Here is a 72089-nt window from a genome sequence, read left to right as displayed (position 1 = left end):
AATTACACATTTATATAATATATAATTATATACTTATATACTATATAAATATATAATTATATATGCTATATGAATATGTTTATAGTATTAAAATATACAAATATTATAAATTATGTATTATATATAAATATATATTTATAATATAAATTATTAAAAAATTATAATATATAGGTATATATTTATATGGTATATATAAATATATACCATATAAATATATTTATATATAATATATAAATATATTTATATGTATACATAAATATATATACATATAATATATAAATATATATGTATATGTATACATAAATATATATTTGTATATAATATATAAATATATATTTATGTATACATATAAATATATATTTGTATATAATATACAAATATATATTTATATGTATACATAAATATATATTTGTATATAATATACAATATATAAATATGTATATACAAATATATATTTATATATAATATACAAATATATATTTATATATAATATACAAATATATATTTATATGTATATATAAATATATATTTGTATATTATATATAAATATATATTTATATGGTATATATAAATATATATTTATATATTATATAAAAATATATTTATATGGTACATATAAATATATATTTGTATATAATATATCAATATATATTTCTATGATATGTATAAAATATGTAATATATTTTATATATATTAAATAGTTTATATATGTAATGTATTTTATATATGTAATGTAATTAATATATAAACATATTTTATATATGTAATGTAGTATATAAAATTTATATATGGTATATATAAATATATATTTGTATAGAATATATAAATATATATTTATATAGTATATATAAATATATATTTGTATATACTATATAAATATATATTTTTATAGTATACACAAATATATATTTTTATATATACCATATAAATATATATTTATATGGTATATATAAAAATATATATTTGTGTATACTATATAAATATATATTTATATGGTCTATATAAATATATATTTATATGGTATATATAAATATTTATATATAAATACATACAAATATATATTTGTATATAACATATAAATATATATTTATATGGTATATATTAATATATATTTGTATATAATATATAAATATATATTTATATGGTATATATAAATATTTATATATAAATACATACAAATATATATTTATATAATATATAAATACATACAAATATATATTTATATAATATATAAATATATATTTCTATGGTATATATAAATATACATTTGTATATGATATACAAATATATATTGTATATAATATATAAATATATATTTATATGGTATATATAAATATATATTTATATGTCATATACAATATATATTTGTATATAATATATAAATATATATTTATATGGTATATATAAATATATTTGTATATTATATACAATATATATTTATATGGTATATATAAATATATATTTCATATAATATACAAATATATATTTATATATGGTATATATAAATATATATTTGTATATTATATGAAATATATATTTATATATGGTACATATATATTTATATTTGTATATAATATACAAATATATATTTATATATGGTATATATAAATATATATTTGTATATTATATGAAATATATATTTATATATGGTACATATATATTTATATTTGTATATAATATACAAATATATATTTATATATGGTATATATAAATATATATTTGTAAATATATATATTTACATATATATGGTATATATAAATATATATTTGCATATTATATACAAATATATATTTATATGGTATATATAAATATATATGTGTATAAAATATAAATATATAATTATATTTATATATAAAATATGCACATTATGTATATATATATACTTTTTTTTTACCAGATATACTATCCTAGGGTAGAATTTTTTTCCTTGAACACTTAAAATATGTCATGCAACTGTCTACTGACATATAAGCATTTCAGTGAAAAGTCTGCTTCCAGATGTATTGAAACTGCATTGTATATTATATTATTATTATTTTTTGATATGGAGGCTTGCTATGTCACCCAGGCTGGAGTGCAGTGGTGTGATCTCGGCTCACTGCAACCTCTGCCTCCTCAGTTCAAGCTATTCTCCTGCCTCAGCCTCCCAAGTAGCTGGGACTGCAACCACCTGCCACCATGCCCAGCTAATTTTTTTGTATTTTTAGTAAAGGCGGGGTTTCACCATGTTACCCAGGATGGTCTCGATCTCCTGACCTTGTGATCTGCCCGCCTTAGCCTCCCAAAGTGCTGGGATTACAGTCATGAGCCACTGCACCTGGCCTGCATTATCTTTGCTTCTTTCCTCTTGCTGCTTTTGGGATTGTTTCTTTATCCTTAATCTCTGGGAAACTGACTATTAAATGTTTTGAGGTATTCTTCTTTTGGTTAAATCTGTTTGATACTCTATAACCTTCTTGTACTTGAATATTTATATTTATCTCTAGGTTTGGGAAGTTCTGTGTTATTATGCCTTTGAATAAGCTTTCTGCCCCTATCTCTTTCTCTACCTATTTTTTGGGCCAATAATTCTTAGATTTGCCCATTTGAGGCTATTTTCTGGATGATGTAGGCATGCTTTGTTCTTTTTTATTCTTTTATGTTTTGTCTTCTCTGACTGTATTTTCAAATACCCTGTCTTCAAGCTTGGTAACTTTTTATTCTACTTAATCAGTTCTGCTATTAAAACTTTCAAATGCATTCTTCAGTACATCAATTGCATTTATCAGCCACAGAGTTTCTACTTAATTCTATATAATTACTGCAATTTCTTTTTTAAATTTATCTCACAGAATTATTGATTCCTTCTCTCTATTATTCTATTTTTTACAATTTTCTCAAAGCAGCTATTTTGAATTATCTGTCTGAAAGGTCACATGTCTGTGTTTCTCCAGGATTGATCCCTGTTGCTTTATTTTGTACATTTGAGGAAGTAATGTTATTCTGGATTGTCTTGGTATTTATACCTGTTTGTCTGTGTCTGGGTATTAAAAAGTTAGGTATTTATTGTGCTCTTCACTATATGGATTTCTTTTTACCTGTTCTTCTTGGGAAGGCATTCCAGATATTTGAAAAGACTTAAGTGTGTGCTCTAAGGTGTATCCTATTTAAGGGACATTCCAAGCCTAGTATTGCTGTGATTGTTCTATACTCATAGAGATATTGCCTTTGTAGTCTTGGTTGAGATCCTGAATAATTCTCTGGATTACTAGGAAGAGACTCTTGTTCTCTTCCCTTATTTTACACCAAACTAACTGAGTCTCTCGATCTGTTCCAAGCCAGCTAAAGCTAGGAAAGGTGTAACACAAGCACCCTGTTGCCATCACTACTAGGACTTTCCTGGGTCAGACCTGATTCAATCACAGCACTTGGTCTTTCTCAAAGCCTGATGCAATACTTCCCTCACTACAGCCTATGTTTGCTCAAGATCCTGAGGTTGGCAATCATCAGGTGGCAAACCCAGCAAAGCTTTTGTCTTTCCATTCAGGGTGGCAAGTTTCCACAGGTCCTGGGCATGTCAAGAGGTGCTATCCAGGAGCCAGGGACTAGATTGGAAAACCTTAGAAGTCTGCCTGGTGTTCCAATACACTGTTGTTCAGCTGGCATTCAAGCCACAAAACACATTCATTCTCACTCTTTCCTCCCCTTTCTAAAGTTACAGGAGCCTTACCTCATGGCCTCTGTCACCAGGCCCACAGGGATTACTACCAGACTACCACCAATGTTTCCTTCAGTCCTGATGTCTCTTAAGTCAGCTTTCGTCGTGAATGCTGCGTGGCATGGGTCTCATCTTTCAGAGCAATGGGAATCACTCTGGTACAGGAAAGGCCCAGAAATGCTTTTCAGAAGCCAAATACTGGAATCAGGAACCCCAAGATCCTGCTTAGTGCTCTACCCTCCCCCTATGACTAAGCTAATACCTAAGGTGCAAATCCAAGTCCCTTTTACTTTTCTTTCTGTTTTTGTCAAGCAGAAGGTGTCTTGCCCCATAGTCATCACAGCTGGGAGTATGCTTATTCTCATCTTAACCCAGCAAGTCTCAGAGTCTTAGCCCAAGCTCTCAATGTAGCATTTGGGTATCACTCCTGGTTTTGCAGAGGCTAAAGCCTCTTCACTTAGCAGATAATTAATTCTTCCAGGACAGGGTTCTTTCCTTCAAGGCAGAGAGCTCACTTCTGGCCTAGGGTGTGTCTAGAAATGTCTCACAGCTATGTCCTGGAACGGGGACCTCATGACTCTGATCAATACCTTAGTCAGCTGTGGCTGAGTTGGTATCCAAGATGCAAGACAAAGTCCTACACACTCTTCTTTTCTCTCTCTTTATGCAGAGTAAAGGGGTCTATCTGGGAGCCTCGTGTTGTGCAGCCTGAGGTTAGAGAAGCGTTGATGCCAGCACTCCCTTAGCTGCCCTGTTGTCCCTGTAGATTACTTGTCCACTTAGTTCTCTGGCTCTGGGCCCAGTTCAGCACTAGTACTCAACTAGGATTTGCAGTCTTTTAGGCCTAGACTGCCTTTGAAGTTTATTTTGAGTCACACAGCACTTTAGCCCATTGTGGTAAGGCTTGCAGGATCTCAAGTTCTGACTACTGGGATTGGTGATTCTTCTCTGTCTGGAGCTGGTTTCAATGCTCCTCAGTGGGTGGGCATTATCTCAGTTTGGTTCAGTTTTACTTTCTGCTGTAACAGGGTAGCGCTGAGTTCAATGACTCACAATTGCTGACTCTCCGTCTCCCCAGAGCACAGGAACGCTTTTAACAGCACACCATCACAGCTGGAGGATGAGGGTAGAGTGGGCATTGGTGATTCAAGACTGTTTTTTCTACCCACTCACTGTCTTTTTCAGTGACATGAAAGTAGAATCATGTACTGTGAGTGCTCACCTGATTTTTGGTTATTATAAAGGTGCTCATTTTGTGTAGATAGTTGTTAAATTGCCATGGAGATGATTCATGGAGCATTCTATTCCTTCATCTTGCTTCACCTCTTTCCTTTATTTTCTTTCTTCTATAATAAACAAACAAACAAAAAATTTGAGACAAGATCTTGTTGTGTCACCCAATCTGGAGAGCAAAGGCTTAATCATAGCTCGCTGCAACCTTAAAGTCCTGGGTTCAAGAGATCCTCACACCTCAGCCTCTCAGGTAGCTAGGACTACAGGTAAGAAACAGTACACTAAGCTAATTTTTGAATTTTTTGTAGAGATGAGGGGTCTCACTATGTTTCCCAGGCTGGTCTTGAACTTCCAGCCTCAAGCAATCCTCCCACCTCAGCCTCCCAACGTGCTGAGATTACAGACGTGAGCAGCCACATTTGGCCTAATTTTTTTCTGACATTGATATTTACCTTTGCATATGAGGCTGAAATAATGTGAGCAGTCACTTACCTCGGTCATATGCATACACTTTTGGTGAATTTTTTCTCTTTATTGTCTTTAGGTTTAAATGTGTAAGCTGTTTCAAATTTGGTGATATGTTTACTAATGGGTACTATTCCAACAAAGCTTTCTAAATAAAAGAAAAAAAAACATTTAAATATCCTCTGGTAGTTGTAATAATACGATTGATTTATATGTGGAATTAAATTAATTTATTAATCGTTTTGGTGTAAGCAAGGATAAACCTGAAGGTGAATGGCAAAAAAAAAAAAAACACTTTTATTGTTACCTTTTTCTGGTTATTGCTTTTCATTCCTTGTATAATCATTTCTTATCGATTATGAATCATAACATTCTAACAAAGAGATTGAGTGATTCTGAAGCAGTGTTGTTTTCTTGGGTAAATACCCAAGAATTGTCTCACTCCAAGGAAACTGAGGATGCAGACACAGAAGAAGTGAGATTCAGAGTGGAGGTTTAATAGGAGAGAGAAAAGAGAAAATCTCTCTCTCCTGCAGAGAGAGAGTGGATCCTGAGTGTGTCTCCCAGTTTCATGGTTAAATGCATGGGGTTTTATAGATGAGCTTGAGGAGGCACTGTCTGATTTACATAAGGCCCAAGAGATTGGTCAGGCCAGGTATGCCATTTACATAATATTTGAAGAAGCTGGCCATGCTTGACCCCTAGCTAGCCTTTTCAAGGCTGCTTTTAATTAAAAGGAAACCTTACTGAGGACTCTCTTACCCTCACTGTCTAAATAATTTATTTCTAGCTCCTGTATCATTTCAGTATGGTATTCTTTCCATGTTCTCCTTGCTCATATCTAAATTTCTTGCCCATACAATTGTGTCTCAGTGAATCATTTGGCCTAACTAGTTATAGAAACCAAAGATCAAAATTGAGATTTGCTCTAATTCAGACTAGTATGACTATAAATCCCATTTGTTTTTAAATATAGCAGGGGCATATTATACAAATCATGTTAATAATAGTCTAAGATTCAACTTCTTTTTTAATAATTACCATTTCATTTCAATTATTCATGGTAGCTCAAATTCATATTCAATCATGAAATTACATAAGACTGTTTTGAAGAGACAGAAAATGTTTCACACTGTGCTTTATTTCATTGGCAAAAAAGATGATTACGCTATGACACCCACAATTGTCCTTAAGAATATGATTTTATTTGTTGCTGGGCTTAGGTTTCTAAGATTATTTTGAATAATCCTATTTCATTCTTGAGTGCAAATAATGGAATTCTATGCTAGCTCAAATGTACATAAATACACATGAGTATTAACATGTATGCATATATGTATGTGTTATTCATAGAAAGGTTGAATTTCACAATTGTAGTAAAATTTGCATTTTACATATAAATTTTACATGGAGATAACTGTTGAATTTAATTTTTATTTGTGAAAGTAAGAGCATTTGAAAAGTATTGAAGGTTATGCATCTTCTATTATGGTATCTCTATTTTGGCCCCCAAATTAAGTAGGGTTTTATACATTAACTTTTCCTTCAAATTTAACTGCAGGCTTTATGGTAGTCCATTTATAATATACTACTATATTATCTTAATCAGTTTTGAATGTTTTTGATGTTCATTTGGGGATTACTAGGGAAATGTGGCATAGGTGTGAAACTATGGTATTTACTATGCTTAGTGTTTTATAGATTCACATTAGACAAATATTCTCATCAGTTCAAGGAGTATAGCATAATTGAGGATAGAAGAAATAAATGAGAATACTCTAATATCCTTGAAGGAAGAATTGAGTTCCTGGTTTTAATTAAGACAATTAATACACAATAGATTTTTTTAAGCTACGTAATTTGACTGGTTGGCTTAATTATTTAGGAAATTATATGTTTTATTTACATAAAGACTAACTTTGTTTAAACAATGAAATATTCTGTGTTTTCTGAAAGGCTTATTTTCTGCTCTTTGTTTTTGTCCTCTAGATTGAAAAGACATGAAGCTGAATAGTCTTCGCATAAGTGTATTTTTTTCTCTCCTATTTTATGTCTCATCTCCTTAAGAGGGCAGTGCTATACTCCATAGTGGAAGAAACTCGGACTTTTGTGTCCAACAATTATGAGTTTGAATTGTAACTCTTTTTCATTCATGCATTTATTCAATCAGTATTTATTGAGAAAGACTGTGGAGATGATGGAGAACAAAAGCTCTCTTTGATTTATAGTTTATTGAGGTAAACAGCCAAGAAAGAAATCAGTTAAAATATTGACTATTTTTGTTGTCTTCTTTAAGAAAAGTCTATGAGATGTAGATTTGCATGCCACATTTGTTATGTGGGCAGGTAAGATACTCTCAGAATCAACACCTACGAGGGGCAGAAGACAAAAAGATTGGACAGAGGGAGCTGAACCAGATAAAATGTTAACAAAGACCTCAGCAGGTCCCTCTGGATACTCTAGAATGGATATGATCTTCAAAGTTATGTCACCTTGAGGCAGTGATTCTGGACCTTTACATACCTGCATTTGCCAGTCATTGAATGTTGTGTACTTCAGGAAAGGAGGTATGGTCTTAAGGTAAAGGCTCAGCTACCAATGTTTGTAAGCAGCTGGAGGACTAAGTACCTAAGTTCTCAAAGAGAGCTGGGTGGTTTAACAAAGTATCCGTGACTCAACATTGTATGTGCTTTATTAGCACCCATATAAGTGTACGCTAAGACCAGATAGGAGACGTATTTAACCGAGATAGAAGAGAGTTAGGGAAGTTTGTTTAAACAAAGTAACCTCCAAAATTTAACCTGTAGAATGAAGAGTTTGGAGGACTAATATTAGGAGCTATGTAGGTAATTTCAAATACAAATAGACAAGGCAAAAGAGAACATTAATGAGTGCTGAGAAAACTGAAATAAACGTGTGATTAGATTTAGAATTAGGAGGAGAGCTTTGAGAGATGAGGGCAAAGAAGTCAGTGGACTAGATACATCTTCTCTACCAAGCTGAATTATTTCTAAGGGCTATGTGACTTTGAGCAAATTACTTCACCCCACTGTGCTTTACTTTCTTTATCTATATAATATGAAAAAAAAATACCCACTTCAAATGATTATACTAAGGATTGAGTGAGATTACATAAAGTGTAAGTATAGTACCTGGCAGGTGATAGGCACCCTTCCATGTAGAAGTGTACAAGGCAGCCTTTAGCCTTAAACAAATAAGTGATAGTTGAAATCGTTGGAAGTTTAGTGTACATCAGGGAGGCTTCATACTAAATATTTTGTTTTACTGTTTAATGATAGGAATTTTAGCATTCTTTAATATTGTACGTCAAAAGTTATCTTTCTAAAAAGAGTAAAAAATTGCAGTATGAGCTATCTTGCTTCATGTGGGTGAAAATAGGAAGAAGGAATACTAAATGTAGAGAGAAATGTGACAGAAAAAGAGATAGCAACATTATAGATTTTGCCTATTTTAAAATTGAACATTCTCTCAGCCCTGGAAATACATAACTTGTGTTACATATTTTTATAAGTAAAAAAGTCTTTTTGTTTTTGTTTATTTGTTAGTCAGGAATGAAAACCGTCATCTGTCTCTGGGTGGAATATAGTGAGGGGGGTCCAGGGCTTTTGAGCTGGTGGTAGTCTAAGTTGAGATGGCTTATTTAGAGAGCTATTTGGCAGTGTGTATAAGGATTCAAACATTGTTTATACCTTTTGACTTATAATTCACGTATAGTAATTGAAGCTTAGTAAATAATTAGTAATCGGCATCATGTTTATGCACAGGAATATTAATCACAATGTTATTTATAAGGAAATAATTGAAAATAAAAGAAAATAAAAGTAAAATAGTTATGTACATTTAGGTATGTTCACACAGAAGACTACTGGCCAACATTTAAATTTCAGCTTTATGAAAAACACATTCGAACGCTTTTATACTGTTGGTGGGAGTGTAAACTAGTTCAACCATTGTGGAAGACAGTGTGGCGATTCCCTAAGGATCTAGAACTAGAAATACCATGTGACCCAGCAATCTCATTACTGAGTATATACCCAAAGGATTATAAATCATGCTGCTATAAAGACATATGCACATGTATGTTTAGCAGCACTATTCACAATAGCAAAGACTTGGAACCAACCCAAATGTCCATCAATGATAGACTGGATTAAGAAAATGTGGCACATATGCACCATGGATTATTTTGCAGCCATAAAAAAGGATGAGTTCATGTCCTTTGCAGGGACATAGATGCAGCTGGAAACCATCATTCTGAGCAAACTATCACAAGGACAGAAAACCAAACACCACATGTTCTCACTCATAGGTGGGAATAGAACAGTGAGAACATTTGGTCACGGGGTGGGGAACATCACACCCTGGGGCCTGTCATGGGGTGGGGGGCAGGGAGAGGGATAGCATTAGGAGAAATACCTAATGTAAATGACGAGTTAATGGGTACAGCAAACCAACATGGCACGTGTGTACCTATGTAACAATCCTGCACGTTGTGCACATGTACCCTGGAACTTACAGTATAATTAAAAAAAAAAAAAAGAAAAGACAAAAAAACACATTCGTCCTTCAGTATCTGTGAGGGTTTGGTTCCAGGATTCCTCATGGATACCAAAATCCATAGATGCTTAAGTCTCTTATATAAAATGGCATAGTATTTACATATAACTTATGCATATCCTCTCATATACTTTAAATTATCTCTAGATTGTTTGAAACACCTAATAAAATGTAAATTTTAGGTAAATAGTGGTTATATTTGTTTTTTAAAGTGTTATTTTCTGTTCTTGTATTATTATTTATATATTTTTTCCAAACATTTTCAATGTATGGTTGGTTGAATCTATGAAACTCATGGATACAGAAGGCCAATTGTATTTATTACACAGTCAAATTTGTGTTTTGTAAAATAAAAAACAGTATATAAGACTTTGTGGAGAATGCTCACATTTTTTTAACACGCTCACACCCACACATACACAGAAATAGGTTGGAAAACATAAACCAAAATTTTAATAAAGATATTTCTGGGTGCGGAAATATGCATGTTAGTACTTTTTCTCTATTTTACTTAGCAGTATTTTTCAGTTTTTGGGAATGCACATGTGATATGGTTTGGCTCTGTGTCCCCACCAAATCTCATCTGGAATCGTACTCCCATAATTCCCACAGGTTGTCGGAGGAACCCGGTTCGAGATAATTTGAATCATGGGAGTGGTTCCCCCATACTGTTCTCATGGTAGTAAGTCTCACGAGATCTGATGATTTGATCAGGGGTTTCTGCTTTTGCATCTTTCTCATTTTCTCTTGCTGCTGCCATGTAAGAAGTGCCTCTCACCTCCCACCATAATTCTGAGGCCTTCCCAGCCATGTGGAATTGTAAGTCTAATTAAACCTATTTTTATTTCCAGTCTCAGGTATGCCTTTATCAGCCGCATGAAAACGGACTAATACAACCTGCAATACTTTATATTCACAAAATTTTTATCTTTTAAAAGTAACACTTTATTCAGTAAAGTATTGTCAGAGTCTGTTTTACTCAGACTTCCAAGTAGTTTTTAAATGGCTGTGGTCAAAGGAAAGAAGTCATCCTCTGAATGATGATATTTCCCACTTTCTTGTTTTTTAAGAGATTAAATATTGCTTAAGATGTACTTTGACCTCCCTGAGTGAAAGAGCTTTGAATCTTAAAATATTATTTTGGCAACATTCAATATTCTATCAATTTTAATGCATACAATATTCTCTAAATTGTGTTTTTGTGACTATGATACCTTTATATTTGGAAACAGAATCATTTTACATTTGTCATAATAAAAAAAGAAACTATAAGCAAATGGATGTACTGCCTTCCCTGTATAAATAGACTGCAAATTTTGCAATATTCAGCCTGGAATGATTGAAGTAAAGGCATGATATAATTAAAATATATAAAATCAGAATACCCCATTTTTGGATACTCATTGTAGCCTAAAACATACTATTATATGAAAAAAAATCAAAAGAAAAGTGATATATCAGAAGGTGATACATACTGAATATAACAAAAAACATAATGGTTTACAAAGGCATTTAGATAAATTCATGGATATTTGATTTGTATTACTATTATAGGAAGCTGGTTATATTTAAAGCATCTTTTCTTGTCAGAAATTATACTTGTCCTTGTTTTATATTAATAAGTCATTGCCTCATTTACCACTATTGTGGTTTAAGCTTTGTAGGCATGGGGATTGTGCCCTTTTCACTAATTTGTCTATCCACTGAAGTGTCTACTACATTGTATATATATTGGAAGTTCAATTAATATATTGGATTGTATTGAACAATCATTTATTCCAAGAAAACAGCCATTAATCATAATAATGAACTGGTTAAACTTTCGTAGTACATGAAGGATTAATTTAATAAAGACAGAAATTCTGATATTTGAAATCAAGAATTCCCACTAGCAATTAAAAGTTATGTACCACTTGTACACAAGAAAAAATAAGATTGAAAAGAATCAAGATAATATAGCTCTTTCTGCAATGATTAATATATGATGCACACCTATATAAAATACATAGTAATGCTTTTTGATGAACAGAATTAGGGGACTCTATCTCTTATATTTTAGATCCTTAAGGCCATTGGAATACATATATACAGAAAAGATATATGTATTTATAACATAATGTTGAGTTAAATTAAGTGTGTTAAAGACATATTTCTTTCACACTATGTGTTTGTAAAAATTGCACAGGAATGCCCACATCCTGAGTACACTAAGAGCAATTGAAGTAATTTCTTGAAATATAAGTGTTTTATAGTGATTTTCTTTTTAGATGTCAATGAATTGAGGGTAGTTTATTAATACTGTCTACATTTCTAACACACTTTATTAAAGAGTAGGATACTGGAAGCCCTCTAAAATTCAAAGTACAATAGGAATAGCAACATGCACACTAGCCTCAGGAGCTAGTATGTCCTCTGTGCACATGTGCTTATGATCTAGTCATAAAGCTAAGGAATAAAAAACTAGGAACTAACTGTTTATTAGAGAGGATGAAGAATAATACAGAGGATGGGTCACGTACCTCCAGAGATTGGAGAGAGAGAGAGAGATGGAGAGACAGAGACAGAGAGATGGAGAGACAGAGACAGAGAAAGAGAGAACACTTCAATAAAGTTATAGACCACTGCTTATAAAATCAAATTTTAAAGACATTTATTTGGGAAATGCTTCAACTGAAAAGAACCCATTTTGCTTTAACGCCAATAAATCTTATTCTCCGCAATTGCAGTAGGAGAAAATAGGTTGTCAGAAACCCTCTGAGACTTCTCTGCTAAAGATTTTCAGTAGTCTGAAAAAATGCAAGGATTCACAAAAAGGGAAATCATTATCCTTCTTGTCATGTAGTCCCAGAAGTTTGCACATTATAAACCTGGGGCTGTGAAGTCCACATAAGAAGGACTTGTCTGGATCTGGGGAAGAACAATGTAACATCTCCCTGGTAATGATGTTCATTATAATCATGATCATCGTCATGATCATGATGATTACGTTTCGGTAGTGCTTTATCATTTACAAAGCATTTTAATATGTATTGTCTTTTTCCTCACAATATACCTACAAGTTAATTAGGGCAAGAAAACTGGCCCTGCTTCAGAAATAATTAAACAGGGACCCAGAGTGAGTCCATCTTCCGCCTAAGGTCACAAAGGAATGGAAACCTTTGCCTTCCAAATTATAATTCAGTGTTCTTTCCATTGAGATGTGGGTGTAAGCAGGGAGGTGAATAGAACTCTTCAATATAAAGATTTTCCCTGGATTATAAAGGTTAAAAAGTTATTTCACATTTAATTCACGATGACTTGATCCTAGGTCTGGACTTAGGTAAATGAGGCTGGATTACTGCACCACTGATATAGTAGAATTACCTTGACAAGTAAGTGAGTTTACTTCTCTGAACTTCAGTTTCTCTGTTTTTTAAATGAAAAAATTCATTTCTTGCAGTGTGATTGTGGGATAAAATGAGACAAAATATGTGAAGGTGTCATGAACATCTGAAGTAGCCAATAAAGATTTGTTCTACTTTCTTTCATTCTCAGAGAGAGGTGAGGTTAGAAAACTCAGGCACTTACTGGCCACAGATTGAACTCAGAGAATCATTACAGTCGGGATGGGTTTAGCGAATCCAGACATGAAGTTCAGAGTTTAGGGCATCTGAGATACAATCACTAAGAAACAGAAAGCACTAATATAAACTCTGTCCTAGGGGATAGGGTTTTGAGCTCTGTTCTCTTTTATATGCCCTGCTATATGTAGGGGAATAAATATACTTAAAATAAGAGAGAAAGTTAAAACACTGCAGATTCATACTGGCCCTGATCCATGCAGGAAAAATTATGCAGGCTCTTCCTTCACTCTCTCGCAGTTTTGCCACAAATAGTCAATAAGTAGGTATCCAGTAGCAGCCAACTATATAGGGTATTGCAACTTCATAAATAATTCTGTAGGAGCCAAAATTATTTTTTATTGCCCATCTATGTTTGGTGCTCTATTGCATTTGGTAGTGAGAGTTAAATGTAATAAACTGCATTGTTGCATACAGGTCAAACATTTCTTTTAGAGGAAGTGCCTGAAAGGTAATGAGAATATATAGCCTGATTGCTTTATATGTAATAGGACAAATACGGCTGTTGATTAAAAGATTATTGTGCTTTTATTTTTTGGCATGGCCATAGTCCTGAAGACGTTTATCTTAGTGCTAGATTTTGCTATGAAGTTCTTACACAAATATTTATATTAGTTATTACTTATGTGTTGGGTACATTGAGGCTATTTTGGGGGTAAGTACTATTAATTTTTTGTTATGCTGAATGTTTAATCTTGGAATTCACTGTGAAAGTACAAAGGCCAATGTTATTAGCACAAACTGAAAGGCAGAGAGTATGGATGACTTTTTTTTTTACAAATTTATTTTTAAAAAGCAAGGTTTGATATCATGCAACATAATAATTTGGTTCTAAACAAGGGATCCATGATCTTACTTATCTTGAGCAAAACAGTATCATAAGTCATATTCAGATTTAACAAAACCATGAAAAATCATTTAGTGCATATTGTGTTAGAATGTGTGAAAATAATAATAATAAAGAGAATATCACAGAGAGTATCACCAAGTGAATTTTGTTTTGGTGTTCAAATTTTGACATCTTGTTGATTTCTAACTGCTTTTACTTTTTATACTTCTTTTTAAAAGTAGCTTATTACATAGACTTCAAATAGAATTATGAATGATATTTATTGTTTCTTAGGAAAGAAAATGGGGCTATATACCATGTATACTTGTGTTTAATAAAGTATTTTTTTGTTGGAAGTGGAACAGAAGGACAAAGCAAGTATGACTTAAATTTATTTAATGATTTAATGATGCAATTTATTCTCTAGTACAACTACTGCATTTTACTAAATTCAACAGTTCCATATCTGGAAGGACCAAGTCAATTGCCCAACTCACTCCTTGAAAACTTTAAGGGCTATACAAATTGGGGAATACTCAACTGCTCTGAATGTTCATAAATTTGCAAGATGTTGGAGCTTCTTATCGTATTTCCCTCAGAAAAACATAACAGATATTACCATATTAGAGGCTCTGAAAAGCCATGAGGTGCAAACATCAATTAAAACTTTTTATCAATCAAATTTTTTTAAACTTTTATTTTAAGTTCAGGGGTACATGTGTAAGTTTGTTATACAGGTAAACTTGTGTCATGGGGGTTTGATGTACAGATTATTTTGTTACCCAGGTATTAAGTCTAGAACCAAATAGTTATTTGTCCTTATTATCTCTCTCCTTCTACCCTCCACCTTCCGATAGACCACAGTGTGTGTCAGTCCCCTCTATGTGCTCATGTGATCTCATGTGAGCTCCCACTTATAAGTGAGAACATGCAGTATTTGGTTTGCTGTTCCTGGGTTAGTTTGCTAAGGATAGGTCTCCACTTCCAACCATGGTGCTGCAAAGGACACTACCTTATTCTTTTTATGGCTGCAAAGTATTCCATGGTGCATATGTACCACATTTTCTTTATCCAGCCTACCACTGATAAGCATTTAGGTTGATTCTATGTCTGTGCTATTGTAAATAGTGCTACAATGAACATATGTGTGCATGTGCCCTTATGATAGAATGATATATTTTCCTTTAAGTATATACCCAGTAATGGGATTGCTGGGTTGAATGGTATTTCTGTTTTTATGTCTTTGAGGAATTGCCACACTGTCTTCTGTAATGGTTGAACTAATTTAAACTCCTGCCAATAATGTATAAACATTCCTTTTCCTCTGCAACCTAACCAGCATCTGTTATTTTTTGACTTTTTAATAACAGCCATTGCCACTGTTGTGAGATGGTATCTCACTGTGGTTTTTATTTTATTTTATCTTATGATCAGTGTCATGAGTTATTTTTTATATAATTGTTGGCCATATGTATGTCTTCTATTGAAAAGCGTCTGCTTATGTCCTTTGCCCACTTTTTAATGGGGTGGTGTTTTTTTTGTAAATTTGTTTGAATTTGTTATAGATTGTAGATATTAGACCTTTGTCAGATGTACAGTTTGCAAATTTTTTTCCATTCTGTAGGTTGGCCTTTTCACTCTGTTGATAGTTTCCTTTGCTGTGCAGATTTTTAGTTTCATTAGATTCCATTTGTCAATTTTTGTTTTTGTTATTATTGCTTTTGGCATCTTTATCATGAAATCTTTGCCTATTCCTATGCCTAGGATAGTATTGCCTAGGTCATCTTCCAGGGTTTTTATAGTTTTGAGCTTTACATTTAAGTTTTCAATCAATCTTGAGTTAATTTCTGTATATGTTGTAAGAAAAGGGCTAAGTTTCCATTTTTGGGATATAACTAACCAGTTATCCCAGCACCATTTATTGAATAAGGAATCCTTTCTTCACTGCATATTTTTGTCAGATTTGTCAATGATCAGATAGTTGTAGGTATGAGGTCTTATTTCTCGGTTCTCTATTCTGTTCCATTGGTCTATGAGTCTGTTTTTGTGCCAGTAGCATGCTGTTTTGGTTACTGCAGCACTCTAGTGTAGTTTGAAGTAGGGCAGCGTGATGCCTCTAGCTTTGTTCTTTTTGCTTAGGATATCGTTAACAATGTGGGGTCGTTTTTGATCCGTATGAATTTTAAAATAATTTTTCTATCTGTGAAGAAGGTCAGTAACTTAATAGGAACAGCGTTTAATCTGTAAGTTGCTTTGTTTAATCAGACATTTTAATGATATTGATTCTTTCTATTAATGAACAAGGAATGTTTTTCTATCTGTTTGTGTCATCTCTGATTTCTTTGAGAAGTGTTTTGTAGTGCTCCTTGTAGAGATCTTTAACCTTCCTGATTAGCTGTATTTCTAAGTTTTTTATTCTTTATTTGTGGCAGTTTTGAATGGGATTGCATTCCTGATTTGTCTCTTTGCTTGACTGTTGTTAGTGTATAGGAATGTGTGATTTTTGCACATTGAGTTTGTTTCCAAAGACTGCTGAAGTTGTCTGCCAGCTTAAGAAGCTCTTGGGCAGATACTATGGGGTTTTTTAGATGTAGAATAAACTCTGCTGCAAACAATGATAGTTTGTCCTCCGCTCTTCCTATTTGGATGCAATTTATTTCTTTCCCTTGTCTTGTTGCCTGGCCAGGACTTCCAGTATTACGTTTAATAAGAGTGATGAGACAGGGCCTTTTTGTTTAGCACTGGCTTTCAAGGGGAATGCTCTCAGCTTTTGCTCATTCAGTATGAAGCACAGTGGCTGTGGGTTTGTCTTAGATGTCTCTTATTATTTTGAAGTATGTCTCTTCAATACCCAGTATATTGAGAAATTTTAACCTGAAGTTGTGTTGAATTTTCTTGAAAGGCTTTCTGTATCTGTTGAGATAATCTTTCATTTTTTTATTTAATTATATTTATTTGATGAGTCACATGTATGGATTTGTGTATGTTGAACCAACCTTGCATCTAAGGGGTAAAGCTTGCTTGATAATGGTGGATAAGCTTTTTGGTGTGCTGCTGGATTTAGTTTTGTCAGTACTCTGTTGAGGATTTTTGCCTTAATGTTTGTCAAGGATATTGTCCTGAAGTTTTCTTTACCTGTTCTGTCTCTGCCAGGTGTTGGTATCAGAATTATGCTAGCTTCATAGAATGAGTTAGGTAAGAGTCTTTATTTATCAACTTTTTGAAATAATGTCAACATGAACGCTAACAGCTCTTTTTTGTACATCTGTTAGAATTCAGCTGTGAATCTGTCAGGTCCTGGGCTTTTTTTGGTTTGTAGGCTATTTATTACAGACTCAATTGCAGAGCTCATTATTAGTCTGTTTAGGGATACAATTTCTTCCTGATTCAGTCTTGAGAGGGTGTATGTGTCAAGGAATTTATTCATTTCTTCTAGAATTTCTAGTTTGTGTCCATAGAGATATTTATATTATTCTCTGATGGTTCTTTTTATTTTCTGTAGGGTCAGTGGTAATATCCCCTTTGTCATTTCTGATTGTGTTTATTTGAATCATCTCTCTTTTCTTCATTATTAGTTTAGCTTGCAGTCTAATTTATTAACTAAAAATACAGCTCTTGGATTTGTCAATATTTTGAATGTTTTCTTATGTCTCAGTCTCCTTCTTTCTTGTCTTCCCCTAGCTTTGGGATTTGTTTTCTCTTGGTTCTCTGGTCCTTATAGTTGTTATGTTAGGTTGCTAACCTGAGGTCTTTCTAATTTTTTGATGTGGATATTTAGTGCTATGAATTTCCCTGTGAACACTGGCCAGAGGAACTTAACTGTGTCCCAGAGATTCTGGTATGTTCTATATTTGTTTTGATTAGTTTCAAAAAACTTCCTGATTCTTGCCCTAATTTCACTATTTACCCAAAAGCCACTCAGGAGCTGGCTATTCAATTTCTGTGGAATTGTATGGTTTTGAGTGAATTTCTTAGTCTTGATTTCTACTTTGATTGCATTGTGGTCTAAGATATTGTTATAATTTCAGTTACTATTTAACATTTGCTCAGGAGTGTTTTACTTCCAATAATGTGATCAATTTTAGAGTGTGTGCCATGTTGTAACAAGAAGAATATATGTTCTGTTGTTTTTGGGTAGAGAGTTTTGTAGATATCTATTAGTTACATTTAATACAGTCATGATTTCAGATCATAAATATCTTTGTTAATTGTCTTTCTCAATGATCTATTATTGTTAATGGAATCTTAAACTATCTCATTATTGCATGGGAGTCTAAGTCTCTTTGAAGGTCTCTAAAAAGTTGCTTTATGAATCTGGGTGCTCATGTATTGGGTGCAAATATACTTAGTATGGTTACATCTTGTTAAATTGAACCTTTTACCTTTATGTAATGCCTTTCTTTGTCTTTTTTGATCTTTTTTGGTTTAAAGTCTGCTTTGTCTGAAGCTAGGATTGCAACCTCTGCTTTCTTTCTGTTTTTCATTTGCTTGGTAGATTTTTCTCCATCTTTTTTTATTTTAAATCTATATGTTTCATTGCATGTGAGATAAATCCCTTGAAGACAGCATACCAATGGGTCTTGGTTTTTTATCCAGCTTGCCACTCTATGTCTTTTAATTAGGGTATTTAGCCCATTTGCATTCAAGGTTAGTATTGATATGTGTGAATTTGATTCTGCCAACATAATGTTAGCTGGTTTTTTTGCAGAAGGTTTTTATGTGATTACTTTATAGTATCCCTGATCTGTGTACTTAAGTATGTTTCTCTAGTAGCTGGTAATGCTCTTGCCTTCCCATATTTCATGCTTCCTTTACAAGTTCTTGTATGGTAGGTCTGGTGGTAACAAATTCCCTCATCAATTGCTTGTCTGAAAAAAAAATCATATTTCTCCTTTGTTTATGAAGCTTAGTTTGGCTGGATATAAAATTCTGGGGTGGAATTTATTTTCTTTAGGAATGTAGTATATTGGATCTCTTCTGGCTTGCAGGATTTCTGCAGAGAGGTTTGTTTTTAGTCTAATTGGCTTCTCTTTGTAGATTATCTGACCTTTCTCTCCAGCAGCCTTTAACCTCATTTCTTTCATTTTGACCTTGGAGAAGCTGATGATTAAGTGTCTTGGGGATTATCTTCTTGTGAAGTGGAGTTCTCTACATTTCCTGAAATATAATGTTGACCTCTCTAGTTAGGTTGGGGGAGTTCTTATAGATGGTATCATAAGATATGTTTTGCAAGTAGGTTCCATTCTTTCCAACTCTTTCAGGAACACCAACAGGTCATAGATTCAGTCTCTTTACATAATCCTATATTTCTCTGAGATTCTGTTCATTCATTTTAATTCTTTTTTCTCTATTATTGTCAGACTATGTTATTTCAGGAAGCTAGTCTTCAAGCTTCGAAATTTTTGCCTTTGCTTTCTCTATTCTGCTATTAATACTTGTGATAGCATTATGAAATACTAATATTGTGTTTTTCAGCTCAATCAGGTTGGTCATGTTCTCTTCTATAATGGCTATTTTGTCTGTCAGCTCCTGCATTGTTTTATTATAATTTTTAGCTTCCTTGAAATGGATTTCAACATACACTTGTAGCTCAATTATCTTCATTCTTACTTATATTATGAATTATATTTCTGTCATTTTAACCATCTCGGCCTGGTTCAGAACCCTTGCTGCAGAGGTGATGTGATCATTTGGAGGAAAGAAAGCATTCCGGCTTTTTTGAGTTTTGAATGTTCTTATGCTGATTCCTTCTCATTTTTGTGGGCTTACTTACCTTCAATCTTCAAGGTTACTAACCTTTGGATATTCTATTTTACTCTTTTATTCCTATTTGATGACCTTGAGAGTTTGATTCTGGTATAAGGTGGATTCAGCCTACTGTCTTGGTTTCTAGAAGATTTTAGGGCACCAAAACTCATCTCTCAACTCCTGGACTCTTCCTTAACTTTAGGACAATTTTATTGGACTCTGACTTTGGTCTCTGGCTTCCTGAGGTTTGGAATCCACTGAACTGGGGGTGCTGAAGTGTGGATCCTGTGGCAGAGTGCTAGCAGATCCCAGGGTGCCTGCCTTCCTGTGAACATTCACCACAGTGGCAGAGGCAACACAGCTGGGGGGATGCAGAGGATTCCTGCTCGTAACTGTGCATGGTCATGCTAGAAATGGTGTTGGCTTGGGGGTGGGGTGTTGACAGGCACAGGTCTAAGTGCTTTCTCTGTGTCCCAAAAGCAGGAGTGATCACTTAGTGTGAGGGAGAATATGCTGTTCTTTTTCTAGTGTTATCCCAAGGGCAGGGTGCTGTCAGGGGTGGGGTTGACTGGCTCTGTGCCTGCCATGGCTCCATCTGCAATGGTTCTTGGTAGGGGGAAGGAGGGCCCACTATACTTCTGCATACTGGTAGGGCAAGAAAAGGAAAAACTGCCTCTGCAGACACATGCCAGCAAAACTATATGGGGAGTTTCCATGGACCCGGGAGAAGCTTTAGTATGAGGAGGGAGCATGCAAGTTGCTGTGTGACCATAGGGGCCACCCTACTGGAGGCCTCTGCCAGTCTGGCATGATCCACTAGCACAGAAGCTATGATGCAGGTCCCCAGGGCACCTGAGACTGCCCTGCAAGCAGGAATGGCCAGGCTGAGACCCCAGGAGAGGCCAGAAGACCAATAGGTGCTCAGACTAGACTAGCCTCATCAGATGGGCAACATGGACCTGCAGAGATCAGGTCTGACAGTTCCCCTAGGGCTTAAGTATACTATGGCGGCAAGTTAAGTTTAGCAGGATGACTGTCTCTTGCCATACTCTGCTACAGATGCTCCAGCACCAAACCCTCTGGGCTCCACATCAGCGGGCTTGCTGCCCCTACAACTTCTCTAAGTAGCTATCCCTGCCAACTCTTGTGTACGTGGTGCTTTAGGGGTCTCCTCCTGTTGGAGTTCCTGAGGCCTATGGCAAGAGCAGGTTGCTCCTGGCCAGTTCAACTCACCCATTTCCCCAGAGACTTTGTGGCCCAGTGTGTAGTAACCATGTGCAGGGTTCCCAGATTTCTCCCCATTCAGCCAAGCTTCTGTGTCTTTCCTCTATGCACTCTTGGTGCCTTCCCTCTGAAGATCTGTTAGAAGCATACCAGTTATCTTGTTCCCTCCATGGAAGCTGTTCCACCCGGCTGTGTCTAGTCGGCCATCTTCTATATGTTTATTTTTAATCAACACAATATTTCCCACATTTTCTTAACTAGAGATGATATAGTTTGGCTCTGCGTTTCCACTCAAATCTTGTCTGGAGCTGTAGTCCCCACATGTCAAGGGAGGGACCTGGTGGAAAATGACTGGATCATGGAGGCAAATTTCCCCCTTGCTGTTCTCGGTATAGTGAGGGAGTTCTCATGAGAAATGGTTCTTTGATAAGTGTTTGGTGCTTTCTCCTGTGCTTTCTCTTTTTCTCCTGCCACCATGTAAGACATGCCTTGCTTCCACTTCATCTTGTGCCATAATTGTAAGTTTTCTGATGCCTCCCCAGCCATGCAGAACTGTCAGTTAGTTAAGCCTCTTTTGTATATAAATTACCCCATCTCAGGTAGATTTTTTATAACAGTGTGAGAATGGACTAATACAGAAAATTGGTACCAGAATAGTGGGATACTTCTATGAAGATAACCTGAAAATATGGAAGCAAGGTTGTAACTGAGTAACAGGCAGAGGTCGAAAGTTTGGATGGCTCAGAAGAAGACCAGAAGATGTGGGAAAGTTTGGAACTTCCTGGAGACTTGTTGAGTGATTTTGACCAAAATGCTGATAATGATATGGACAATGAAGTCCAGGCTGAGGTGGTCTCAGATAAAGATGAGGAGATTATTGGAAATTGAAGCAAAGGTCACTCTTGCCATGCTTTATCAAAAAGACTGGAAGCATTTTGCCTCTGCCCTAGAGATCTGTGGATATTTGAACCCGAGAGAGATGGCCTGACATTGGGACTTATGTTAAAAGGGGAAGCAGAGCATAAAAGTTTCAAAAAATTTGCAGCCTAACCATGTGGCAGAAAAGAAAAAGCATTGTCTGAGGAGAAATTCAAGCCAGCTTCAGAAATTTGCAGTAGCCAAATGTTAAAAGCCAAGACAATGGGGAAAATGTCTCCAGGGCATCTCAGAGATCTTTGTGGCAGCCCCTCCCATTATAAGTCAAGAGGCCTAAGAGAGGGAAATGGTTTCCAGGTCCAGGCCTTGGGTCCCACTGCTCTGTGCAGCTCTGGGACATGATACCCTGCATCCCAGCCACTCCAGCTTCAGCTGTGGCTAAAAGGGGCAAAGGTATAGCTTGGGCTGTTGCTTCAGAGAGTGGAAGCCCCAAGCCTTGGTGGCTTCCACATGATGTTGGGTCTGCGGGTATGCAGAAGACTAAAGTTGAGGTTTGGGAACCTCTTTCTAGATTTCAGAGGACATACAAAAATGCCTGTATGTCCAGGCAGAAATCTGCTGCAGGGGCAGGGCCCTCATGGAGAATCTTGGCTAGGGCAATGCAGAAGGAAAATGTGGGGTTGGATCCCATGCACAGAGTTCCCACTGGGACACTGCCTAGTGGAGCTCTGAGAAGAAGACCAAAGTCTTTCAGACCCCAGAATGGTAGATTCACAGACAGCTTGCCCCATGTACTTCAAAAAGTCACAGGCACTCAACAGCAGCCTGTGAAAACAGTCACAGGACAGTACCCTGCAGAGCCACATGGGGGGAGCTGCTGAAGCGCATGGGAGCCCACCCTTTGCATCAGTGTGGCCTGGATATAGGGCATGGTGTCAAATGAAAGTATTTTGGAGCTTTAAGATTTAATGGCTGCCCTGTTGGATTTCAGACTTGCATGGGGCCTGGAGCCCCTTTGTTTTGGACAATTTCTCCTATTTGGAATTGGAGCATTTACCCAATGCCTGTATCCGCATTGCATCTTGGAAGTAACTAACTTGCTTTTGATTTTACAGGCTCATAGGTGGAAAGAAATTGCCTTGTCTTAAATGAGACTTTGGACTTGAACTTTTGAGTTAACGCTGGAATGAGTTAAAACTTTGGGGAACTGTTGAGAAGGCATGATTTGTTTTAAAATGTGAAAAGGATATGAGATTTGGGAGGGGCCAGATGTTGAATATGATTTGGCTCTGTGTTGGCACCCAAATCTCATCTGGAATTGTAATCCCTGCCTGTTGAGGGAGGGAAACTGGTGGGAGGTGATTGGATTATGGGGACAGTTTCCCCTATGCCGTTCTCATAATAGTGAGAGAGTTCTCATGAGATCTGATGGTTTTAAAAGTGGCAGTTTTCCCTGTGAGCTCTCTCTCTCCTGCTCTGCCACTGTGAAGTTGTACATGCTTCCCCTTTACATTCCACCATGATTGTAATGTTTCTGAGCCCTTCCCAACTATGTGAAACTGTGAGTCAATTAAACCTCTTTGTTTTCATAAATTACCCAGTCTCAGGTAATATCTTTATATAAGTGTGAAAATGGACTAATACAAGATAATTTCTTTTTGTTTGTATATTTATAAATCTCAGAATATGACTAAAATTCCAACATTAAATAGCCATTAATTTAAGATTTACTTATATGATTTTGACATAATTTAAAAGGGAAAGATAAGACTTCATAATTTCGAATGGATTCATGTATTGATTTACTTTTTGAGGAATTTTGATAAGAAAAACGTTTTGATAATGTCTTCACCAGTGGATCCAGATAATATCAGGTGTTAAAATATGGGATTCGGAAGAAAGAGAAGAAATGCTGACTAGGGATCCTTTGTGTTTTGAACTAAGTAGAGTTAGTGAGGGAGACTAGCATGTTTACAAGATGTTCAAAGTGTTAGTGAATAATTTTTCAACCTCCAATTCTACTCTAATAGTTCACATAGATCAGGATGTCTTATTGTCAACAGTGTAGATATATGAACAGTAATCCTTCTTTGTTCTTAGCATCTTTGAAACACTATACAAATATATATGTGTGTATATATGTATATATATACACACATATATACACATATGTGTATATATACACACATATATACACATATGTGTATATATACACACATATATACACATATGTGTATATATACACACATATATACACATATGTGTATATATACACACATATATACACATATGTGTATATATACACACATATATACACATATGTGTATATATACACACATATATACACATATGTGTATATATACACACATATATACACATATATGTGTGTATATATACACACATATATACACATATGTGTATATATACACACATATATACACATATATGTGTGTATATATACACACATATATACACATATGTGTATATATACACACATATATACACATATGTGTGTATATATACACACATATATACACATATGTGTATATATACACACATATATACACATATGTGTATATATACACACATATATACACATATGTGTATATATACACACATATATACACATATGTGTATATATACACACATATATACACACATGTGTATATATACACACATATATACACACATGTGTATATATACACACATATATACACACATGTGTATATATACACACATATATACACACATGTGTATATATACACACATATATACACACATGTGTATATATACACACATATATACACACATGTGTATATATACACACATATATACACACATGTATATATATACACACATATATGTATATATACACACATATATGTATATATATACACACATATATACACACATATATGTATATATATACACATATATGTATATATATACACACATATATGTATATATATACACACATATATGTATATATATACACACACATATATACACATATATATGTATATACATATATATACACACATATATATACATATATACACACATATATATATACATATATATACATATATATATTTCTTATTAGTCTTGATTGTGGTGGATAGCTAAGAGAGGAAATACAAACCAGTTTATGGTGAAAAAAAAAAAGAAGAAGAAGTAGAACTCCAGTGGCACACTAAACTTTCTTATATTTACCAATATCTGCAGAAAGGCAACAATATATATTTTTTTCTTCAGAGTTTAGCATTTAAGTCAATTAGATACTGTAAGTGAAAACCCCTCCCCCCAAAAAAACTACATATCAATGAGGATTTCACACTGCAGCAAACATTAATTCTGACAATATTCTTATTTTCCTAAAATTTACATATAATAAAAGAAGAGAATGTCAAATTCAAGTATGGAAAGACATTTTAATATTTCCCTGCTATAATGACCCACTTTGCTGAAAAATGGAGTTGTTCAATTAAAATGACAACTAAAGAATACTATTTGTTTTTTAAAACCATAATTATAAATCTACAATAAAATTAACAAATTGTTAAACATTTTTACTTTTTTTGTAAAATTCTTATAGATTTTGCAAAACTAAGGAGAAAGTTACTGCAAATATGTAAATATATAATTTAAAATAATGGTCAACAGAAAGATTAAGAATATTTTAATTTTGATGTTTATAGGGTGGTAATATGGGTTGGCTGTATCCCCACCCAAATCTCATTTTTAATTTTACCTCCCATAATTCCCACCTGTCATGGGAGGGACCTGGTGGGAGGTAATTGAATCATGAGGGTGGGTCTTTCCTGTCCTGTTCTCATGATAGTGAATAAGTCTCATGAGATCTGATGGTTTTATAAAAGGGAGTTCCCACACACATGCTCTCTTTTGCCTGCTGCCATGTAAGACGTGTTTTGCTTCCCCTTCACTTTCTGCCATGATTGTGAGGCCTCCCCAGCCATGTGGAACCCTGAGTCAATTAAACTTCTTTCCTTTATAAATGACCCAGTCCAAGGTATGTCTTTATTAGCAGCATGAGAACAGACTAATACAGTAAATAGGTACCAGGTAGTCATGCACTTTTGTAAAGATACCTGAAAATGTGGAATTGACTTTGAAATTGGGTAAGAGGCAGAGGTTGCAACAGTTCAGAAGGCCCAGAAGAAGATATAAAAATGTGGGAGGGTTTGGAACTTTCTAAAGACTTGGAGGGCTCAGAAGACAGGAAGATGTGGGAAAGTTTGGAACTTCCTAGAAACTTTTTAAATGGCTTTGGCCAAAATGCTGATAGTGATATGGACAATAAAATCTAGGCTGAGGTGGTTTCAGATAAAGATGAGGAACTTGTTGGAAACTGGAGTAAGGGTCACTCTTTCTATGCAAAGAGACTTGGGAAATCTCCCTCAAGTTCAAAGTTCCACAGATCTCTAGAACAGAGGGTACAAACCCCAAGCCTTGGCAACTTACATGTGATGTTGGGCCTACAGGTGCACAGAAGTCAAAAATTGAGGTTTGGGAAACTCTGCCTAGATGTCAAAGGATGTATAGAAATGCCTGGATGTCCAGGCATAAGTTTGCTTCAGGGCAGGGCCCTCATAGAGAACCTCTACTAAGGTAGTAAAGAAGGGAAATGTGGTGTTGGAGCCCCCACACAAAGTCCCCACTGGGACACTCCCTAGTGGAGCTGTGAGAAGAGGGCCACTGTCCTCCAGACCCCAGAATGGTAGATCCACACTTGCATCATGCACCTAAAAAAGCCACAAATACTCAATACAAGCCAGTGAAAGCAGCCAAGAGGAGGGCTGTACCATGTAAAGACACAGGGGCAGAGGTGCCCACCTTTTGCATCAGTATAACCTGGATGTGAGACACGGAGTCAATGGAGACTATTATGGAACTTTAAGGTTTAATAACTGCCCTATTGGATTACAGACTTGAATGGGGCTGTAGCCCCTTTGTTTTGGCCAATTTCTCCCATTTGGAATGGGAATATTTACCCAGTGTCTCTTCCCCCAGTATGCCTGTGAAATAACTAACTTGCTTTTTATTTTACAGGCTCATAGGTGGAAGGGTCTTCCTTGTCTCAGATGAGACTTTGGACTGTGGACTTTTGAGTTAATGCTGAAATGAGTTAAGACTTTGGGGGACTGTTGGGAAGGCATGATTGGTTTTGGAATGTGAGGACATGAGATTAGGAGGGGCTGGGGATGGAATTATATGGTTTGGCTGTGTCCCCACCCAAATCTCATTTTGAATTGTAGCTTCCATAATTCCCACATGTCACGGGAGGGACCTGGTGGGAGTTAACTGAATAATGGGGGTGTGTCTTTTCCGTGATATTCTCATGACAGTGAATAAGTCTCATGAGATCTGATGGCTTCATAAAGGCAGTTCCCCTGCACATGCCCTCTCTTGCCTGCTGCCATGTAAGACATGTCTTGCTTCCCCTTCATTTTCTGCCATGATTTTAAGGCCTTCCCAGCCATTTGGAACTTTGAGTCAATTAAACCTCTTTCCTTTATAAATTACCTAGTTCTGGGTACATCTTTATTAGCAGCACGAGAACAGACTAGTACAGGTTGCTTTGAAGGTATATTGCATATATTTCTATATTCTGCTGAAGAATTTTCTTCATTTCTCTGGGAATGTTGTCTTTGTGGATATCAAACTTATAGCTTTAGGAGGGATTTACATGAATTTTCTTTTAAATGAACATTTTATAAATAATCAGGTCAGCCAAATCAACCAGAGTTTTTAAAAAATTTAACTAAGATAACTAAAAATAAAATGCTTGATTTGAATTACTTTGTTGATAGCTCATGTCTTCATACTCATAAATTACATCTTTTGATTATTGAGTGAATTAATTATCAAAGCAGTAGAATTATTAGAAATAACTTTTTATTCAATATATGAAATTTGGACCAAGTGATTAAAATGTAATAGCAAAGCAAGAATTTTTAGATCCTGGCTTAATGGGCTCAATTATCTCAATAAGGAATTGTTTTTATGACTTAAATCTATCTTTGTGTGAATATTAATATGCCACTGTATATTTTAAACAATAAAAAGCAGTCCTGTTTGGTTTTTGAATATATAGAAAAATCTCACCCCATTATGACCAATGACGACCTCATCCTACTTAAATCTTGGCCCTATGCTTAACCTCTTTGAGCCTATCTTTGTATATATAAACATATATACACACACACAGTTCATAGCAAGTAATAAACACTCAGTAAATGGTAACTATTAGCATCATCACTAATTGTTATAGTCATGCCTATCATACTAATTACCAATCATTTATTATATAATCAGTTCCATTTTTTGTTTTTAACTCTTTTGGGGACTATACAGAATAAAAGAAACTGTCATAATTTTGCACTTTAAGAGTGGTAATGTACCATTTACTATGTGGCACTATGTCTATACACACACACACACACACACACATATATACACACAAACACACATATAGGAGGAAGCTTCAAAAAGTTCATGGAAAATGGGATTAAATGATAAATATAAAACCATAAACTTTATCTTTCAACATAAGTGCCACCAAGTTCAAAACTTAAAGTGATGATACTAGACATTTAGTCAATTCCTAAATAATTTAGGACCCTGTGAATGTATCCATGTCAATGTAGTCTTTTCTTACATCATTAACAGAAAAAAACGGGTGTCCTCTTTAAGTTTAGATAACAAAAAGATTTCAGAAGAAGTCTAATCAAGACTAGAAGGTGGATACCTTCCCATCAAAATTCTTGCAAAATTGTCCATGTTTGATGAGAGGAATGAGCAGGAACATTGTCATGGTGAAGAAGAACTTTCTGGTGAAGCTTGTTCAGAGGTTGTTCTGCTAAAGCTTTTCCTAACTTTCTCAGATCACCGTCATAATAAGCAGATGTTATCATTATTTTTCCCTCCAAACAGTCAACAAGCAAAATGCCTTAAAAATCCCCCCAAATCCCTTTCCATGAACTTTGCTCTTGACCAGTCTGTTTTCACTTGACTGAATCACTTCTGCCTATGAATAGCCATTGCTCTGATTGTGCTTTGTCTTCAAGGTCATATTGGTAAAGCCATCTTTCATTCCCTATTAAAATTATTGGAGAAATACTTCAGGATCTTGATCCTCATTTGTTTAAAATTTCCATTGAAAGCTCTGCTCATTTCTGCAGCTGATTTGGGCTCAACAGTTGTGATACCCATCAATTTCACAATGTGATACCCATTAAGATTTCTCAGCTATAATTTTTCAGTCATAATTGTGTAAGCTGAATCAACTGTCATGTCTATGGTATTGGCTATTTTTTAATGTTAATCATTGGCGCACTTCAATTAGAGTGCAAACAAAATAATTTTTTTTCTCACAAACTGTTGGGATAATCTGCCATTGCATGTTTTATCTTCAACATTGACTCCTCCCTTTTAAAAACACATTATCTATTTTTAAACCTCTAATTTTTCTGGGGCATTCTCCCAATAATTTTTTTCTAAAGCGTCAATGATTTTATTCTTCTTCCACCCAAACTCCACCATAAATTTGATGTTTGCTCTTGCTTTAATTTTATCAGACTTTATGTTGCTCTGATAGAAGCTTTATTCAAACTGATGTCTTATCCTTCTTAATGATTCACCCAGGACCCTGTTCAGATATGTTATAAAAAGTAATAAGTTCATTTTGGTGCAAAAAAATTTAAAATTTATGCATCTTTTTATAATATGCATTTTCCAGGATCTTTTTGAAGACCTCTCGTGTGTGTGTTTGTGTGTGTGTACATGTACACAAAACAGTTTCTGAATTACAATAGTATAACTTATATTATTTTGATTTTATTATGTTGCAAAAGTGATGCATTGAGTAGAGACTGTACTTCAAGTACTCACAAAACCATTATTTTTCACTTTTAGTACATATTTAATAAATACAAAAGATATTTAACATTTTATTATAAAATAAGCTTTGTGTTAAATGATTTTTACCAGTTGTAGGCTAATGTAAATGTTATGAAGACATTTTAGGTGAGCTAGACTAAGCTACGCTGTTCAGTAAGTTAGGTGCATTAAATGCATTTATGACTTATGACACTTTCAACTTACGATGGGTTTATTGAGATGTAACATTATTTTATGTCCAAAAGTATCTGCATATAGTGCCTATTTCAATAAAAAGGAAAGCTCCCATAAACAATCTTTAAGATTATGTAAATAAGTATTGACTTTATATATAAATGCAATAAAAATTATGCACATATTTTAAACCATTTACTTTCATCTGTCATGTCTAGTTCTTTAAACATGCTCATACAAATAAAATGAAATAAACATTTGGCCTTTATAATATTTTCAAAAATGGGGTGGGGGGAAGTACTAAACAAAATTAACTAGATCAGTTTATCTCAACCCACACTGCATATTAAAATCATCTGGGATAATTTGAAGCAAAAATTACCAAAGCCAGTGCTCTACCCCCAGAGGTTCTCATTTAATTGGTTTGTAGTGAGTCCCTTGCTTGGGCATTAATTGTTTTTAAAAGCTCTTCAGGTGATTCTAATGTTCAGTCAAGGCCAAGAAGCTCTTCCACAGAGCATTCATTAATAGATAAATTTCAATGTGGAGTAATTTTTCTAGTGATTTTTCAAAGTACTTTGTCCTTGATTCCGTTTCACTCACCATTTTAAAAAGTCTACTTGAGTAAAAATTTAAAGGTCAATCTTTTCAAATATAGGGATGCCATCATATTTGGAAAAATAAAATAATCAAAATTCTATAGAATCTTAATTCTAGAATGAAGATCATAAGGTGAAATCAAATAGGAGTATATGTAAAGTTCTGCATTTAGTTTAGAAAACGAATTGTGCAAATATAGGGCATGGCAGATTATATTAATAGTCATTCCAATGGAAAAGCCATTTTATTTAATAAGCCTGGCCAATTGGAGTCAACTTATTACATAATGGCTGGGGCAAGGAGAACTAGTGTTGTCATGGTCTACATTAACATGATATGTAACCCTTGGAACAAAACAGTGAGAGTAGCCTTACACCTTTTGCTCATCAGCTCAGGTATATATCAAAGGCAGATTAATTAATTAAACTGTAGGAATGTTTTGCTTGGCAAAGAAAATCTGAAAAGACATGAAAATTACAGTCAAATATTTCAAAGACTCTTCTGTAAAAGAGGCATTAGATTTATTCATATAGTTAAAAAAGCAGAAGTAGAAGAAGTGGATGATAATTGCAACAGGATAGATTTGGGCTTGGTATTAGAACTTTCCAACAATTACAGCTCTATAATAATTTGAATGGGTGTAGATATATTTAGAACTTGAAAAAAACAAACAATTTTCTCAAATATATAGGTATACTACATAAGTATAGTCTATATAAGTAACACCCTTAGAATTTAGTTGAGACATAAAAATAATACAGTATGTCATTTTAAGCATAAGATAATTCTAAGAGGGTTACTTTGGCTATACATAATAATTTTCTGTAGCATATTTATTTAAAACAACGATACACTATTTATCTGGAAAATATGCCTTCAAATACAGAATCACTTAATGATGTAAATATACAAAACTTGTCTGTTATTAAATAGTAATTCGGTGAAAAAGAATTAAAAAGTTGTTAAGAGTGGATCTCAGACCAAAATAATAATACTTTTAAAATTGTTAATATCTGCTTTAGTTCATTATCTATTGCATTAATAGAATGCCACACACTATAAAGAAAATAACTTTCTTTAGCTCAGAGTTCTGGAGGTTGGAAAGTCCAAGGGTGTGGCACTGACTGGCATCTGGTGATGGCCTTGTTGGCAGATAGGCTGAAGGGCAAGAAAGCATGAGAGAGAGGAGAGAGAGAGAGAGGGAGAGAGCACAAGAGAGTTCACTTAAAACAAAGTCTCGGCCGGGCGAGGTGGCTCACGCCTGTAATCCCAGCACTTTGGGAGGCCGAGGCAGGGGGGATTACGAGATCAGGAGTTCGAGACCAGCCTGACCAACATGGTGAAACACCGTCTCTACTGAAAAAAAACAAAAACAAAAAAAATACAAAAAAATTAGCTGGGCGTGATAGCATGCACCTGTAACATCAGCTACTAGGGAGTCTGAAGCAGCAGAATCGCTTGAACCCGTGAGGCAGAGGTTGCAGTGAGCTGAAATTGCACCATTGCGCTCCAGCCTGGGTGACAGAGCGAGACTCCGTCTCAAAAAAAAAAAGAAAAAAGAAAAAGAAAGAAAAGAAAAAACAAAAGCAAATGAAAAACAAAGTCTCTCCTTCAATAACCAACCCACTCATGTGATAACAACACTAATCCATTCAAGAGAGTGGAGCTACAATGGCCTAATAACATGTTAAAGTCTTTACCACTTAATACTGTAAAAATGGCTATTAAATTTTAACACAAGTTTTGAAGAAGGCACTCAAACCACAGTGTTATCCAAATAGAGATTTATAAACATTAGAAAAGTTTTCTTTCAAAATTGACTTTTTACTATTTTAAAATCATCTTGTGTGTTTTAAGCTTGATTCTATGGTCTCTGATTTTGATATTCAGATTTACTAATAAGAGCTTTGTTACGACGCCCTCTCTCTCTTCTATATTTCGTATAGGAACTTAAATATAAGACTATTATATATTTAAAACTTATTATTGGATCTTATTAAATTAGTTGGGAGTAAGCTGTATTTAGTGTATAGCAACAATAAAAGTTTTTTTAACTTTTTAAATTTTTTTATATTACATTAAGTTCTGGGATACATTTGCAGAACGTGCAGGTTTGTTACATAGGTATACAAGTACCATTGTGGTTTGCTGCACTCATCAACCCTTATCTACATTAGGTATTTCTCCTAATGCTATTCCTCCCCTAGCCCCCCAACCCCTGACAGGCCTCGGTGTGTGATGTTCCCCTCCCCATGTCAATGTGTTCTCATTGCTCAACTCCCACTCGTGAGTGAGAACATGTGGTGTTTGGTTTTCTGTTCCTGTGTTAGTTTGCTGAGAATGATGGTTTCCAGCTTCATCTGTGTCTCTGCAAAGGACATGAACTCATCTTTTTTTATGGCTGCATAGTATTCCATGGTGTACATGTGCCACGTTTTCTTTATCCAGTCTATCATTGATGAGCGTTTGGGTTGGTTCCAAGTCTTTGCTATTGTGAATAGTACTGCAATAAACATACGTATGCATGAGTCTTTATAGTAGAATATTTATAATCCTTTGGGTATATACCCAGTAATGGGATTGCTGGGTCAAATGGCATTTCTGGTTCTAGATCCTTGAGGAATCGCCACATTGTCTTCCACAATGGTTGAACTAATTTACACTCCCACCAACAGTGTAAAAGCATTCCCATTTCTCCACATCCTCTCCAGCATCTGTTGCTTCCTGACTTTTTAATGATCACCATTCTAACTGGCATGAGATGGTATCTCACTGTGGTTTTGATTTGCATTTCTCCAATGACCAGTTATGATGAGTTTTTTTTTCCGTGTTTGTTGGCTGCATAAATGTCTTCTTTTGAGAAGTTTCTGTTCTTATCCTTTGCCTACTTTTTGATGGGGTTGTTTGTTTTTCCTTATAAATTTGTTGAAGTTCCTTGTAGATTCTGCATATTAGACCTTTGTCAGATGGATAGACTGCAAAAATTTTCTCCAATTCTGTAGGTTGCCTGTTCAATTGGATGATAGTTTCTTTTGCTGTGCAGAAGCTCTTTTGTTTAATTAGATCCCATTTGTCAATTTTGGCTTTTATTGCCTTTGCTTTTGGTGTTTTAGTCATGAAGTCTTTGCCCATGCCTATGTCCTGAAAGGTATTGCCTAGGTTTTCTTCCATGGTTTTTATGGTTTTAGGTCTTATGTTTAAGTCTTTAATCCATCCTGAGTTAATTTTTCTATAAGATGTAAGGAAGGGGTCCAGTTTCAGTTTTCTGCATATGGCTAGCCAGTTCTCCCAATATCACTTATTAAATTGGGAATCCTTTCCCCATTGCTTGTTTTTGTCAGGTTTGTCCAAGATCAGATGGTTGTAGATGTGTGGCATTATTTCTGAGGCCTCTGTTCTGTTCCATTGTTCTATATATCTGTTTTGGTACCAGTACCATGCTGTTTTGGTTACTGTAGCCTTGTAGTATAGTTTGAAGTCAGGTAGCATGATGCCTCCAGCTTCGTTCTTTTTGCTTAGAATCGTCTTGGATATACGGGCTCTTTTTTGGTTCCATATGAAATTTAAAGTATTTTTTTCTAATTCTGTGAAGAAAGTCAAAGGTGGCTTGATGGGGATAGCACTGAATCTATAAATTACTTTGGGTAGTATAGCCATTTTCACAATATTGATTCTTCCTATCCGTGAGCATGGAATGTTTTTCCATTTGTTTGTGTCCTCTCTTATTTCTTTGAGCAGTGATTTGTAGTTCTCCTTGAAGAGGTCCTTCATATTCCTTGTAAGTTGTAGTCCTAGGTATTTTATTGTCTTTGTAACAATTGTGAATGGGAGTTCACTCATGATTTGACTCTCTGATGGTCTATTGTTGGTGTTTAGGGATGCTTGCGATTTTTGCACATTGATTTTGTATCCCGAGACATTGACAAAGTTGCTTATTAGCTTAAGGAGATTTTGGGCTGAGATGTATACAGTCATGTCATCTGAAAGCAGAGACAATTTGACTTCCTCTTTTTTTCTATTGGAATACCCTTTATTTCTTTCTCTTGCCTGATTGCTCTGGCCAGAACTTATAATATTATGTTGAATAGGAGTGGTGAGAGAGGCCATCCTTGTCTTGTACCTGCTTTCAAAGGGTATGCTTCCAGCTTTTGTCCATTCAGTATGCTATTGGCTGTTGGTTTGTCATAAATAGCTCTTATTATTGTGAGATACGTTCAATCAATTCGTAGTTTATTGAGAGCATGAAGCGGTGGTGAATTTTATCAAAGGCCTTTTCTGCATCTATTGAGTTAATCATGTGGTTTTTGTCATTGGTTCTGTTTATATGATGGATCACATTTATTGATTTGTATGTGTTGAACCAGTCTTGCATCCCAGGGATGAAGACGACTTGATCATGGTGGGAAAAAAAGCTTATCCAACAATAAAAATTTTTAAAGAATACCAGTTATCTGGATTACCAGTAATGCTAAAAAGATTGGGAGGGATGTTGAGCTACATGCTCAAGAGATTGGGAAGGATGTTTTCAGGAACTAAAAACAGCATCTTAGATGAGAAACAAACTTAGCTGGGCTGAGCTGAAAAACAAAACCAGGAATCAGAACCCTGGACTAGGTGTTGAACCTGAAGCAGAAGTAACAGGAGAGTACCAAGAGATGCACAAGGACAGTAATTGAACTAAACAACCTAGGATCTTATAACCCGTGGGCCTAATATACATATGTTATAATGAGCTGAGATTCTCACTTAGCCCTGAGAATCTTAAAGGAGTTCTAATTTGGTGTGAAATGGGATGGAGAGCCCAACACTAGGTTAAAAATCTTCCAGAGTAAGTATTTTGATGTCAGTTTGAGCAAATATCTTTCTCCATGGAATCATGGTGGTTAAGTTAGTATCTCCAAATATTAAGTAAAGAAATTAGTAGAGTGTCATAATTATCTCTATCTTTATTTTATATACTAAAACTCTGATTTTTCTTTCAACAATATACATTCTGTGTACTTTTGTTTATACCTATTTCTTTATTCATTCATTCGAGGCTCCTTTCATAATCTCACTCCAATTGCCCTCATATTGGCACATAAGCACTTTTATGTGTTTAATATATGTCCATGGATATCATGTATATATATGTAATATATATTATATAGTTAATATACTATACATGCATCCTATATAATAATATGTATAATATATAATTTCTATTATATACTATATAACACATATAGTAATATAGATATAACTATATTATTATATATAATACCACAAAAAAGTTTTTGAAGAAAACAAGAAATAATTGGGAGGGATGTTGAGCTAATATATAGCTATATTATTATATATAATATGTATAATATATTAATTATATATTATATCTATATTATATGTTTGTGTATATATGTATATATATAAAAAATATAGTTTGGATGTGTGTCCCCTCTCCCAAATCTGATGCTGAAATGTGATCTCCAATTTTGGAGGTGAGGCTTTGGTGGGATGTGTGTCGACCACGGGGGTGGATTTCTTATGAATACATTGGTGCCCTCCCCGTGATAATGAGTTCATTTGAGATCTGGTTGGTTGAAATGCCTGGAACCTTCTCTCTTTTCTTTCTTGCTTCCTCTTTGACTTCTGCCATGAGTGGAAGCAGCCTGAGTTCCTCACCTCACCAGATGAAGATGCTGACACCATGACTCTTTTACAGCCTGCAGAACTGTAAGGCAAATAAACCTTTTTTTAAATAAATTACCCAGTTTCAGATATTTCTTTATAGCAATGCAAAATGGAATAACAGTATATATAGAGAGAGAGAAAGAGAAAGAGGGGAAGTGAGAGGGAGTCTTGTTTATATGTGTGTGTGCTTTATGTGTGTGTGTGCATGTGTGTGTGTGTCATAGCCGCATGATTGTTTACTTTTTTGTAAATAATCTAGTCCTCCAGAAGCTTTTAGATTTTTTTCTTTGTCTTATATTTTCAATTTATCTATGTATTTAAGTATTAAGTGAAATTTTTAGATCTGCTCTTTCGGTACACTAAATATTTTAAATCTGAGATTTTACATTTTTTCGCTTATTTCCTTTACTCTTTGAAATTATCTCCCTTCGTGATCATTATTATACTAATAAAAATACGTGCACTTCTATTTCCCAAGCCTTTTAACATTTCCTTTATATTTTCCATCTCTTCCTGATGCCTTCTGGAAGAGTTCCTTATCCTAATCAGGCAAATCAGTATTTCTTTCTTTCTTTTCCAGGTGTATTAATTCTGCTATTTAACGCTTCTATTGAATTTACTTGCAATATGATATTTTTAGACCCAGTTTGTTCTTTATTGGCATTGTCTCTTCTTCATTTTCCAATATTCTGTCTTACAGATTTCTCAAAGAACTAAAAGTAGATCTACCATTCAATCTAGCAACGGCACCACTGGGTATCTAACCAAAGGAAAAGAAATCATTATATATAAAGGACACCTGCATGTGTATGTTTATCACAGCACAATTTACAATTGCAACGTTATGGAGTCAATTTCAGTGCCCCTCAGTCGATGAGTGGATAAAGAAAATGTGATATACATATACTACAAAATACAACTCAGCCATAGGACAAAATAAAATAATGTATTTTGCAGCAACTTGGATGGAACTTAGGAACAGAAAACCAAACACTGCATGTTCTCACTTATAAGTGGGGGCTAAGCTATGAGTACACAATGGTATACAAAGACTTAATAATAAATATTAAAGACTCAGAATGGGGAGGATGGGGGATGAGGGATGAACAATTACCTATTGGCTACATATACACTATTCATGTGATGAGTACACTTCATGCCAGATTTCTCTACTGCACAATGTATTCCTGTAACCAAAAACTACTTTTATTAATACCACTAAAGCTATTGAAATAATTTTTTAAGCAATTAAAAAATAGTATTCTGTTTTACTTTTCTGGAAATATTTATTGTAACTTATTAAGTTACTGTGATCTATGGTCTACTAATTTTAGTTTTTCTGTTATATATTCACTATCAATTCTGCTTTTTCTTATATATATTCATTTTGTTATACTTCTTTAGTTGTAGTTAGGTACACTCCACCGTGGATGGAGAAAAGGGGGAGATTAATAATGTGCCTCAAGTTAGAGATTTCAGAGAAAGCTTATTGCTATAATATGGGCTATAACATACTTAGTTTCCTTCCCTCTAGTTTCTATTATGCCACTCTGAAAACCTTCTGCCTCTTTCCTCTGACATTTTTCTTGTCCAAGAGCTTCTTATCTTAAGTGCAATTGCTTAGCCTCTAGCATGAGAATGGAAGATCAAGGGGATAAGAAGGGCTGTGTATTTCTTAACCTCTGCTATGGTTTAAACGTGTGCCCCAAATTTCATGTGATGAAGGCTTGGTCCCCAAGTCCACATACTGATTGAAGGTGGGGTCTTTGGGAGGTAATTAGAATTAGATAGGGTTATCATGGTGGGACCCCATATGGCATTATAAAAAAAGGAAGAGAACCCTGAGCTGACACCATACTCTTACCCTCTCATTGTGTGATGCCCTCCACCATGTAATGGTGCAGCAAAAAGGCCCTCACCAGATGCTGAACAGATGTGGGCACCATGCTCTTGGACTTTCCAGGATTCAGAACTTTGAACTAAATACATATCTATTCTTCATAAATTACCTAATTTGTGGTATTTGGTTATAGCAACATAAAATGAAGTAAGACAACCCTTGTGCCAGAATACCCTAGTTATCTGCTTGCATATCCACTTTGCTTTCTCTTCTGCACTTATGTAGTTCCTTTCCTACCCACCCTGGTAGCTGAAGATGAAGGGCATATGCTCTTAGGAGTTCTGGGGCTCCACCCACTTCCCGATCCTCCTTATACTACCACAGCTGATGCTCTCTTCAAAGCACCACCTCCTGGCAGGAGGCTAACCAGCACTAAAATAGTGCATTAAACAACCCAAACTAAAGACCCTCACAGAGTCCATTTTAACCCCCTGCCACTTCCACTGGAGCAGGTGCTAGTACCCATGGCTGAGAGACCTGCAGATGGTTCACATCAAAGGACTCTGTGAAGACAACCCCCAGTGCCAGCCCAGAACCTGGTAGACTTGCTGGGTGGCTAGATCCAGAAAAGAGATAACAATCACTACAGCTCAGCTCTCAGGAAGCCACATCCCCAGGAATACAGGGAGGGTACTATATCAAGAGAACATCCTGTGTGACAAAAAAGTCTGAACAGTAGACTTGAACCCTGAACTCTCCCTCTCATATAGCCTACCCAAATGAGAAGGAACCAGAAAAACAATTCTGGTAATATAATAAAACAAGGTTCTTTAACCCCCCCCAAATTACCCTAGTTACCTAGCATGAATCCAAACCAAGAATAAATCCCTAATTTGTCTGAAAAAGAAATCATAAAGTCAGTTATTAAGCTAATCAAGAAGGCACCAGAGAAAGGCAAAGACCAATTTCAGGAAATCAAAAAAATGATGTAAGAAATGAGGGCAGAAATCTTCAGTAAAATAGATAGCATAAATAAAAAGCAATTGAAACCACAGGAAATAATGGACGCACCTACAGAAATGCAAAATGATGTGAAAAGTCTCAGCAATAGAATCAAAAAAGCAGAAGAAAAGAGTATGGAGCTCAAAGACAAGGTTTCTGAATTAACCCAATTCAACAAAGACAAAGAAAAAAGAATAAGAAAAAATAAACAAAGCCTCCAAGAAGTTTGGGATTATGCTAAATGGCCAAACCTAAAAATAATTTTGTTCCTGAAGAAGAAGAGAAATCAAATCAGGAAGACAAAACAAATTGTCAGCCAAGAATTTTGTATCAAGCACAACTAACCTTCATATATGAACAAAAGATACAGTCTTTTTTGGAAAAACAAATGCTGAGAGAATTTGTCACTATGAAGCCAGCACTATAAGAACTGCTAAAAGGAGCTCTAAATCTTGAAACAAATCCTAGAAACACATCCAAACAAACCTCTTTAAAGCATAAACCTCACAGGACCTATAAAACAAAAATACAATTCAATAAAAGGTATACAGGAAAGAAACAAATAGCACAATGAATGAAATAGTACCTCATATCTCAAAACTAATGTTGAATGTAAATGGCCTAAATGCTCCACTTAAAAGATAAAGAATGGCAGAATGGATAAGAATTCAGCAACCAACTATCTGCTGCTTTCAAGAGACTCACTTAACACATAAGGACTCCCATAAACTTAAGATAAAGGGGTAGAAAAAGACATTCTATGCAAATGGACACCAAAAGAAAGCAGGAGTAACTATTCTTATATCAGACAAAACAAACTTTAAAGCAACATCAGTTAAGAAAGACAGAGCGACATTATATAATGATAAAAGGGCTTGTCTGACTGAAAAATATTACAGTTCTAAATACATATGCACCTAACACTGGAGCTCAAAAATTTATAAAACAATTACTAATAAATCTAAGAAATAGGATAGATAACAATAGAATAATAGTGCAGAACTTCAATATGCCACTGGAAGCACTACACAGGTCATCAAGACAGAAAGTCAACAAAGAAACAATGAATTTAAACTACACCCTAGAACAAATGGACTTAACAGATATTCACAGAACATTTTACCCAACAACTGTGGAATATACATTCTAGTACTCAGTGCATGGAACATTCTCCAAGATAGACCATATGATAGGCCACAAAACAAGTCTCAGTAAATTTAAGAAAATTAAAATTATGTAAAGTACTCTCTCAGATCACAATGGAATATAATTAGAAATCAACTCTAAAAGGAATCTTCAAAATGCAAATATATGGAAATCAAATACCCTGCTCCTGAATGATCACTGGGTCAACAATGAAATAAGTATGGAAATTAAAAAAAAAATTCAAACTGAATGACAAGAGTGATACAACCTATCGAAACGTCTGGGATACAGCAAAGGCAGTGCTAAGAGGGAAGTTCATAGCCCTAAATGCCTGCCTCTATAAGTCTGAAAAAGCACAAATAGACAATCTAAGGTCATACCTCAAGGAACTAGAGAAACAAGAACAAACCAAACCCAAACCCAGCAGAAGAAAGGAAATAACCCAAATCAGAGAAGACCTAAATAAAACTGAGACAACAACAACAACAAAAAATACAATAGATAGATGAAACAAAAAGCTGGTTCTTTGAAAAGATAAATACAATTGATGGCTTAATCAAGAAAAAAAGAGAGAGAATTCAAATAAGCTCAATTCAAAATGAAAAAGGAGATATTACAACTGACACCACTGAAATAAAAAAAGAGCATTCAAGGCAACTGTGAACACCTTTACACACATAAACTAGAAAATCTAAAAGAGATGAATAAATTTCTGGAAAAATTCAACCATCCTAGTTTACATCAGAAAGAATTAGATACTCTGAACAGACCAGTAAAAAGCAGCGAGATTGAAATGGAAATAAAAAAAAAAATACCAACAAAAAAGTCCAGGACCAGAAGGATTCACAGCTGAATTCTACCAGACATTCAAAGAAAAATTGGTACCAATTCTATTGACACTATTCCACAAGATAGAGAAAGAGGGACTGCTGCCTAAATCATTCTATGAAGCCAGTATTACCATAATACCAAAACCAAGAAAAGGCATAGCCAAAAAAAGGAAACTACAGACCACTATCCCTGATGAACATAGATGCAAAAATCCTTAACAAAATACTAGCTAACCAAATCCAACAACATATCAAAAAGATAATTCACCATGATCAAATGAGTTTCATAACAGGGATGCAGGGATAGTTTAACAGATGCAAGCCAAGAAATGTGATACACCACGTAGACAAAATTAAAAACAAAATCACATGATCATCTCAATAGATGCAAATAAAGCACTTGACAAAATCCAGCATTTTTTTATGATTATAACTCTCAGAAAAATTGGCATACAAGGCACATACTTCAATGCAATAAAAGCCATCTATGACAAACCCACAGCCAACATAATACTGAATGGGAAAAAAAGTTGAAAGCATTCCCTCTGAGAACTGGAACAAGACAAGGATTCCCACTCTCACCATTTCTGTTCAACATAGTACTGGGAGTCCTAGCCAGAGCAATCAGACAAGATAAAGAAATCAAGGGCATGCAAATCAGTAAAGAGGAGATCAAATTATTGCCATTTGTTGTTGATGTGACTGTATACCTAGAAAACCCTAGACTCCTCCAAAAATCTCCTAGAACTGATAAAATAACTCTGCAAAGTTTCTGGATATAAGATTAATGTATACAAATCAGTAGCTCTCTTTTACACCACAGGAACCAAACTGAGAATCAAATCAATAACTCACCTCCTTTTACAAAAGCTGCAAATAAGAAAATACTTAGGAATATACCTTACCAAGGAGATGAAAGGCCTCTACAAGGAAAACAACAATACACTGCTGAAAGAAATCATAGATGATGCAAACGAATAGAAACACATCCCATGCTCATGGGTGGGTAGAATCAATATTGTGAAAATGACCAGACTGCTGAAAGCAATCGACAAATTCAATGCCATACCCATCAAATTGCACTATCATTCTTCATGGAACTATAAAAAAAATCGTAAAATTCATATAAACCAAAAAAAAAAAAAAAAAAGAAAGTGAAAAGAGCCCACATAGCCAAAGCAAGAGTAAGCAAAAAGAACAAATCTGGAGACATCACATTACCTGATTTCAAACAATATTAGAAGGACATCATAACCAAAACAGCATGTTACATATATAAAAATAGGCACATAGACCAATGAAACAGAATAGATAAACCAGAAATAAATCTTAATACTTAGACAGCCAACTGGTTTCTGACAAAGCAAACAAAAACATAAAGTGGGGAAAGGACACCCTATTTGACAAATGGTGCTGGGATAATTGACTAGCCACATGTAGGAGAATAAAACTGGATACTCATATCTCACCTTATGCAAAAATGAACTCAAGATGGATCAAAGACTTAAATCTAAGACCTGAAACTAACAATTCTAGAAGATAACATCGGAAAAACCCTCCTAAACATTGGCTTAGGCAAGAATTTCATGACCAAGAACCCAAATGCAGGTGCAATAAAAACAAAGATAAATACCTGGAACTTAATTAAACTAACGAGCTTTTGCACAGCAAAGGAACAGTCAGCAGAGTAAACAGACAATCCACAGAGTGGGAGAAAATCTTCACAATCTATACATCTGACTAAGAACTAATATCCAGAATCTACAAAGAACTCAAATCAGCAAGAAAAAAGCAAGCAATCCCATATCAAAAAGTGAGCTAAGGACATGAATAGACAACTCGCAAAAGAAGATACACAAATGGCCAACAAATATATGAAAAAATGCTCAACATCACTAATGATCAGTGAAATGCAAATCAAAACCACAATGTGATACTACCTTGCTCCCGCAAGAATCGCCATAATCAAAAAATCAAAAAATCATAGATGTTGGCGTGGATGTGGTGAACAGGAAACACTTCTACACTTGGAGATCCCTTAGAGAACTAAAAGTAGTACTACCCTTTGATCCAGCAATCCTACTACTGAGTATCTACCCAGAAAAATGAAGTTTTACCAAAAAGTGACTTGCACATGCATGTTTATAGCAGCACAATTCGCAATTGCAAAAATGTGGAACCAACCCAAATGCCTATCAATTAACGAGTGGATAAAGAGATCCTGAGATATATATATATACACACACACACGTATATACACACATATACACATATATGTATGTATATGTATATATACAATGAAATACTACTCAACCATAAAAAAATAAATTAATGGCATTTGCAGCAACCTGGATAGGATTGGAGACTATTATTCTAAGTGAAGTAACTCAGAAATGGAAAAACAAATATCGTATGCTTTCACTCATAAGTGGGAGCTAAGGTATGAAAGACATAGGAATGACACAATGGAGTTTGGAGACTCGAGGGGAAAGGGTGGGAAGGAGGTGAGGGATAAAAGACAACAAATTGGGTTCAGTGTATACTGCTCAGGTGATGGATGCACCGAAATCTCACAAATCACCACTAAAGAACTTACTCATGTAACCAAATACCACCTGTTCCCTTAAAAATGATGGAAATAAAAAATTTAAAAACAACAAAATTAAAAATTAAAAAGACAAAACAAAAAGCGCTAAAAGTAGATCTACCATTTGATCCAGCAATCGCTCTACTAGGTATCTACCCAGAGGGAAAAAATTCATTATACAAAAAAGATACTTGCACAGGGATGTTTATAGCAGCACAATTTGCAGTTGTAGAAACATGGAACCAGCCAAAATGCCCACCAATCAATGAGTGGATAAAGACACACACACACACACACACACACACATATATACACACACACACACCATGGAATACTACTCATTCACAAAAAGGAATGAAATAATGGAATTCACAGCAACCTGGATGTAACTGGAGACTATTATTCTAAGTGAAGTAACTCAGGAATGGAAAACCCAACATTGCATGTCCTCACTCATGTGTGGGAGCTGAGCTATGAGGATGCAAAGGTATAAGAATGATACATTGGACTTTGGGGACTACTGGGAAAGAGTGGGGGTGGGGAGGGATAAAAGACTACACATCAGGTGCAGTGTATACTGCTTGGGTGATGGGTGCACCAAAATCTCACAAAACACCACTAAAGAACTTATTCATGTGACCAAACACCACCTGTTTTCCAAAAAACTACTGAAATAAAAAAATATAAAAAGAATATAAAAAATAAAAAATAAATTGGCTCAGTTATGGCTTCTCCCCTCACCTTTTATAGTTCTATTTGCTGATTTTCATCAGTAAGCATTGATAGCTACCACCTGGGTCATATTCCGAAATCTTTCAATGACCATTAAAAATATGGAAATCCTTGGTAAGATTATTTTAAAATATCTTAGTCTTCATACATCCGTGTTGCTAGAAGACTTCGGGAAATACTGGCTTTAGAGTAAAAAAACAACAGTATAATCTTTCTTTAATAGATGAGCTAAGAGGTATAAGATCGTTTTCTCTATTACTGCAGTATAGGTAAAACTCACCATAGTATTGTAGACAAAGAACTAGATTAAAAATAAAAAGCCTTACTTCTGTCATTCAAAACAATAAATACTCCCTACCTTATGGGAGTATTTTGAATGCATTTCTACTATTTTTCTTAAAGCCAGCACATATTTAAAGAGAAAAAGAAAAACTTTACACTGTTTTAGTCTCTCAAAGAATTTTTATATCCATTATCTTACTTGATCCATCAATCCCACAAAGTGGGAAATATCTTGTTGCCTTTGAATGTTTAATTTTTTACAAACCCTGAGATACAGGCAAGTTTAAATGACTTACCCAAGATCACATAGTAAACTGCTCTTACCAAGGATTTCCATGTTTTTAATGCTCAGTAAGTTCATCAGTTGTTTTTCATAATAATACTAGATGCAAACACTTGCACCACATCAAAAAACATGACACATTATTTTTAAATATAAACCATAGATTAAGTGCAGAATGAAAATCTGTTTTCTTAGAATATTAACTGACTCATGAAAAGTGGTCTTTAAACAAAGATAATCAAGAGTATGTTAGCTGTGTTATAACTGTATTATTTTTCCATATTTTCATAAATACAAAGATATTTTAAAACATTGTATTATTTAAATCCAAATTAGAGCCACTAGAAATACAGCTTACATTGACTTTATTATGATTTTAATAGATTATATCAACCTAGTAATAGACAAATTTAGAATATTTGAAGATGTGAGGATCAGGAAAAGAAGTTATTAAGAACACTTTTAGGAGATTAGGGACTCCCTGACCTGCCTCTTCTGGAAATGAAATTAGGTACTACGAGTGACAGCATTAGAGTTACCATGGAACTTTATATGAATTGCTTGATTTTTCAAGCATTTTATACCATTATTAAACAGAGTGAGGTGAGATTAAAACATCTCTGTGTCTAATGAGATCAGTCAACTCATGCTATCTAATTTTTAAAATCCTGTGGGGAGAAAAAAATGAGAGGACCCCGATCACTCCCACCAGTCAAATTCACAGTCCAAATCTTTTGGTAGATGACATTCTGGTCCACAGAAGTGATGAGATAAATGTGTATAATTAAAATAGCTTTGCTGCTCTGCAATACTTTTAATGGAGGTCTCCTTTGAATATGTGTGTGTGTGTGTGTGTGTGTGTGTGTGTGTGTGTATGTGTGTGCATGTTGTCTCTCTTTTACTCATTCACTGTCAGGTTTCAATCATAGAAACATTACCATTTTTCATTTATACCCTGTTGTTTCCAGGAGTATTTATTTTTAATTTTTTGTTTATTAATTTTTAGCTTACTAATGCAGGTCTAGTTACTGAAAACAACACTATTGGTGATTCTGGCCCTTCAATTTTTTCTTCTGTTTGTATTATGACAAAATAATGTCTCTGAAGAATTCCACAAGTACCTTCCTCACATTTCTTCTTAAACAACTCTCAAAGAATTGGCGTGTGTGTTAACAATTCTAGCATTAAAATATATTAATTATATATCTTGAATTCTATCTTCTAAGTGAATATATTGCATTACTATTACTTATAAAATTCACTTCCACCTCAAATATTTTTAGTTTTATATTGGTAAGTTGAGATTTGGAAATAACCTTAGTAAGTACTGTAACATTTATGCACATTGGCCTTCAATGTTCTTCTATGATGTTTTTGATGTGAGACTTCAGTAACTGAAATATTGTACATTAATATGAATGGTTGAAAAATGTTTTGCTATCAAGAGCCATAACAAATATAATTCTCTAATAAAAATGATAGACTTCGATGGGCTAGATTAATGGCATTAGCAGCAGCTGTTCAATAGCCAAACTCCTTATCAACGTGGGTTCAAACCACAGCAAGACTAACCTTTTGTACTGAATATTTTAGTGGCTTGATTATATTTACCCATTAATTGTCTTATAATATCATATCTTCTCTCTTCAAGAAGATCAAAAGCTCTTTGAAGGCCTCACAAAAATGTGTTCTCTAATTTTTATATCTATTCACAATATAAAATCTGTGTCCATTGATGTTTATTAATTGATACACAACTTTCCTAAAGATAAAAAGAAAAACTTTACAGGTTGTCAGTCTTTATAATATGTAATACTAAATTTTAATTGAACACTTTGCTGCATGTCAGTATTGTTCTGAGTGTTTTATGCACATTCATTCACTGCTCACAACAGTCAATGTGGTTATAGTCACTTCCTGTTCCACAATGAGATGAAGTTGACACAATTCTCTCTATCATTCCTGCTAACTACACTTAAAATCACACACATTACATTTAAAACAAATATATGATGTTTCTAATAAGTATACAGGAGAAGGGGATTGGCTAGAGACCTTGGGACCTGAAGAATTGGTACAGCAATAAATTTCAGGTTTTTCCATTTGTTTGTCTTGTTTTTCTTTGTTGCCTAATAGATCCTAGACTGGGTTCCAGAGATGATGGCAACTTGAACATGCCAACAATTACACACAAAAAGAGCAGCCCCAAGGAAAGCATGTTCTCTCTAACTAAGGGATGAGAAAATGAGCAGCTGAGGAAAACAGAAAAGTTTTAGACAAAACCACCCTACTCCATAAAAACACCATAGGAATAACAGTGGCTCCAGCCCCAACCAGCCAACAAAGGTCAAGTGGAGAGCTTAGAATTTCATTCCCAACAGAATTTAATTAGTTATTCATTTCCTTTATTTTTCCCTGCTGGGATTGTGTTAGAGAAGTCAAAATGAGATGCTATAACTTTAGCCTCACCTAGCAGAAATAAAAGCCCACACAATCACCCTTTATATCAGTGGAAGCCACATTGTAAGCCGTAATGTGGTATCCCTCCTCTTCTCAGCCATGGTATTTTCAGTGGAGGCCTAGGGGGAGCTAAAACTCTCCTCCTAATATTGCTAGGTAATATTGTTGCTATTACCTAGCAATAATAATGAGTCTTTTATCCATTTGTGTTAAGGAAAGCTGAAAAGAAAATCTGGAATTTCATCCCCATCTGGCAGCAAGGAAATACCCACTTCTTATGCATGAGCAGTGTCAGTGGAAGACAACAAAACAGATGGTTTAAATAAAATGCAATCTCATAATACCTTAAATGGCCAGATATCAATCAAAAATCACTTAGGCCAAGTACTAATAAAATCACAATTTCAATATAAAAAGATAATCAATATACACAAATTCTGAGATGACAGAAATGTTTCCTGATAAGTTTAAAGCAACCATCATAAAAATGCTTCAATCAACAATTCTTATTACACTAACATTAGAGTCATTGATATCCTAAAGGAGAATAGAAAGAAGGTAGGGCTGAAAGAGTATGCAATTTAATAATGGCTGAAAATTTCTCAAATTTTACAAAAAACATAAACCTACAGATTAAAGAATTTGATTGAATCCCAAACAGGGTAAGTCCAAAGAGATCCATGCCAAGACACATCATAATCAAACTTGTAAAAGTTAAAGCTAAAGAAAAAACTTTGAAAGAAGCAAGAGAGACATGATGCTTTTCCTAGTAGGAAAACAATTGAAATGACAATGTATTTCTTATCAAACACCATGGAAGCCAGAAGGAATGGGCATAATATTTCTTCAAGTGCTAACATAAAATAACTATTAATTAAGAATTTTATGTCCAGCGAAGAATCCTTGAATAATGAAGAAAAATCAAAACAAATATCAGATGAAAGATAATTAAGATAATTTTTTGCCAGCAGATATACTTCTAAAAGAATAGATAAAGGGAATTATTGATTTTGCCAGCACATATACTTCTAAAAGAATAAAGGGAATTATTGAAACACAGAATAAATGATAAAGAGAATCTTGGAATGTGAGAAATGAAGTAAAAACAAGAAAAATAATCAACATATGGATCAGTGCAATAGGATTTCCTTCTTCCCTTGTGTTTACTAAACTATGTTTTACAGTTGAAGCAAACATTATAACATTATCTGATGTGATTTCAAACATATATAGAGAAAATATTTAAATCACTTATAAATGGGGGAGGATAAAGTGATAAAGGGATTAAGGATTCTATGCTTCACTCAAACCAGTAAAATGTCAATGCCAGTAACTATGATATTTACGTTTACCTTAAATATTACTACTGATGAACAAAGACTTACTCCTGCTATTTTAAAATTTGTTTTCTGTTTGTTTTGTGGTCTTTGCTCTTTCATTTATGTCTTTCTTTAGTGAAGATATACATATTGTAATACCTAGAGCAATCACTAGGAAAACTATACGAACAGACACACTAAGAAACAGTAAAGATACATGAAAATGTAATTCTAAAGAAAGATATGCATAATGCACAGAAATTCTAAATAGATAAATGTACAAATGAATTAATAAATAAATAAGAAATAAGTAACAACGAGAAGAAGACAAAAATGAGATTCAGGTTTAAGCCCTAATACAGATTGTGTCTCCCTTATTGAAAATGCTTGGGACCAGAAGTATTTTGGATTTTAGATTTTTTTCAGATTTTGGAATACTCGCCTATACATGATAAGATGTCTTGGGTATAAGACTCAAGTCTAAACACAAAACTCACTAATGTTATAAATATTTTTAAAAAATGATTTGGGTATATGGTTGTTGTATATATTTATGGACTATGTGAGATGTTTTAATATAGGCTGAAATGTGAAATAAGCATATCATGAAGAATGGGGTAGCCATCCCCACAAACATTTTTCTTTTGAGTTGCAAACAATCCAATTACACTCTTTATGTTATTTCAAAACGTACATTTAACTTATTAATGACTATAGTTACCATTATGTGCAGCTATCAATAGTAGGTCTTATTCATTTTTTTCTAACTATTTTGTTTGGTACCCATTAACCATCCCCACCTCCCCTCAGCTCCTCACTACCCTTCCTCCCTCACCTCCAGTAACCATCCTTCTACTCTCTATGTCCCTGAGTTCTATTGTTTTGATTTTCAGATCGCACAAATAAGTGAGAACATGTGATATGTGTCTTTCTGTGCCTGACGTATTTCACATAAGATCTCCTGTTCCACCCATGTGGTTGCAAATGGTAGTATCTCATCTTTTATATGACAGTGTAGTACTCCATTGTGTATGTGTACCACATCTTTTCATACATTCATCTGTCGACAGACAGGTTGCTTTCAAATCTTAGCTATTGTAAACAGTGCTGTGACAAACATAGGGGTGCAGATATCTCTTTGATAAACTGATTTTCTTTCTTTAGGGTATACACCAGCAGCAGGACTGCTGGATCATATGGTAGCTCAATTTTCAGTTTTTTGAGGAACTTCAAATCTGTTCTCCACAGTGGTTATAATAATTTACATATCCACCAAGAGTGTACAAAGATTATTTTTGACCCACATACTAACCAGTATTTGTTATTTCCTGTTTTTTGGATATAAATCATTTTAACTGGGATGAGATAATATCTCATTTTTGTTTTCATTTGAATTTTTCCTGGTATTCCATGACGTTGAGCATCTTTTCATATGCTTCTTTGCCATTTGTACGTTGTTATTTTCAGAAATGTCTATTTGGATATTTTGCCCATCTTTTGATTGGATTATTAGAATTCTTTCCTATAGAGTTAATTGAGCTTCTTCTTCTTCTGATTATTAATCCCTTATAAGATGGGTAGCATGGAAATACTTTCTTCCACTCAGTGAGTTGTCTTGTCACTTTGTTGATTGTTTCCATCACTGTGCAAAAGCTTTTTAACTTGATGTTATTCCATTTGTTTATTTTTGTTTTGGTTGTCTGTGCTTGTGGGGTATTGCTCAAGAAATTTCTTCCCAGACTAATGTCCCGGAGATTTTCACCAGGTTCCTTGTAGTAGTTTCATATTTTGAGGTCTCAGATTTAAGTCTGTAATCCACTTTAATTTTTTTCTAAATGGTGAGAGATAGGAGTCTTGTTTCATTCTTCGCATGTGGATATCCAGTTCTCCCAGCACCATTTATTGAAGAGATTGTCTTTTCTCCAGCATAAATGGCATATTGGTGAAAAATGAGAAAAAGTAGGTATATGGATTTGTTTCTGGGTTCTCTATTATGTTTCATTGGTGTATGTGTCTGTTTTTATGCCAGTACCATGCTGTTTTGATTATGATAGATCTGTAGTATAATTTGAAATCAGGTAATATGATTCTTTCGGTTTTCTTATTTTTTCTTAGGATAACTTTGGATATTCTGGGTCTTTTGTGATTTCATATAAATATTAGGATTATTTTTCCATTTCTGTGGGAAATGTCGTTGGTATTTTCATAGTGACTGCATTGAATCTGTGGATTGCTTTTTGTAGTATGGATATTTTAACATCGATTCTGCCAATAAGTGAACATAGAATACTCTTCCATTTTCTGGTGTCTTCTTTAATTTCTTTTATAAGTTTTCATTATAGAGACCTTCTTTGAATAAGTTAATTCCTAGGTATTTAATTTTATGTGTGGCTTTTGTACATGGAATTACTTTTTTTATTTCTTTTTCACATTGTTCACTGTTGGAGTATAGAAATGCTACTGATTTTTGTAGGTTCATTTTGTATCCTGCAGTTTTACTGAATTTGTTTACCAATTCTAATACTTTTCTTATGGCGTCCTTAGGTATTTCCAAGTATAAGATTATATCATCTGCAAACAAGGATAATTTCATTTCTTCCTCACAAATTTGGATGCACTTTGTATCCTAATCTTGTCTAATTGCTCTAGATAGGACTTCCTGTATTATGTTGAATAACAGTGGTGACAATGGTCATCTTTGTCATGTTCCAGATCATAGAGGAAAGGCTATCACTTTTCACCATTCAGCATAATACTAGCTGTCAGTCTGTCATATACAGCTTTTATTATGTTGAGGCATGTTCCTTCAATCCAGTTTTTTTAGGGTTTTTTATCATTAAAAGATGTCGACTTTCATCAAATGCTTTTTTAGCATCAATTGAAATGATCCCATGGTTCTTATACTTTATTCTGTTGACACGATGTATCCCATAGACTGATTTGTATATGTTGAAACATACTGCATCCCAGAAATAAATCCCACATTGTCATGATGAATGATCTTTCTAATGTATTGTTGAATTTGGTTTGGTAGTATTTTATTGAGGACTTTTGCATTAATATTCATTAGAGATATTTGTAGTTTTCTCTTTTTTTTTGATATGTCTTTTCTGGTTTTTGTGGCAGGGTAATACAGGCCTTATACAATGAGTTTATAGATATTGCCTTCTCCTCTATTTTTCAGAATACGGAGTAGATTTGGTGTCAATTGTTTTTTAATTGTTTGGTAGAATTCAGCAGTGAAGTCATCAGGTCCCTCGCTTTTTTTAATGAGAGACATTTTATTTTGGGTTTGGTCTTGATACTTGTCATTATTCTGTTAAGATTTTGGATTTCTTCTTGGTTCAAATTTGGTAGGTTGCATATATCTAGAAATTTGCCAATTTCTTCTAGATTTTTCAATTTATTGGCATATGTTGCTCATAGTAGCCAAAAATGATCCTTTAATGTTTGCAGTTTCAGTTGTAATGTTTTTATTTTCATTTCTCATTATATTTATTTGGATCTGCTCTCTTTTTTTCTCAGTTAATCTGGGTAAAGGTTTGTCGAGGTTGTTTAATTTTTCAAAACAAAACTTGTTGAATAATTAATCTTTTCTGTTTTTTATTTCAATTTTATTTATTTATAGTCTGATCTTTATTTTTTTTCCTTCTACTAATTTTGAGTTTGGTATGCTCTTGCTTCTCTAGTTTCTTTTTAAAAGATACGTCATTAGATTGTTTATTTGAAATTTTTCTCTCTTTTAACTTATAGCTATAAGGCTATAGACTTCCCTCTTACTACTGCTTTTGCTGCATCCCATAGGATTTTGTATAATGTGTTTCCATTATCATTTGTTGCAAGACTTTTTCAATTTTCATTTAAATTTCTTCATTGACCCACTGGCCATTCAGGAGCATATTGTTTAATTTTTAGTATTTGTATTGTTTCCAAAATTTCTCTCGTCAATTTGTAGTTTTATTCCATTGTGGTCAGAGAAGATGGTTGATATTATTTCAATTTTTCTGGCTATTTAAGACTTATTTTGTGACCTAACCTATGGTCTATCCTTAAGAATGATCCATGTGCTGAGGGAAAGAATGTGTATTGTACAGCTCTTGGATGAAATGTTTTCTAAATATGTATTAGATCCATTTGGTCTACAGTGCAGGTTGTCTGATTTTTGTTGTTCATTTTCTGTGTGGAAGAACTGTTCAGTGCCGCAAGAGGGGTGTTGAAGCCTCCAGCTATTATTGTGTTAGGGTCTATCTCTCTCTTTAGCTCAAATAATATTTTCTTTATATATCTGTGTGCTACAGCTTGGGTGCACATATATTTAAAAGTATTATATCCTCTTAGTCAATTTACTCCTTTATAATTATATAGTGCCCTTCTTTGTCTCTTATAGTTTTTGTTTTAAAACTTATTTTTTCTGATATAAGTATAGTGACTCCTGCTTATTTTTAGTTGCCATTTGTATTGAATACCTTCATTTATCTTTTTATGTTCAGTCTATGTGAGTCTTAATAGGTGAAGTGTTATTCTTGTGGGCAACATATTAATGGCTCTTATTTTTCATCCATTTAGCCTGTCTATGTCTCTAATTAAAGACATCAGTCAATTTACATTCAGTGCTACTATTGATGAATAAGGACTTACTCCTGGCATTTTTTATTTGTTTTCTGGTTGTTCTGTGGCCTTCTCTTCCTTCTTTCTTTCATTTGTCTTCCTTTAGTGAAGATGATTTTCTCTGGTGATATGGTTTAATTTATTACTTTGTTATTTTATGTGTATCTACTGTATGTTTTTTGGTTTTAGGTTACCATGAAGCTTGCAAATACTATCTTATAACTCATTATTTTAAACTGATAACAACTTATCACTATTTGCAACAAACAAACACACATAAAGAAAACTAATAAAAACTCACCTTAACTTCATCCCTTCACTTTTTAACTTTTTGTGGTTTCTTTTCATATCTTATTGTACTGTCCATGCCTTGAAAAGTGGTTGTAATTATTATTTTGATTGGTTTATTTTTTAGCCTTTCTACTTAGGATAAGAGTAGTTTACACACAACAGTTACAGTGTTATAATATATTGTGTTTTTTTCTTTGTACTTGCTATTACCAGTGAGTTTCTTACCTTCAGGTGATGACTTACTGCTCACTAATGTTCTTTTCTTTCTCATTCAATTACTCCCTTTAGCATTTCTTGTAGGACAGGTCTGGTGTTGGTGAAATCTCTCAGCTTCTGTTTGTTTGGGGAAGTTTTTATTTCTCCTTCATGTTTAAATGATATTTTCACTGTATATACTATTCTAGGGTAAAAGTTTTTTTTTCTTTAGCATTTTAAATATGTCATGCCACTCTCTTGTGGCCTGTAAGGTTTCCACTATAAAGTCTGCTCCTAGATGTATTGGAGCTCTATTGTATGTTATTTGTTTCTTTTTTATTTTCTTATTGCTTTTAAGATCTTTTTTATCCTTGATGTCTGGAAGTTTGATTACTAAATGCCTTGAGGTTGTATACTTTGGGTTAAATGTGCTTGGTGTTCTATAACCTTCTTGTACTTGGATATTGATATATTTCTCTAAGTTTGAAAAGTTCTCTGTTTTTATCTATTTGAATAAACTTCCTACTCCTGTTTCTTTCTCTACATCTTCTTTAAGGCCAATAATTATTAGATTTGCCCATTTGAGACATTTTGTAGATTCTGTAAGTATGTTTCATTGTTTTTATCCTATTTTCTTTTGTCTCCTATCACTGTGTGTTTTCAAATAGCCTGTCTTCAAGCTCACTAATTCCTTCTTCTGCTTGAGTCATTCTGCTATTAAAATACTCTGATGAATTTTTTACTATGTCAGCTGCATTTTTCAGCTCCAGAATTTCTGCTGGATTCTTTTTAATTATATCAATATCCTTGTTAAATCTATCTAATAGAATTCTCAATTATTTCCCTGTATTATCTTGAATTTCTTTGAGTGTCCTTAGCACAACATTTTTGAATTCTCTGTCTGAAAGGTAACATATTTCTGTTTGCCAGAATTGGTCCCTGGTGCCTTATTTTGTTCATTTGGTGAAGACATATTTTCTTGGATGGTGTTGATGCTAGTAGATATTCTTCAGTGTCTGGACATTGAAGGTTTATGTATTTTTTGTAGTCTTCATTATCTGAGCTTATTTGTAGTCATCCTTCTTGGGAGGGCTTTCCAGATATTTTAAAGAACTTGGGTGTTGTGATCAAAGCTGTTTCTGCTTTATGGTACACCCCAAGCCAAGTAATGCTGTAGTTCTTGCAGACTCATAGAAGTACCACCTTGATGTTCTTGGACAGGATCCGTGAGAATTCTCTGGATTAACAGGCAGAGACTCTTGTTCTTTTCCCTTACTTTCAGAGCCTCTGTCTCTGTTCTGAGTCACCTAAAGCTGGTGGTGGAGTGACGCAGGCCATCCCTGTGGCCACTACATGTATGATTGTGCTAGTTCAGATGTAAAGTCAGCACAGCACTGGCTCTTGCCCAAAGTCAACTGTAGCCACTCCCTGGCTACTGCCTACCTTCATTCAAGGGCCTGGAGTTCTGTAATCAGCAGGTGGCAATGCCAACCATGCCTGTGTCCATCACTTCAGGGAAGTTAGGTCCCCTGTATTCCAGGGAGGTTCAGAAGTACCGTCTGGGAATCAGGGACTAGAGTGAAAAACCTTAGAAGCCTACCTGGTATTGTATTGTATTGTTGTCAAGCTCACACTCAAACCGCTAGACACAATTCTTCCCACTCTTTCCTCCCCCTTTCCAAAGGTAAATAAGTTTCACCCCAGAGCTACCACCCCTGGAAACAAGGCATACTGCCAGACAACCACCAACGTATTCTTAAGGCTCAAAGTCTCTTATGTCAGCTTGCAGTGAATTCTGTCTGGCCTAGGACTCACCCTTCAGGGAAGGGAACTCCCTTCTAGCCCAGGGCCAGGCCAGAAATATTATCCAAGAGTTGAGTCCTGAAATCAGGAACCCCAATCCCCAGCTTGGTACTCTACACACCTATAGTGGTATTGGTATTTAAGGTGTAGAACAAAGTTCCGTTTACTTTGTCCTTTGCTTTTCTCAAGCAGAAAAAGGTTTGCCACACAACTACCACAGCTGGTAATGTGCTGAGTCTCACCTAAATTCAGCAAGTCTCAGGGGTTCACTAAGGCTCTTGATGTAGTACTTGAGTATCACTGCTGGTTACTCAGGGCCCAAGGACTCATCAGTTAGCAGATGCTAAATGCTGACAGGACTGGTTCTTTTTCTTCATGGCAGCACATTCCCATTTCTAGTCATACCCAAGGTGTGCCCAGAAATGTCATCTGAGAGCTAGGGCCTGGAATGGGTACCTCACTACTCTGACCAGTGCCCTATCTTGCTATGGCTGAGCTAGTATCCAATATGCAATACAAAGTCCTCCTCACTCCTCAAGCAGAAGGAAGAAGTCTCTTTCGGAGCTGTGAACCTTGCAGCCTTGGGTTAGGGGAGGATTGATGCCAGTATTCCCTTGGCTTCCCCAGCTGGTGTCTCAGAATGTCATGTGCCCCTCCAGTCCACTATCTCTGGGCCTAGTTCTTCCCCAGGACTTGCCTAATAGTTGCACTCGTTATTACCTAGACTGTCTTTCAAGGTTACATAGAGACCTAGAGCACTTCGGCCCTTGGTGGTGAAGTTTACAGAAATTCATGTTCACACCGCTGAGCTAGGAGATTCCCCTCTGGCTAGGGCTGGTTGAAACCCTCCCTCCATGGGTGGCCATTTGCTGAGTTTGGTCTGGTTTTCTTTTCTTCTGTAAATAACAACACTGTTTATTGCCTCAGAATTGTTATATTCTTTCTCCCCTAGTGCTCAGAGAGGCTACGGGCACAATGCAGCTGTTACCAAGGGTCAGGGAGAGATGGCATCAGCGATTCAGTACTGGTTTTTCTATCTCTTTAGTTCATTTTTCAGCTATACGAATTTAAAATCAAGTACTCACATAATTTTTGGTTCTTACGAATGTGCTTTTCCTACGTAGATAGTTGTTAACTTTCCTTATAAAGGTGACAATGAGTGGACCTTTCTATTCTGCTATCTTGCTCTACCTCCAATTTATTTATGTTTTATATACAAGATACACACGTAATCTTAAGGTAATTTTCTACATTTTAATAATTTTGTGCATAAAACAAATTTTGCGTACATTGAATTATCAGAAAGCAAAGGTGTCACTTTCTCAGACACCTAGGTGAACAATCTGTGGTTGTTTGGCATCACCATTATTCCTGACTCTGAATGTATATGCTGCTGATAAGCAAATTATTTTCTTGTACTTAGTCACACATAAGTGCTTAACTTTAGTGGTAAAAATATGACATACCACTAAAACAGTGAAAAAGTAATTTATTTAACTAAACATCATAGTAGCATCACCAGTATATCTGTACCAGATCTTAAACAACAGCAACAAAAAAAGAAAAGGAGACATTCAGTTTGTATCTACAATGCTGTGTTTGATTAAAAGGTAACTGTACATTGTATTTTATATTTTTAGGTGAGAATAATTATTATAAGCAGCTGAGAGACCAAAAAATGGGTCCTCCAAAAATGAAAAGTCTTTCTGCTGGATAACTTTCTTAAATGTTTCCTACAGAGATTTTTGTCTCATTCACAATGTTTTTTATCTTAGAAGTCTTCTCTTTATTTTATAAACTGACATTATTTCCTGTTCTGTTATCAATGCATGCTCCCCTAGTCATTCAATAAACCTATCATACATTTTTACCATGTTATCTATAGGCACTTTATCTGCAGTGTTAACAACATCATATCCATTGTCATTACTATTACGATTACCTTAATTTAGAACCATTTTAGCTATTTTTCCATTGGTTAATGAATGAACAATTGAAGCTTTGTTATCAGTGTTAAAAATTTCTTTGATTTTTCCATTGGTTAATGAATGAACAATTGGAGCCTTGTTATCAATGTTAAAAATTTCTTTGACATCCACTTTATATTAGCTTACTGACGGATTGTGCAGGTATTTTTGGCATATGTGAATGAGTCTGATATCATTTTTTCTCAATTTTCATACAGAATCCTTCAAAGTCATTACATGGTTTACCATCATTATGGCATGTAGTTTCAGGCAAGAGGTAGTGTGAAGCATGCACAACCGCGTCTTTAGTCACTGTGCTTCAAACATTGGCAACAACATATGTAAAGTTCTCCATGCTAAATTTCTTTTGTAAATCTTCCACACCTGTGCTGCTGTTCGCTGCTGCTAGCATACTGTTCAAGAAAGTGTTTTTATATCTACTCTTCACTGATCTAAGGATACCTGGTTACATGGCTGAATTAGTAAAGTTATATTTTGGGAAAATTACGTGGAATAAACATAATTTGTTTATGAAATTTCAGCTGGAAGATGAGCAGAACAGCTATCAAGGAATAACAACAAAATATTGCAGTCGTCATTCAGACCAGCTTACCTGCAGTGAGCATGAGCCACTGGTAGAAAATGTTTGTGAAACCAATCAGAAAATATGTTGTTGATGATCCATGCTTTTCTGTTAGCATAATAATGTGCTGGTAATAATTCACTTTTTGAAAATAGCAAGGAAATAAGCACTTGCCTATCACAGCAAGTTTACACTTACATGTGCTTACAGCATTAGCACAGTTATTCTGCACTTGACATCTTTAATTCCTGTAAAGGCTGTCTTATCAGCTGTAGTCAGTATATTTCTGAAGCAATAATGCAAAAGCAGTGATGTCTTACTGGCATTATAGACTTTTTCTGGCATCCAATTTTTCATCAACAATGACCTTGGCAAACTTATCAACAGACTTTTTTCTTCTTTGTGATCTGCAGATACAAATATTTAAAAATTTAATGCTATGTCTTTTCTTAAGTTTTTGTAAGCAGCCTGTTGAATATCCACAATTTTATTTAATTTTCAGTTCATTTATTGTGATAGATCTTTGCTTGTTTCATGATCATCATATCATTAAGTGGTATGTGTTTATGGCAACACTAATGAATACCCTCTTTCAACAAACTATCAAGATATTTACTTTCAACTTTAAGCAGTATTTTTTCCTATTTTTATTAACTTATGTATATCACTTTAAACAGTTTATTATTCTTTTGATTTAGGTTATATATGGTGGCAATACCAACACCATACTTTTTTTTTTTTTTTTTGAGACAGGTTCTTGCTGTGTCGCCCAGGCTGGAATGCAGTGGCATGATCTTGGTTCAATGCAACCTCCGCCTCCTGGTATCAAGCAATTCTCCTTCCTCAGCCTTCCGAGTAGCTGGGGTTATAGGCACGTGCCACAGAGCATGGCTAATTTTTGTATTTTTAGTAGAGATGGGGTTTTGCCATGTTGGTCAGGCTGGTCTCGAACTCTTGACCTCAGGTGGTCCACCTGCCTCAGCCTCCTAAAGTGCTGGGATTACAGGTGTGAGACACTGCACCCGGCTCTGACACCATACTCTTATGTAAGACATTTCACATCGACATCACTGTACAGTATCTCCAACAGCTTGAGCTTCTGTGCTATAGATAATTTTTACTTTTTCTTATCACTGTTATCCATATAGATATATTCAGGCCTTTTTGACATTTTCAACAAGGTTTTTATACCACAAAGCAGATAATAAGCCAAAAAAGTAAAAAAAAAAAAAAAAAAACCACAGTAAATAATGCACATAGGTCTTTGCTCCATCTAGGACATCATGGGGATTCTGCCATTGGCATATCCAGCCTCTACACGTCCCATTTTATTCCCCTTTGTAGGTGTGTTTGCATGGAGAAATCTGGGTGTATATAGAAAAGATTTTGCAGCTGAAAGTGGATGGGAGGTTCTTTTGTCCCATTGGGGCCGCTGAATATACTGTCTTGTGTGCTGGCTTTATTGGAACATTTTGGATTTATGATTTTTAGATTGTGGGTGTTCAACCTGCATATTAATAATTACATTAAATTTAAATGGTCTAAATACAACAATCAAAATACACAGATTGACAGATTCTTTAAGAAAATATGGCCAAGCTGTATGTTATTTACTAAAACTCACTTCAGTATGACAATGTATTGGTTAAAATTAAACAATAGAAAATATACACTATTCAAACACTGTTCAAAGAAAGCTGTGGTAGTTTTATGTATGCCAAATGAAAAAGATTTTAGAAAAAGAAAGGACCAGAGACAGAGAAGGACATTATATAATGATAAAATGGTCAATCAATTAAGAAGATATAACAATTCCAAATGTGTATGCACCAGACAAGAGAGATGCAATAGATTCTAGGCAAAAACTGTTAGAGCTAAAAGGAGAAACCAAGAAATTAACAAATATAATTAGAGTTTTTATACTCATCTCTCAGAAATTGATAGAAATGGTAGACAGAAAATCAGAAAGGATATGGAAAAACTGAACAACATCATTTAAAAAAAGATCTAATTAAAATATGTAGTACACTCCATCTAACAATAGCAGAATACACATTTTTAAGCACCCCAGAGCATTCTCTGAGAAACGTAACATCTTGGACCACAAATCAAATGGTAATAATTTTAAAAGTATTAAAATCATACCATTTATGCAGAAATGATTAACAGAAATATAAGAGAAACATACCAAAATACTTGACAATTAAAAATATACTTCTAGGCTGGGCGTGCTGGCTCACATCTGTAATCCCAGCACTTTGGGAGGCTGAGGCGGGTGAATCACCTGAGGTCAGTAGTTTCAGACCAGCCTGGCCAACATGGTGAAACCCCATCTCTACTAAAAATACAAAAACATTAGCCTGGTGTGTTGGCGGGCACCCATAATCTCAGCTACTTGGGAGGATGAGGTTGGAGAATCACTTGAACCTGGGAGGTGGAGGTTGCAGTGAGCTGAGATTGCACTGTTGCACTCCAGCCTGGTCAACAAGAGGGAAACTCTGTCTCAGAAAAAAAAAAAAAAATATATATATATATATATATATATATATATATTTTTTTTTCTAAATAATCCATGGGTCAAATAGGAAGTCTCAAGGGAAATCAAAACTACATTAAACCACATGAAAAGGAAAATTCATTATATCAAAATGTATGAAACAGAAAAAAACAGTGCCATGGGGAAATTTCTATAACTAAATATTCACATTATAAAAAAGAATAGTCACAAATTATTTAGATTTCCTCTTTAAAGAACAACAAAAAAAGAGTGAAATAAATAAATTAATCTGAAGAAAGCAGAATAAAAGAAATAAACATAAAAACAGGTATCATGAAAATTTTTTAAATGCCCTCATTCACTCTCTTCTGTTGTCAATACACTGTATACAACTTTTATTAAGGACATCTCAGCATCTACCGTGTATTCACCTTTCTACAGATTACTCCTAAGCCTAGAGTAACTCAGAGTTTTATCTTAAGTCTTAGGTATATCAAACTGCATACTGGATATCCCCACTTAGCTTTCCTGGTAGTACTCAATACATCAAAACTGAATGCATTATCTTTTTGTCAAATCAGTGCTCCTCCTTCTGCATTTCCTTTCTTGGTGAGTAGCACTCAGTTGCCCTGATTGGAAATCTGGGACTGCAACCAGACTTCTCCATCTAGACTCTAAAGCAGTAATGTGCTCTCAATAAATTTTTTTCAGCTCCAAACAGCCATTGAAGTTCTTGATAATTTTTACTTTATTTATACCTCTTGAATCAGTCCATTCTATATCCCCACTATTATCACTTTAGTTAAGACCCTATGCTCTCTTTTGTAGTAATGCCTGCTTTGATAAAACCCTCTTTAGTCCATTTTCCATATTGATGATTGAGTAGTCTTTATGAAACTCAAGACTAATTGTGTCATCCCCACTTAAAATACTTTAGTGACCCTCTATTGATCAAATGACAAAACACAAACTTCTTATCTTTTAGTAAAGTCCCTAACAATCTGTTATATTTGCCACATTATGTTAATTTTATCATCATTCACACCTTTCTTATTTATCTATGTATGAGTCTTTCATGCCGATGAGGTTTTTTCCCCTATAAGTATTTTTTACAAGCTGCTGCTTTTGTGAAAAAATATTTTTTCTGTTCAATACCACCCAGTTTTTACCATCTTCCGAAATTGATCTCATTAGCTGACCCCCATCATTTTCAGGCTAGTCTAGGTTAGGCGCTCTTCCACTTTCTTACTATGACACTTTCTGTTCATCATTGTCAAAGAAATGCGAACTACTTGAGGGCTGAAAATACTTTACACAGACATACTTGATTTGCATCCTTTCCAGCTTGTGGCAGTGGGCAGGATATTTTATACTAACAGAAAGTTTTTATCTTTAACTTGTGAGTATTAATATTATATTGCAGCAGATTATTATAAGGACTATCTGAGATTATGCATGCAAAATAGTCTCAACACGTAGTACATATTCAGTAAATTTTTCTTATTGTTAACAGTGATCAGTAGAAGTATTAATTATATTTCCTCCATTCTCAGTCTCTGCTTCATAATGATTGTTTGCTTGATGTTATGTGAATAAATATATTATCTCTTTTCCATAAAGAAAATTTTATAAAAAACATTTCTGTTGCTTCGTTCAAGGCTAAACTTTTTTTGAATTTTTTAAAAACTTTTATTTTAGGTTTCAAGGTACATATGAAGTTTTGTTACACAGGTGAACTTGTGTCACACGGGTTTGTTGTCCAGATTATTTCATCATTCAGGTATTAAGCCCAGCACCCAATAGTTATCTTTTCTGCTTCTCTCCCTCTTCCCATCCTCCACCCTCAAGTAGACCCCGGTGTCTGTTGTTTCCTTCTTCGTGTACAGTGTTCCCATCGTTTAGTTCCCACTTATAAGCAAGAACATCTGGTATTTGGTTTTCTGTTCCTGTGTTAGTTTGCTGAGGAGAATAGCCTCCAGCTCCATCCATGTTCCTGCAAAAGACATGATCTCTTTCTTTTTTATGGCTGCATAGTATTCTATTGTGTATTTGTACAACATTTTCTTTATCCAATCTGTCACTGATGGGCATTTAGGTTGATTCCACGTCTTTGCTATTGTGAATAGTGCTGCAATGAACATTCGTGTGCATGTGTCTTTATGGTAGAATGATTTATATTCTTCTGAGTATATAGTATATACCAAGTGATGGGATTGCTGAATTAAATGGTATTTTTGCTTTTAGCTTTTTGAGGAATCAAGATACTACTTTCCACAATGGTCGAGCTAATTTACATTCCCATCAATCTTGGAGTAAGTAAAATTAACATGTACTGGGACAACTCTCAAAAGCTTCCTAGAGGAAGAAAAACCTGGGATTTTATGGAAAGTGTAACTAATTCAGTAATCATTTTCTGGTTACCTACTATGTACTAGGAACTGTTCTAGACATGAATGATACATAAGTCGGAATTCCTGATATCATGGACCTTACATTCTGGTAGTGGAAAAGGAAAAGGTGTACACAATAATGCAATTGGCTAATCTCAAGTCCTGATAAGAAAGAAAATAGAATGATGTTTTTATGAGAATAAAAGATAGGATCCTCTCAGAACACACGAATGGCTTCCCTGGGCTGATAAATGTGGGAGAATAATACAGTCACTTCCTTCTGGTTCTGTAACTAGAGACAGAGGGCGTGATGTCTGCTCTTTGTAACTCGGGACCCTTGAGAAGGTAGCCTGCTCACAGGCACCGCCTGCTCCTCCTCATTCCCTCTGCTGAAGCAAAAACAAAAAACAAAAACAGAGTCTTCTCTTCCTGTGAGCCTCAGCCAGAAGCATCACACCAAAAAAAAAAAAAAAAAAAAAAATCAAGTTCATCAAAATGAAAGACAAAAGACAAGCTGCCTCCTACACCTCTGTTGGTTAGTTTGCTGTAAAGTGAAACAGCTGCTAAGAAATGACAGAGCTTATTGAAATAAATTCTAATATTTGTAATAAAGTACCTGGCCCTGTCTGGAAACCGCTGCTTTAAGAGCAATTTCAACAAAAGCTGAAGAGGCAGGTGTTCATCTCCCTTTAATTCCTTCCTACCAGAATTTTCTCGCCTCTTTCTCTGTCTCTTGGTAAAAAATAAAAATCATCTCTCATGAAGGGTATATGTTCTTCTTATTATTCCTCTTTTTAAAAAATGTTTCCCCAAATCCAGCAGATCATATCACTGCTATTTGACCTTCAGGAATGCAGGCCATTCTTGAAGCTCCTCCAAAGGCCTTTCCTGACAGAAGGTCTTAAAATAAAGCCTTAGGTTTTTCTTTGCACAATCGTCTGTCATCTCTGCACAGAAGCTTAGTGGATGGTGTGAGGACACTTGTCTGGACGAGAAGCAGCCCCTAGCCTAACTGTGACTCTCCCCTTTCTTTCCCTCCACTGCGCATTTGAAACGTCTATTCCCTTTATTTTTTTTTTCAATTTTATTTTATTGTGGTCAGAACACTTAATGTGAAATCCACCCTTTTAGCAAAATTTTGAGTGCACAATAGAACATCACTGACTATAGGTACAACATGGTACACGAGATTTCTAGAACTTAATTATCTTGCTTCACTGAAACTTTACACCCATGAATTAGCAACTCCCCATTGGTGCTGGTTAATTATATGTGTCAACTTGATTGGGCTAAGGGATGCCCAGAGAGCTGGTAAAACATTGTTTCTGGGTGTGTCTGTGACTCATGGTGTTTTTGAAAGAGATTAGCATCAGTAGACTGGGTATAGAAGATCCCCCCCCTTACCCATGTATTGGGCGTCATCCAATTTGTGGAGGGCCTGAATAGAACAAAAAGAAGGAAGTGTGAATTCTCTCTCTCTCTCTGCTTGAGCTGGGACATTCATCTCTTCCTGGCCTTGGACAGGTTCTCCGACATTCGAGTTTGGACTGGAGGAACTACATGAATGGCTTTCCTGGGTCTTCAGCATATGGATGGCAGATCATGGGACTTCTTGGTTCCCATAACTGCATGAGCCAATTCTTCATGATAAATAATAATTATATTATATATATATATGTATATATAGTGTGTTTTTATATATATATGTATATATAGTGTGTGTTTATATATATATGTGTGTGTATATATATATGTACTGTCTCTCAGTAAAAACAAAAATGATCTCTCATAAAGGGTATATGTTCTTCTTCTTCCTCTTTTTATTTGATTGTGTGTGTGTGTGTGTGTGTGTGTGTGTGTGTGTTTATTTTACTTTAAGTTCGGTGATACATGTGCTGAACATGCAGGATTGTTACATAGGTATACATGTGCAATGGTGGTTTGCTGTACCTATCAACCCATCATCTAAGTTTTAAGCTCCTCATGCATTAGGTGTTTGTCATAATGCTCTCCCTCCCCTTTCCCCCCACCTGGCAACAGGCCCTGGTGTGGGATGTTCCCCTCCCTGTGCCCCATGTGTTCACGTTCTCCAGCTCCCATTTATGAGTGAAAACATGTGGTGTTTGGTTTTCTGTTCCTGTGTTAGTTTGATGAGAATGATGGTTTCCAGCTTCATCTATGTCCCTGCAAAGGACATGAACTCATTATTTTTTATAGCTGCATAGTATTCCATGTTGTATATGTGCCACATTTTCTTTATTGAGTCTATCATTGGTTGGCATTTGGGTTGGTTCCATGTCTTGCTATTGTAAATAGTGCTGTAATAAACAAACGTGTGCATGTGTCTTCATAGCAGAATGATTTCTAATCCTTTGGGTGTATACCCAGTAATGGGATTGCCAGGTCAAATGGTATTTCTGGTTCTAGATCCTTGTGGAATTGCCACACTGTCTTCCACAATGGTTGAACTAATTTACACACCCACCAACAATGTAAAAGCATTCCTATTTCTCTGCATCCTCATCAGCATCTGTTGTTTCCAGACTTTTTAATGATCATCATTCTACCTGGCGTGAGATGGTATCTCATTGTGGTTTTGATTTGCATTTATCTGATGACCAGTGATAATGAGCTTTTTTTTTTTACATGTTTATTGGCCACGTAAATGTCTTCTTTTGAGAAGCGTCTGTTCATATCCTTCACCCACTTTTTGATGGCATTGTTTTTTCTTATAATTTTTTTAAGTTCCTTGTGGATTCTGGATATTAGACCTTGTCAGATGAATAGATTGAAAAATTTTCTCCCATTCTGTAGGTTGCCTGACGATAGTTTATTTTGCTGAGCAGAAGCTCTTTAGTTTAATTAGATCTCATTTGTCAATTTTGGCTTTTGTTGCAATTGCTTTGCTGTTTTGTCATGAAGTATTTGCCCATGCCTATGCCCTTAATGGTATTGCCTAGGTTTTCTTCCAAGGTTTTTATAGTTTTGGGTTTTACATTTAAGCCTTTAATCCATCTTGAGTTAATTTTTATATAAGGTATAAGGAAGGGATCCAGTTTCTTTTTTCTGCATATGGCTAGCCAGATTTCCCAGCACCATTTTTTAAATAGGGTATCTTTTCCCCATTGCTTGTTTTTGTCAGGTTTGTCGAAGATCAGAGGGTTGTAGACATGTGGTGTTCTTTCTGAGGCCTCTGTTGTTTTCCATTGGTCTATATACATGTTTTGGTATGAGTATCATGCTTTTTGGTTACTGTAGCCTTGTAGTTTGAAGTCAGGTAGCATGATGCCTCCAACTTTGTTCCTTTTGCTTAAAATTATCTGGGCTATATGGGCTCTTTTTTGGTTCCATATGAAATTTAAAGTAGTCTTATCTAATTCTGCAAAGAAAGTCAATGGTAGCTTGACGGGAATAGCATTGAAGGTATAAGTTACTTTGGGCAGTATGTCCATTTTCACGATATTGATTCCTCCTATCCATGAACATGGAATGTTTTTGCATTTGTTTGTGTTCTCTCTTATTTCCTTGAGCAGTGGTTTGTAGTTCTCCTTGAAGAGGTAATTCACATCCGTTTTAAGTTGTATTCCTAGATATTTTATTCTCTTTGTAGCAATAGTAAATGGGAGTTCTTTCATGATTTGGCTCTCTGCTGGTCTATTGTTGGTGTATAGGAATGCTTGTGATTTTTGCACATTGATTTTGTATCCTGAGAGTTTGCTGAAGTTGCTTATCAGCTTAAGGAATTTTTGGGCTGGGATGATGGGACTTTCTAAATATGCAATCATGTCATCTGCAAACAGAGACAATTTGACTTCCTCTCTTCCTATTTAAATACCCTTTATTTCTTTTTCTCGCCTGATTGCCCTCGCCAGAACTTCCAATACTATGTTGAATAGGAGTGGTGAAAGAGGGCACCCTTGTCTTGTGCCGGTTTTCAAAGGGAATGCTTCCAGGTTTTGCCTATTCAGTATGATATTGGCTGTGGGTTTGTCATAAATAGCTCTTATTATTTTGAGGTACGTTCCATTAATGCCTAGTTTATTTAGAATTTTTAGCATGAAGGGGTGTTGAGTTCTATCAAAGGCTTTTTCTGCATCTATTGAGATAGTCATGTGGTTTTTGTCATTGGTTCTGTGTATGTGATGCATTACGTTTATTGTTTTGCATATGTTGAACCAGCCTTTCATCCCAGGGGTGAAGCTGACTTGATTGTGGTGGATAAGCTTTTTGATGTGCTGCTGAATTCGGTTTGACAGCATTTTATTGAGGATTTTCACATCGATGTTCATCAGCAATATTGGCCTGAAATTTTCTTTTTTTGTTGTGTCTCTGCCAGGTTTTGGAATCAGAATGATGCTGGCCTCATAAAATGAGTTTGAAGGAGTCCCTCTTTTTCTATTGTTTCGAATAGTTTCAGAATAAAGGGTACCAGCTTCTCTTTGTACCTCTGGTATAATTCGGCTGTGAATCCGTCTGGTCCTGGACATTTTTTGGTTGGTAGGCTATTAATTTCTGCCTCAATTTCAGAGCTTGTTATTAGTCTATTCAGGGATTTGACTTCTTCCTGGTTTAGTCTTGGAAGGGTGTGTGTGTCCAGGAATTTATCCACTTCTTCTAGATTTTCTAGTTTATTTGTCTAGAGGTGTTTATAGTATTCTCTCATGGTAGTTTGTATTCACTGGTGAAATCCCCTTTACTATGTTTATTTTGTCTATTTGATTCTTCTCTCTTTTATTCTCTATTTGTCTGGCTAGCGGTCTATCTATTTTGTTTCTCTTTTCAAAAATCCAGCTCCTGGATTCATTGATTTTTTTGAATGTTTTTGTGTGTGTGTCTTTATCTCTTCCATTTCTGCCCTGATCTTAGTTATTTCTTGTCTTCTGCTAGCTTTGGAATTTGTTTGCTCTTGCTTCTCTAGTTCTTTTAATTGTGCTGTTAGGGTATTGATTTTAGATCTTTCCCACTTTCTCCTGTGGGCATTTAGTGCTATAAATTTGTCTCTTAACACTGCTGTAGCTGTGTCCCAGAGATTCTGATACATTGTCTCTTTGTTCTCATTGGTTTCAAAGAACTTTGTTATTTCTGTCTTAATTTTGTTATTTTTCCAGTAGTCATTCAGGAGCAAGTTGTTCAGTTTCCAGGTATTTGTGCAGTTTTGAGTGAGTTTCTTAATACTCAGCTCTAATTTGATTGCACTGTGGTCTGAGAGGCTGTTTGTTATGATTTCCATTCTTTTGCATTTGCTGAGGAGTGTTTTACTTCTAAATATGTGGTCAATTTTAGAATAGGTGCTATGTGCTGCTGAGAAGAATGTATATTCTGCTGTTTTGGGGTGGAGAGTTCTGTAGATATCTATTAGTTCTGCTTTGTCCAGAGCTGAGTTCAAATCCTAAATATACTTGTTAATGTTCTTTCTCGTTGATCTGTCTAATATCGACAATGGGATGTTAAGGTCCCTAACTATTATGGTGTGGGAATCTAAGTCTCTTTCTAGGTCTCTAAGAACTTGCTTTATGAATCTGGGTGCTCCTGTATTGGGTGAATATATATTTAGGATAGTTAGCTCTTCTTGTTGCATTGATCCCCTAACCATTATGTAATGACCTTCTTTGTCTTTTTTTTATCTTTGTTGGTTTAAAGTCTGTTTTATCAGTCTAGGATTGCAACCTCTGCTTTTTTTTTCCCTTCCGTTTGCTCTGTAAATATTCCTCTGTCTCTTTATTTTGAGCCTATGTGTGTCTTTGCACATGAGATGGGTCTCCAGCATATGGCACACCTATGGCTCTTGACTCCATTCATTTTGCCAGTCAGTGTCTTTTATTTGGGTCATTTAGCCCATTTATATTTAAGGTTCATATTGCTATGTGTGAATTTGATCCTGCCATCATGGTGCTAGCTGGTTATTTTGCACGTTAGTTGATGCAGTTTCTTCATAGTGTCATTGGTCTTTATATTTTGGTGTGTTCTTGCAGTGGTTGGTACTTGTTTTTCCTTTCCATATTTAGTGCTTCCTTCAGGAGCTCTTGTTTTCCATATTTAGTGCTTCCTTCAGGAGCCTGGTGGTGACAAAATCTCTCAGTGTTTTCTTGCCTGTAAAGGATTTTATTTTCCCTTCACTCATCAAACTTAGTTTGGCTGGATATAAAATTCTGGGTTGAAATTCTTTTCTTTAAGAATGTTGAATATTGGCCCCCACTCTCTTCTGGCTTGTAGGGTTTCTCCAGAGTGATTCGCTATTAGTCTGATGGGCTTCCCTTTGTAGGTAACCTGACCTTTCTCTCTGGCTGCGCTTAACATTGTTTTCCTTCATTTCAACCTTGAAGAATCTGACGATTATGTGTCTTTGGGTTGCTCTTTTTGAGGAGTATCTCAGTGGTGGTCCCTGTATTTCCTGAATTTGAATGTTGGTCTGTCTTGCTAGGTTCGGGAAGTTCTCCTGGATAATATCCTGAAGTGTGTTTTCCAACTTGGTTCCATTCTCCCCTTCACTTTCCTCGTGCTGTGTCTTTCAGCTCCATCAAGTCATTTATGTTCTTTCTCTAAACTGTTTATTCTAGTTAGCAGTTCTTGTAACCTTTTGTCAAGGATCTTAGCTTCCTTGCATTGAATTAGAACATGCACCTTTAGCTCAGAGGAGTTTGCTATTAAGAGGCCTTCTGGTTTTTGGAATTTTCAGCATTTTTGCCCAGGTTTTTCCTCATCTTTATGGATTTATCTACCTTTGATTTTTGAGGTTGATGATCTTTGGATGGGGTTTCTATGTGGGGGTTCTTTTTGTTGAGGTTGATGTTATTGCTTTCTGTTTGTTAGTTTTCCTTCTAACAGTCAGGCCCCTCTGCTGCAGGTCTGCTGCAGTTTGCTAGAGGTCAACTCCAGACACTTTTTGGCTGGGTATCACCAGTGGAGGCTGGAGAACAGCAAAGATTGATGCCTACTCCTTCCTTTGGAATTTTCATCCCAGAGGGGCACTGGCCTGAAGCCAGCTGGAGGTCTCCTGTGTGAGATGTCTGTCAACCCCTTTGGGGAGGTCTCTCCCAGTCAGGAGGCATGGGAGTTAGGGACCCACTTGAGGAGGCAGTCTGTCCCTTAGCAGAGCTCCAGTGCTGTGCTGGTAGAACCCTCCTTGTCAGGATCCGCTGCTTTCTTCACAGCTGGCAGGCAGGAATGGAACATTTAAGTCTGCTGAAGCTAAGCCCACAGCCACCCCTTCCCCTAGGTGCTCTGTCCCAGTGAAATGGGAGTTTTATCTATAAGCCCCTGAGTGGGGCTGCTGCCTTTCTTTCAGAGAGGTCCTGCCCAGTGAAGAGGAATCTAGAGAGGCAGTCTGGCTACAGCCCTTTTGCTGCGCTGCGTTGAGATCCCCCCAGTCCTTAGCACTGTGAGGGGGTAAACCGCCTACTCAATCCTCAGTAATGGTGGATGCCCCTCCCCGCACCAAGCTCTATCATCCCAGATTAATTTCAGACTGCTGTGCTGGCAGGGAGAATTTCAAGCCAGTGGTTCTTAGCTTGCTTGGCTCTGTGGGAGTGGGTCCCACTGAGCAAGACCACTTGGTTCCCAGGCTTCAGCCCCCTTTCCAGGGGAGTGAATGGTTCTGTCTCACTGGGGTTCCAGGTGCCACTCAGTTGGAAATGCAAAAATCACCCATCTTCTGCATTGGTCTCGCTGAGAGCTGCAGACCAGAGCTGTTCCTATTCGGCCATCTTGCCAGCAGCAAGGCTAAACTTTTTAACCTACTTTATTGATTTCAGGCAAGCAAATGCTTATGCAGAACTTAAGTCTTTGACTCTACCTGTGATTTTGCTTTTTGGGAAAAATTAATTTTTGAGCATAAACTAATTTAAGTTATACTGTACTGTTTGTTAATATTAATAAAAACAAACACTACAAAATAAACCTCAACTCTAATGATGGCCAGATTTTCACATTTGTCTTATGTTACAAATTAACCAAGTTCCAAACAATGTGGTCACACAAAACCTAGAGAAACAAATGTTAAGTATAGAGTATTTACATAAAGAAATGTTGAAATAACTTATTCAAAATAAATATGTTTCTACTGCCACCAAAATTGTTTGTACTGTCAGAATAAACTTATAACTTATGAATAAAACTAATAGGTCTCATCAGGAAAGTGACCCCATGATATTGCCATCAAAATTTATTATTTGTTTCAATATAAGGTAGCTTTAAAACATTTTACCCTACAGAATTCACTATGCATAATATTCAAATTAAGAAGTTTCAGATGACAAGTATAAATTAGGTAAACTTAAAATGTCATTTTCTTAAGTTAAAAGTCTTTCCCTTCCATAGCTAATTCTCAAACTCATTATTCCAATTAATCAGGTAGTCAACCTACATTCTTTAATACTTTTTAGGAAACATGGAAGACAATAAGCAGAATATAAAGAACTATAACATTGTGTATAGTATGCCACCTTTTGTGTTTAAACTGGATATGTATGTGTGTGTGTGTGTAGACAAGTGGAGATGTGTATATTTAAAAGACATATATTAATATGCAGCATATTATACATTATTTTAGTACTTGTCTATGCAACAAGTATTGCAAATATCTCTAACAGGAAACATAAGAAAATTAAGTACTGTTTGCTGAACATTGGATTGGAAAGATCA

Source organism: Pan paniscus, chromosome X (assembly GCF_029289425.2).
Source record: "Pan paniscus chromosome X, NHGRI_mPanPan1-v2.0_pri, whole genome shotgun sequence".
NCBI lineage: Eukaryota > Metazoa > Chordata > Mammalia > Primates > Hominidae > Pan > Pan paniscus.
This window is presented reverse-complemented; position numbering follows the sequence as displayed.